Source organism: Tinamus guttatus, unplaced genomic scaffold (assembly GCF_059628265.1).
Source record: "Tinamus guttatus ecotype Peru unplaced genomic scaffold, ASM5962826v1 Tinamus_guttatus_pri_ptg000472l, whole genome shotgun sequence".
Classification (NCBI taxonomy): domain Eukaryota; kingdom Metazoa; phylum Chordata; class Aves; order Tinamiformes; family Tinamidae; genus Tinamus; species Tinamus guttatus.
This window is the reverse complement of record NW_028289006.1, coordinates 488,111-559,044: the sequence shown is the minus strand read 5'-3', so window position 1 is coordinate 559,044 and position 70,934 is coordinate 488,111. Positions and strand designations below refer to the sequence as shown.

Sequence of the window (70,934 nt, the reverse complement as noted above, 5' to 3'; positions counted from 1 at the left end):
ACAGGTGCAGATATTCACCATAAATCAAATCTCATTTGTGCTGAGTGGTTAAATTGCAGAGGAATCACTATATTGGTATGTGAAATATTTACTATGTATAGCTGGCCAGCTTCCCAGGAATTCTGATGAGATACATTGATGCACAAGAAAGAATATGCTTTCTTCACAAGACTTGTGCAAATGTGAGGTTTGCACTTTTCAGCATCTCATCCAGCAGTTTTTTAAAATCTGGCTGAGTTTTCCACACAAATTTATCTAGAATAACTATTATGATCTATAAAGGTCTTTTCATATGGAGAATTCTCTCTTTATTGAGTAAAGCTGCTGTAATAAACAGAAAAATGCTGTGCAAATAAATTTACTTTTAATTTAAATTATGTTTTTCTTCACATGAGTTAGAAATGCCCTTTTTCTTTTGGAAGAGTGAGAGACCACATGTTGCTTTAAACAATTTCAGGTGCCCCAACAGAGGAGACTGATACTGCGATAACATATTAAAAAAAAAAAAGTAATTTAATGCACGTGAGCTGAGAAGTCAATAACATTTGGCTGGGAATTGTTTGCATGTGTCCCTTAACTAAGAGACATTATTTGCTAAGAATGATTTATTTAGACAACTCACCAATGAACTTCCGTATCTATAGCACAACCAAAATATTGTGCAAAGACAAAATACTCCCAGTTACTATCTAATACTTCTCAATTTCCATCTGTAATATGAGATCTGGGTTTGCTGTGTAGACTAATTGATCTGAATGGGAAACACAAGTAAGTTTGCCTCTTAGAAAATGTTACAATATGCAAGAAAGATGTGGTTTCAGACACAGACAAGAAAAGTTTCAGGCAAGTGTAGAGCACATTCCTCACAGCTGAGAAGCCACATAAAAAATGAACCTAAATTAAACGGAAAAAAAAAAAAAGCTGAAATGAGCTATGTCATATTAAAAATCTAATACGAAGAGCTATGAAAGCTTGAGAGTTTATATGAGCAGCATATGAAATGCTAATGTAACTAACACCAGGAAAATGTGTTAAAAATATCTCTGCAAGTACAAAACTATAACTATAAATATACGTTTATACACTATTACCAGGAATAACAGTTGTATACAACGTACAATTTGTTCTCTGCTCCTGATTCACAGGTTTTTCTGAGCTCAGAGCAAGTCGTCCATCCCACCTGGTATAAAATCCCACTTACTTTAACCACGTCACCGCAATCTGATTAAAGGTGAGTGCTACAATTGCCTTTCCATTCTCCAAATATTTATGGCTATGCTGTGGGCTGCATGTGCTAACCTCCCATCCTGCCTTTGGCTAAAGAGGTGCTTTAGACTGGCTGTGAATAATAGTATTTATGTTACTTTTGCACAGCTGCTTGTAAGAGTATTTTGAGAAGTCATGGTTCATTCAAATTACACAGATGAGACTAGGTGCCCATGGTGTAACATGTACATGCACACTGCTTTTTACATTCTCTGAACGGTCAATGAAAGACAGTGAAAAAGAGGCCATTCAGTGTCTTTTGATTTAATTGTTATGATGCAGAGAAAACTACTGGAAAGCAGTCAAGGGTCAAATCTTTCATACTTTCTTTTTTTCCATAAGACGCAAACTGACAAAGTAATGAATAGATGAAGTGCTTCTCCGTGAACAATGTGTGCATCAGGCTAAAATCGTTGTGCTCATTTATTTTGACACTAAAATTGCAAAATAAGTGAGGAAAAGAGCCTTTTATTTTAATACTGACTGAGTACTCTAATTAAAAATAGAATTGTGGCTCCTGCTGTTTACACTAGCACAAAAATCTGCAGGAAAAGAATCTGCTTGCACACAGATCGGGAGTTTCTTTCTAGCCCCATATGTGAGCTCCTGTAGCTTGTACTCTTGCTATTCCTGGTTAATGCACAGCAGCCACAGGGAGATGGGTTCTTCAGTCAGAGAAGCAGCCAGATCAGTTAGGAGGACCTTTTTTTTTCTCTCTGTAATTTGAATGCATCATTAATATTTCGTGTTTCACATACTGATTAGAATGTGACAGAGAGCATCAGTCACTTCCATCAAGACTGGAATTCATAGAAGCTAAGGTCCTATCCTAACAACTAAAACATTGCTGGGATAACACGGGGAACACTTGTTCGTGTTTCCATAAGCTCAGCAATACATCAGTTGGCCTTTTTTATGATGATCAGTTAAGGGTATGACATGTAATAGCATACACTACAAATCGTATTTCAAGTCAGAGACTAGAATATGCCACTTACTTTAACACTAGTCTTATGTCAGTTTTTTACTCAGTAATTACACCTGGGACCATTGAAAGGGATATTTTAAAAACTTTTATCTGTTAAATGGCTATAAAATTAAATCTTTTTTTTTATTGATAACATTTTTAAATTAGTTAATGTCCTACTTACAATTTTGTGTATTTTTATAAATGTGCTTCTTAAATACAAAAGCTAGAAATAAGGAATGAACCTCAGTCTTGCTCAGATTTTTATAATCTAAAAGTGTTTTTCATCTTCTAACTTATGTAACAATTTAGAGGTCAGGAGAACAGGATGTGACATCTGCAACAAGTATATATTTCAAGAATGCTTCTCTTTTCAAGAATACATATAATAGAGGAGATCGCGCAAATTGCTGTTCCTTGGCACTGTTGACCTCTCAAAACTTCCTGAAGCAGCTGAAGTGTATTCTCAGTCCAGCTACCACCAGATAAAACAAAATAATCCTCTGTGGCCCAAGCAGAGAGATTGAATGGAAGAGTCTGAACCGAGTGAAACTTGTAATGAAGTAAGAGCAAAATAACCCTATGACTGACTTGGACAGGCAAACAGTAACACTTTCCGAAGCAGCAGCAGAGACTGACCCCCACTGTGTGGCTCCGCTCGCAACTGCTGTGCCATATGGATGGGCACTTCTCTTGGATTCATTCCTGCAAGGAGGCAAATAGGTATGTTCCTGCCTTGCCGTGTCTGAGGCGGAAAGGAGGCCTGGGGAAAGCCCCCGCCGCCGTGTAAAACTGGGCTTAGAGCGGCTCACAGCCCTTCCTTCGGGTGTGGAATAAAGCTCTTGTGGAGACATCTGCCCAGGAACGGCTGCCTGCATCTGACTGCCCCAAGCTCTGCCCAGACTTTTTTCCAGAGCAAATCCAGAGCGACCCTCCATAATAGCTACACTTGGTGAACAGCATACATATCTTGTGCAAGCTTTCCAAACAAAAATGGGCACATGCTGGAGAAAATCAGGATGCAAACAGCTCTTGCCGCAGTACGATTCCTCCTAGCTACAGTAGCTGGATCAGTGCAAATTTATCCAGTGAGATGGGAGATGTAGCCAAGGCCTGCGCGCCGTTTGCGTCCTGCACAACTGCTTGCTGTTTTACTGGAACAAACTCGTGATGGCAAAAAGAGGAGCAGGCTCCAATTTGAATGGATTGAGCTCTAGAAGAGCTGTTTTGCAGCCACTCCTGCAAGTTCACATTTATTTTTTTTAAATGCACAAATATTACAGTAACCGTAAGGGAAAAGAATAAAAAGGGGATGGCACAGTTTGCTGGAAGACATGATTTGTTGTTTGGTTACTTTTTGTGCAGCCATTTTTTTCTGCCATAGGAACATCGTGCAATGTTTATGTGTCTTCACTGCTCATTTGCTTTCCTTCTCCCTGGTTCTTTTTCCTTCTGGGTTTGCCTCCTGTGAAGGGTCTCACTGTGCAGCTCTGGGGATTCTGCTTCTGTATCATTGGGGTGGACCAACAAAGCTCTTTTTTTGGTATTAGATTTTTTTTTTCATAGTGAAATAACAACAGCCACTAGAAGCAGTTGTTCTTTTAGCACAACTAACTAAGTCATTAAAAAAGGAGATGAAGGTCAGGGTTACAGACTTTTATTTTTAATAGTAGTACAATCACACTGCCACTGTCAAGGCCAAACTGAACCCTCTTCAGCAGAGAAATAATTTTTTTCCTTATCCTCCCTCTAAAGCCTCTTCAGGAGGGAGGAGGAGGACACAGTTTTGACAATAGGGGTGATTAAGAGTTAGAGTGAATAACTGAAACAAGCAACTCTCCATCTCTTCCCTCCCTCTCCCCCGGTGCTCAGATCAAGGCTTGATGCCTTACTGGGGGATCTCTTGCTGTCACATCCAAGCTACTGGCTTCAGTGCTAAATTAGGCAGGGAAAATGCGATGGCTGTTTCAGGAAGGTGCTTGAACACATGATCAAAGGGTGCCTCCTACCCTTGAGTTCTGTGAATCTATTAACTGAAGACAGGAGATATTCTGGAGGATTTTCAAGCCTGGTCTTTATTAGCTTATGAATCATTAAAAATTGATTCCTTGGGAAATGTAGCACTTGGTGCATTTCTTGTCTTAAATGGGCTTAGAGGAAGAGACTATCAGGTTTCTAATACATTGTTAACATCCACTGAAATTTGGAAGAGAGAGTTACACACCAGAAAAAATTAACAGCTTTATATCTAATAGCTGCAATTATTATTTTTAAGAAGTTAAGCTAGAATAATAAATTTGGGTTCATAACTCACATTACATGAAGCCATAAACAGCTCAGAGTTTCCAGAGTAATGAGCACATCTTTCAGACAGCACATTCTCACCTTTCCAGAAAAGCAGCGGCAGGAGAGATTCGCAGATCAGTCTCCTCAAACACCTTATACGGCAGGGAAGTGGGATAAAACAGAAGAAAACATTAAGATGGAGGCACAGGAAAGGTTACATGGCAGTGAAATGCAGTACAGAGACAGCATAATTATCCCAAATCCCCCAAATACACACCCTAGACAGTCAGAGTTGGAATTAAGCTTAGTGAAAAATGAAAATAAAGAATAAGGAAATGCAGAGTCAAAGCATGTGAACAATTTCTAACTAGCCACATAAGTCACAAGATCTATGTGCATAATATATATGTGTGTATATCTATATGTATATTAAAACACGCAAACTCTTGAAGATCATAGAAGACAAATGACACATTTCCACGTTATTTTTAATTGAAAGTTTTCAGAAAGCTTTCTCTGTTCTGCAAGGGGAGGTAGAAAAAAGTAGATTGGACCTTTAAAAATTTTTAAATCACATCTGAGTCCACAAATGTAGACTATCTCAATACGAACTGTATGTTTTTGCCTGGTTACAGTCGCCACAGTAACACCCCTGTAGCTGTTGAAAAGCTCATCTCCTGAGAAAAGAAGGGCGTAAAGCACAAATTAGAAAGCGATGTACATCCCAGATACCTGCAGTGCATCACAGGAACCTCAGCGGCACCTCATGCATCTGACAAGCAGTAGGTCAGTGCGACAAGCGACTGCTTTTTTGGTTGCAAACGAGTATCTTTGCAAGTCCAGAGGAGCAGGAGCTGGAGATTTAAAGCCACTGCAAGAGGACACAACTGCCTGGGAATGGAAGCACTGAACACTTCTGCGCTCTCCGTAGGGTCGAGACTCTCCAACTCTATAGACAAGATGGGAGCTACCGGGCTGAGCGGACATATGCACAGAGCAGGACGAGGCAACCAAACCCGACCCCAGGGCAGGTTCAGTCCCGTGATGGGAACTCTTCTAATCCCAGCTACACCAGTATTAGCCCTTGTCTATTGAGGACACAGTGGCACTGCAGCAAGATGGGATCCTGAGGACACACTATGGCAACAGCATAGGGAGGCCAACACAAATGACAAAATTCACCAAGGCTACTAAAAAGCAATGACCACAGTCTGCCAAGCACAGGTAAGAAAAGGTATTCATCAGTAGTATCAAAAACAGCCTTTTTTGTTGTCTGGCATGATACACGCACTGAGAAAGCTTAGACACCCATTAAAAACATCCACTTTGTGTCTGTTAGCCTGGAAAAGCAAAGCGTACTGTCCCCATGCTTCCGCTCCGAGTAAAGGACTCACATGGTAAGAAGTTGCATGAGATCCACTGTTTCCTACTAGGAGGGTAAGGCTGCATTAACTTTAATTTGGATCAGGGGCCAGTCCCACTTTGCATTACTCTCTCACAAATGCACGAAGGCAGCGGCCTAGTTCAGCCCAGGACACAGAGACCGAGTCTCTCCCTTGCACGGAGCCCGTTTACTTCGACTTCACCTTGAGTCTGACCATCAAACTCCAGGCTGGGTGTTCCCAGCCTCTGCTGCAGTGATTCTGCTCTTGGATCATGGAAAAAAAGAGATCCTTTTAAAAAGCTTTTGGCTCTTCATTGCCTTCGGAGTAGGGAACCAACACTGAGTTTCAACTGTTGTCAGGCAGCTCTGTCCCACCACAGTGTATGACACCAGCATTGCCAAGCTCCCAAACCGACCTAGAACATCACTTCTCCAATACCGACTTGTTTCCTCAACATCCAAGAACATTTTGAACCCTACAGTAACGTTCTCCTTCCAGGGTCTACTACCAACATCCTTATTAACTTTTTCCTTGCTCAGATGCCAGTATCAGGCATACCCAGATCGAAACGAATTCCTTCCTTGTCTGTGTTAAAGGACAGCCCTGTCACGGTAGTTAAACAGGAAGCCCTGTGTGGTGGGAGTCAGTAAACGAAGGTGATACAGGCAGGTCTGGACGGCTCAGAGCTGCAGCCAGCTAAGAGAGGACAAGACAAACTCTGAGAAGCCCAAGCGAGTTGCGGGCAGGAATTGAGCATTGCTGAGCCTGCCATCCCTTGCTATCAATTTCTATTACAAATTCTGTTTTAAAGTTAAATACTGTTACACCTCTGAAATAAAATTAATTTATAAAGCCAGAGGCACTGCTAGAGTCAGTCCCGTGACAGTGCCCAAATTACTATTTCTAATCAAGTTGAAGCTCAGCACATATGTACGTAGCATACATAACAGAGATGTTGAAATGACCTCAGAAACATAAATTTAAAGGCGTAGATCTGCATACTAATGAAAAGATGCCTCTACAGGCTTCTACACAGCTCAGTTTAAAAGAGATCAAAAAAAGGCAATTTATTGCAGGACAGAGTTTTGTTATCTAATTACAGAAAGTATTAACATGATTAAAACATTTTGGTCATTTATGGATTTTTTTTCCAAGTTTAACCCTACCTCTTTTTGCTTTATAATAATTCTCTTGGGAGCAATTACTGAATTTCCATAGAAGTAATTTGGGCAGCATAAGAGTATGTAACCTCAGCCCTGCTCTCTCCATCATAATGAAGGTTTAGTCTAGAAATGTACTTTTTCCCTTCTCATTACTTAAAATCTGACACATGATCAATAACATAAAACTGCGAAAAAAAACTTCCTTATATGATAATTCTATTGATTTTCTTTTAAAAAAGTAATTATTAAAAAAAAAATAATTAAACTGTTAAGACCAAATTCATCAATACAATCTGCCTCCTTTGTTCCCCTTCTCAAGTAGGACAAATCAATCAGGGTCTCCTGGCCAGTAAAACTAGTTTTAAAGCTATTGCACCACCCTGACAACAGATTGAACAGCCTTTTTATACCTTGTTGTTCTCTCCTTGCTCTCCTATCCACCTGCACACATCCTCAGACTTCCAAATTCTGTCTTACTCATGAATCTTGCATTGCACATTGCAGACTTCTTTTCTGATTGCTCCCTCAATTTGCTCATCCTTCCTACACTATCAGATTCCTTGACAAACTACTTGATGTCATTTCAGAAAAGATGTTCTGTATTTTTCACGGATAACAAGAGATTGAATGCCAGATTGTGTTAAATGCCAGATTCAACTTTGACATTGGAAGCATGGCTAAAAAATTAGCACCTCTGCTCAGACTCTGCCTCAACAACAGGCCTTCCACTACCAACGAGTCCTCTGTGACCCTATCAGGTGGTCTGGTGGACTGGAAAATGGGAAAGAAAAACCTCCTGGGCTTCCTCTGGCCACCATGCTGTTTCTTGGTAGGGCTGGCTGGCTTTGATATGAAAATTTTGTCTCATATTCCAATTCCCCTAAGGCTTGCGCCACAGTTCTAACAAAACCTTTCCTCACAAGTGCTTGCATGTACCTCCATTCCCTTTCAATCAATAAGCCCCAGGAAGAGATGCCTTCTGGTTTTGCATCTCAAGCTCCTAGAAACCAAGGGAAGAAGTGGATTCCAAACCTAGGAGCGGGAAGTGGATTCACTTCCAGGGATCCTCCCAAGCAGCTGACAACTCGTGTAGCCAGTGAGAGCCACTCCTGCACCCAAGTGGATGTAGCAAGTGCAGCAAGGTGTATATTCAGTGGAAAAATTAGCTGGCAAACCTGGCAGTACAGGACTGCTGACTGGGACAGGGACTCACTGTTGTGGGCAGCCGGAGAAGGAATTCTTTACACTTTCTTGATAAAGGACATGTAAAATATTAATGAACTGGATTATACTCAAGGGATGCTGTCACATCTGTAAAGGTCCCAGATGGTGCTGTAATTATCCACCTGCGACAACTGAGAAAAAGCCTTCAAATACTTAAATTGATAAAACTCAAAATGTTCTGCAGAATGCACTCTTTTCATGCAATGACACATTGAAAACATTAGCAGGGGGTTATGTTGAAGAAATGGCTAAATGCTGTGGAAGAACTACCGAATATGAAACAATTCCAAGCCTAAATTGGACACACTGAATAGTATGGGGGGCACAGCAGCCCCAGCAGATCCATTACTCCTCTCTCAGCAGAATCACAAGTATTCCTTTCCAGAAACATTCACCCTCAACATTCCTAAGATCTATTGGTGTTTGCATGTTGCAGTTTTCCTGAGTGATCAGTGTGTGCCTGCATTTGATAATGTGATTTCAAGTCAAAAGTAAATTACACATAATTTATAAATCTCCCTGTAAAACAATGCTCGTCTCGAAGTGCTTCTAGCTGTTCAAGAGACATGCAATTTGATGGCTCAAGAAATGACTTTCTATAAATTGTTTTATTTCAAAAATAACTTTCTGTATGTATTTCAAAGGCTTATTTACAGTAAGTACAATCATTACCTCTGCAATTAGGTACAGAAGCAGACAGCCAGTTCAGCACAAACGTGTAGCTTTCAGAGTACCATTATTTTAAGCTGCTTACATAGTTCCAAAACCCAAGTTGTTCTAGCTGATATGGCTCTAGTATTTGTAATTGGAACAACAAAGAATGTGTTACAGTCTCAAAAAAACATGAAAAATAATCATTTCTGTGTGTTCATACTTAATGAGCCTTCCTTCCAAAAGTTTACACTGTACTTGGCACTGTAACACATGAACATCTAACAAAGACTTCCATCAAAAAAAACAAACAGATTCTCTTAGTCAGGCATAAACTGATATATTAAACTCTGTAAAAGCATTTAATGTTTATTATGCTTAAAAAAAAAATATTAGCATGTCTTGGCTGCCTTTCAAGTGCCAAATTCACACTCCAGTGCATGCATCCCTCTCCCATTAAAAACCATGGGAGATGCATGACACATGGACTGCAGGGTATGTTGACTAAAAAAATAAAATAAAAAGAAAAACCAGATTTTGGTAGAGGGTACACAGTCAGCACCAGAGCCAGGAGTGGAACTCGGGAACCCTGATACCTTCCCCACGTGCTCTGATAACATCTGCCGTGAGGGAGCGGAGCAGACAGGGAGAGAGCTAAGGACACTGATCAGCAAGAAGATCGGGGATTAGGAAGCACTGACATTATGGTGGACCAAAAAGGGGCAACATAGGAAGATAATAAGAAGAAAACTGGCAGTAGCTGAGGATAAAAGCAGAGAGGAAAAAAATGATAAGAAGCAAAAACAAGCATAAATAACAGGAGAAGCACTAATTAGAGGCATTTTGTTTTCAAGTGTTAAATAAAAAGTTGTCAAAATACCTTCAGTATTCATCATATCTGAACATCATATTTGCCCCTAGCAAGTATATGTACCTCTGCATACAATGGCTTGGGGAGTAGGCTGCTGTTGAGAGATGACCCAGCTCTACTCCTAATCCATTCCAGCCACTAATTATATTTGCAGCTTCCTCAAAAATATTATCACAGAGCATTAGTTACTGACTGCACTTGGCACAAACCAAAAGCTGCGATCGTGCCCGCAGGGTTCCGGGAAGGAAAATTGCTCCACAAAAGCTGTATAAAGACCTCCAGCTCACCACACTGCAAGCTCTTCAGAAATGCCACGCTGAAACTATTGGCAGCTATGGGAAAAGTGGAAAGGTGCTGGGTGTTTGGTCCTTCTGGGACAACTGAGATGTAGGCAACACCCAGGAGCTCCCCAGGGAAGCCCAGCGTAGGCCCTGCTTCCCAGGGGAGAAGCAGGATCAGAGCAGGAGACCACAATGGAGATTTGGGACAAAATGAAGGGATGTGGAAGGCGGCGAGAATGGCTGTGTCCAACCCTCCTGAGCTCTATCAGTCCCTTCTACAATCGCCAAGCCCTCCAATATGCTGGAAAACCAGATGAGGCTTTTTTACTCCTGCTGTTGGACTATTGGGTACCAGCTCCAACAAGGCCCAAACACATGCTCACCCTCAGAATGCCTCAAATCTTCTCTACACAGACTTCAGTTAAACCCACCCCCTCCGGGACCCATCTTCCTGACTGTCAAATCCCTTCCTTCCAAAGCCCTGCAGAAACCAAAGCTGCCTGGTGCAGCTTTGTCCTCCAAAAATAGCATTTCTCAAAGTTTCACTTTTAAAATATGACCATTGTGTAACTATGGCTAAAAAGTGAACAACAAGGCTCAGGCTCTGGCTCTCAGCAGCAGCACCCACACATGTAGAGGGACTAGGCTCTGCTGGTGGCATCAACAAAACTCATCTCTCCAAGGGCACTGGAACAGGCAGATCCACACAGCAGGGTGACAAATTCAGCCCCCACAGCAGCTCAGCACCAGTCCTAACCAAACCAGAGTGGTCGCACATACAAAGGGTTGCTTTGCTTTTCAGTCCTCATTTCCTGAGCTATTTCCATACCCCATCTCAGCCCCACAGTCTCAATGCAGCCACCAACAGCCCGCAGCACCCACAGCCTGACAACTCAGTCAGTCAGAGGGGGGCTGCGTTCCCGGAGGGCTGCGTCTCCCGAGGAGGGTGCGAGAGGCGAGGAGGGGTGTCACGAGCTGCGGCCACAGATCTGCTCAATGTGGTCAAGCTCTTTGGGGCAGTCAGCAGACAAGACGAGTGGCGCATCCTCCGTTATCACAACGTCATCCTCAATGCGCACGCCAATGCCACGGAACCTCTCCGGGGCGCTTGCATCATCCTCAGGGATGTAGATGCCTGAAAGAAGGGGAGGAATTAAAGCCCTCGCAGCATCTTACAGCAACACCTCTCCCTTACTGCATGAGAGCAGGGTTGGATTTTCAGCAACCTAAGAGACACTGACCCAGAGAAAGGTTAACAGGGAAAGCTGCCCTCTCTCCCTACAATCATGGCAGTTGGTGCACAAAAAGACTCTCAGAGTGTACAGAACTAGCATGTTAATAAAAACTATCACAATTGCAGCTGGCCTTCCTGCACTTCTTGCTCTCAGTGCTGTCTTCACAAAGATGATTTTAACAATTATCAGAATAGAGGAGAGAAGATCCAAGGATTAAATATCAGCACCCAGCTGACAGCTCCAAAGCAAGTGACAAGCAAAAAGAAAGATTCATCGTGAAAGGCCAAATTTGCAAAGAGAAGTTGTTAATGCCTATAATTGGAAACTACAGCACTCAGCAGAGACTTATACTACCAATGACTGCTAGCAATTTAGTCACAGTAATGCAGATCAGAGCACAAGTGAATTTACTTTGCTTCTCTGCACTGCAGTTGGCCTGTGCTCCTGCGGGTCAAGGGCAGGCAGTGAGTTGTGTACGTCAGTCTGCTTTCTGTGGTACTGACGCCTTTCGAGAGCTCATTCTCAAAATTTGTAACCTTGGCTGTATGTGGGTGGGAAATAATGTTTTCTAATACTGTAATGCATTTGGGAAGGAGATACCTCAAGGCTTTTTTAATGCTATAATCATTTTTGATCTCATAAGAAAGGACTTGAATGCTTTGATCTCAGGACCAGCCAACGACTCAAAGAGACACTGCTACTCTTAGCATTGCATGTTTTCAGTCCAGCTCTGAGTGCTTATCTTTTTACCTGGTTCAATGGTGATCACCATGCCTGGCTGCAGGGGGAGCGATCGGGACATATCTGGGGTATCGTGTACATCCATGCCCAAGTAATGGCCCACGTGGTGTGGACAATACTTTTGAACGGCCTGGCAAGAGATAAAACAAGTCACTGAGGTAAGGTTAGGCACAGCCCTACCTATTATTCCAATACAGAAGAAACAGAGGAATATACTTAGCAGTCTCCCTGTCATTACTACAAGGTCACCAGGAGCTGCCTTCCATTTACCAGAACTAAAGGGCCCTGACGACCAACCATACCACCTCCCTCTTCTGAGTCAATCACAGATTAACTTCCCCCTTCCTGAAAAGAACAGCTCAAGCACATTCAGTCCCTCAACATGACAGGCAAGGCTTCAGCTTTTTGCTCAGTGAACTTTGCCGCCTCAGTCTTCTCCATCCCTTAAACATCTCAGCCTTACATTGTTCCCATCAGCAGTGCGTGACAAAGGGCAGCAGCTGACACAGCTGCTATGTTATGTGGCCAAGAAGTGTCTTGTCATTCCAGAGAGGAAGCTGTGTTGATTTTACTCAGAAGCTGCAGAATTTGAATCCACTGACTCCCCTGCACCATCCTAATCCCCTCTCATTGGAAAGGAGCAGCTTGTCAGCAGTAGTCACAGAGCTAATCCCTCCCTCTGCCGCCAGGTCCCCACGTTCGCTGCGGCCGGCACTGCGGATGCGGGTCTCCTCTGGCTGTGCTGCCGCCTGCCGAGCCGAGCTACAACAGCTGCTGTTGGCAACGGGGCCACGTGCGGCCGCCCTAACCGGGGCTGCAGGGCAACGGCATCTGGCAGCAATCTGTGCTGCTACTGAAGGGTTGCTGTTCTGTCACCCAGTGCCTGCCATCCTTCCTGTGCTGGCGTCATCAATCACGCACGTTTGCCATGAGTGGGATCACAGCAACTTCTCTACCTCCACGCTAGCACTGGTTTATTTGCAGGCTCAGCTTTGAGGCAGACCAGTTCGCCAATCTGTTCAGCAAGTAGCTCTGTGAATCCCAAGGCCGGCACAAAGCAGCGCAGAAGAGGCAGCAGGTGGAAAGACAGAAGACAAGGCTGTACTTTTTGGTGACAGGGCAGATTTATGCCATGCTAAACAGATTGCACAGCTAGGACTGAGTGCCTACAATCAGCCCAGGACCTGGACTGTTGCATTAGTGGCAGCTTCCCTACATGCCTCCCTTCAGGCTGTCTCTATTTTGAAGCTGTATCTACAATAATAAGTAGCACACGCTAATGGGAATGGATCTGCAGAGCCAAACAGGAGGTTCTGAAGGATCAGAATCCTCACTCCATGCAGGACCTGTGGGGTTACTCAGACCAGTTTGTGCACTGAATGCCCACTAGGTGTTGGAACACAACTTCCAGTTTAGCTTCACCTATGAGAAATCTAGCTCATGTGCTGTGCCCAGTCCACAGCACAAATTAAAGCACAGTAAATGTGGACAACTAGAAAATTCACTTTACAGCAAACTCCTGATACAAAGTAAAACCCTAATGTTACCTAAAGAAAGAGGCAACAGTCAGTCCCAGTGAGGAAAACTTGAGTAAAAAAAGCTTCAAGTACCTTGAAGAAGTGGCTCTCATTGATGCTGCCCTTGAGGATACCCAGTTCTTTCAGTTTCTGTCCAACAAGGCTCAGCATGAGGCTGTAGATATTCTCTAGAGTGACACCTGGGGAGCAGAGGCTCAGGCAAGACTTTTGGATATCCAGGACAGCCTGGTATAGTTCTGCTTGGGGTTTAGTGAATCTGAAAAGCAGCAAGAAGAGGAACAAAGGGCATTTTTCACAATTAATTCCTCTACCCAGAAGCTGTTTTAGCAACAGACTCAGTTTGATGCAAAAAGAGGGAAAGAAAACAAAACAACTGGCTCATTATATGAAAAGCCAGGGATGCCAGGTAATACAGGAGTTAAACATGCCCTTCCATACACTGGGTAGAGGCAGGATTACTTGGCTGACATCCTAACCCTGAAGCAGAGCAAGACAAACCTACCACTGGAAAAAGGATGCACTTGAGCAAAAACACTGGCATCAAACACACAACCATAAGGACGCTATACCAGCTTATTCACCGCTGCCACAGTCACGTAGGCCAGCTGAACTCCTGCTCCCTTACACAAAACCAGAGCTAGCAACAGCTGAATGAAGACTCACAAGAGCCCTCTCTGCACTTTAAGCATACCTCAAAACCTTAAAATAGAAATAATCACACATACTCATGCAGTAATTAACGAGGCAGTAGGGAATATAGCTTCTCCTGCTCAAAGACTGGTTTATATAATTTGATTACTTTGAAGAACCACAGATTGGGACATATTAAAACTATTCACACACACAGTTTACACATGCTCACTCTTGATATGAAATCACCAATCATTTAAGAGCTTCTCAGTCCTTGAAGACCCCCTTGTGCCAGCCTACCTTCCGTTGATGGGCCATGTACGCGTGATGTCACTTACGTAGCATGAAGACTCACATCCACCATCTAGCAAGACCAGCTCACCATCCTGGAGAAGAACAGGAAAAAAAAACCCTGAGGGTAAGAGCAGCTACCAAGTTGATTTCTCTGCCTGTCAACAGGCAAGATTATATATTTATATTAGCAAAGAAACTGCAGAGACACGTATTTGTTTTGCAGAGCATCACTTAAGGTACAACTGTTTAATACAGTGTTTCAACAGACTGTTAAACAGGCTCCTCGAGTGGATTGTTAATTGGATTGTTTCTATGCAAGGCAGTCTACGACTATTTTGATTATCTAGAAAGTCTGAACTCTAGTACGCTGACATTCAAACATTTTTTACTGAAAAAACAGAAAGGTAAAAAAAAAAGAAAAAGAAAAACAGAAAAGATGATGTTTCCCTTGAGCTGCTCAGAGCTCTGAAACAGTAGCCTCTTTCATTCATGCCTGGATCTCCTACTCCAAAAGCTACACCCGAGACCCCCATACTCCTTTATCAGAGTAGAGGAGGCCTGAAGGTCGCTTTGCCTCAGCTCTTGAGAGAAGATTTGGCACCTTGGCAGGACCAAGCAGAGTTGGAGCTCTACAACCACACCAATACTCAACACCTTTGATATCACGCACATTTAGAAACACAATACACCCACTGCCACAGGAAATCTAGGGAGAAATGTCTAAGAAAGACCTTCCAAATCAGGTACTTTGTTATGCTAGTTGACAACAAAATCTGTAGGAGGCAGCACACAAAGGAAAAAAAAAAAAAAAGCAAGAGTCAAGTTTGTGGGTTTAACCTCCTACCTACCAGTTTCTGAAAAAATATTAAGAGTGATTTAGTGCAACTTTAATGGAAGCAACTGGAGATACAAGAGCATGCTTGACCTTGGACAAGAGGACAACAATGAGGTTTCTTTCTGCCAAAAGCAGCCTGTTGTATCTTTTGTACAAGCGTCTGTGCAGCTCATTTCAAGGTCTGTTAGCAAGCCAGCATCAAGAAAACACAATGCTAGCGGGAAGGCTTCACCCTGCATTGACACAGGGGAAAAAAATACACTCCACTGAAAAGCTAATCATGAATTCAGCAGCACCCTAACACTGCTCCTCAAAATTTTTAGAGATTTTTGTCAGGAAAGCTGAACATGGATTCAAATCAGTAATACAGACTTCTGAAAATAAGGCAGATATGTTAACTTACCTGCCACCCAATCTGCCTCTCTCAACAATTAATACTGTTCCTTTCCCTCCTTGCTCTGCTAGGCTGCATGAAGCCTGAAGGCTTTTCAGCTTAGCCAGAGTAGGAACCGTGTTACTGGACAGTGTAGGGCTTACCTTGATGAGCTGGTTGTTCTTCACATAGTGCAAAGTGTTGGATCTATTGCCACCAGCAACAACAGGAGGGTAGGCCAAGATGTCGGCCCCACGAGCCCGGCACTCGAATTCAAACTGAAACAACAGTTCAGAGAGGAGGAATTGAGGTGAGGTGACGGGCTGCCCTGAGGCTACTACAGCTCATGCCCTACAGCCATCACCTTAATTTTTACAACACAAAGCAAAACTGGAAGCAGGTTCATTACATGAAAGCAGCCAAATGAATTTCCAAGAACACTGATGGAAAACAAGGTGAAACTGCCTGCTTTTCAGAAGGGCCTTTTAAACCCTCAACCTGTCCCATGGAAGCTCTTTCTGGTACAAGCTGGTAAACACTGTATCAAGTGTTCATTGCGTTCTAATACATTTGTGTCATTATTTGTGCTTAAAATAATGCTCTCAGTCCCCACACATCTTCGCAAACTTTCAAAGATTCTAAGTGGTAGCACAGTATCAGCTGCAGGTTTTCTGTTGTTGTTTTGTTTAAAATTATAAAGTGCTAGCATGTAGATACTAATAGATACTAAATTGGTATCTATTTTTACGACCCTGACCAACTAGCAGTGAAGTTTAAAGTACGCCTTACCTTGATAGCAAGGAAAAAAAAAAAAAGAGCTAATTTCCCCTTCTCTGGAGATATTCAAAACCCGCTTGGACACAATCCTGTGCCCCTATGTGTGCAGGGGAGTTGGACTAGATGATCTCCAAAGGTCTCTTCCAACTTTAATGATTCTACGATTCTATGATTCTAATGAAAGCAAATCTGTCCTGCCACTATGCCACTATACTAAAGTGGTAACAACAACCCAAGATATTTACATTCCTCGTTAGTGAAATAGATGAAAGCATGAAAATGAATAAACTTACACCTATTAAATCTTTTCTATATTTAGCAAAATCATATGAGAGAGAACACCCAGAATGCCCATGTTTACTAAAGATTCCAATCACAACTTGGAATGAAAATTTGACAAGTAAAATATATTTTAATTAAAATCAATTTCTTTACAGGTTAGTACTGCCACCCATGTGAGCAAAGGCCCATCTGTGTCAGAACAGAGGGTCGAGTCCTGCTGATGTCATTGAAACAGTCACCTCCCTGCAATTCCTCACAAAATTCCCTACAGAATGTGCTGGCCAACAAAAGTTGGTCCTCATTTTGTAACTGAGAGATGTCTAGACATATTCCAATAAATACATTCTGCTTCTGAATCTACTAAGAAGCTAGAGAGAGAAGCAGGCGTTACAACTAATTTAAATTAATTCTGTATAATAAAACTGCATTATAGAATAAGTTAAAAACTGTATCTCTGGCTGTCTACCAGGATCTCTATTTCTACATAGTAGAAAAACACAGCTGTAGCAGGTGAACTAACCAACCACTACATCCCTGTCACTATTTTAACGACACTTTCTACTTTTGTACAAGGAATAATTTTGCCTTGCATATCTAAGTCATGTACAGTGACAGGAAGAGACGAATTTATTGTTTTTAACGGAAACTTTGCTTTTTCTTCTAATTCTTCTACACTTCCAGCTTTTTTTTTCTGTCATCTTTATCTCAGTGATAGCTTTTAGAATAGATAGTAGAAAACAGGCTGCGTTTTATTTAAACAGATAACAGTTTCATACACTTTACAAGAATCAACTTTTCCATAACATTGTATTAGGCAAACAGTAGATAAATGCACTGTAATGATAATTCACCATTTTTGTCAATTCTTATCAATGGTTAATTCTATCATCTACAGCAAGTTACACTTACTGCAGATATAAATAAACTCCTTGCATGCCCAAATATACAAAGATCCAAACACTCCCTGGATTCTTGAAAACTCTACTGAAAGATTAAACACAATTCAGGATTTTCCGTTTGGCGGCTGATACTCCTCCAGAGCTCTCACTCTGCTTAGGTAAGGCATACCCAAATATTGCCCCTACAACGGACTCCCAGCTCATGCAAACACAGGTGTGGTGAATTCCTCTTTCCAGCACTTTTGAAATTAGCCATTTTTGTCTCTCTCTGCCACTTATTGTCTCCTCTCCTCCTCATTCTTCCCCCCAACATGTTCTCTTTCCCTTTTCTCTCAGATCGCTACATTCTTCGACTAAGTTGTATACTCTCTTACTCCAAGCCTTCACTTAGTTTCCTGCTACCAGTTATGGGATTACCTGCTGCAACACTCAAGAGTTTTGTGAGACAATGAGGGGTGAAAAAGCAGGATTACTTTTTGGTTACTCTCTTTCTTTTTTTCCTATATGTTCCTTTAAATGCACAATAACCTTTCCTGGACCTTTGGCTTCATCTATATTGCTCGTTGGAGGAAAAGGTAACAAAAAAAGTCTCCAGGAAAGGCATTAGATCTTCAGGGGCAGAACACTGAAATTCGTAACCAGCCCCTACGTGAGAGTAAGAGTTTAATACAGGTATTAACTCCAGGGGTAGCGAAATGTTTTTTATTTATTTATCTTTTTATTACTAAAAGTCAGGATCTGCTGACATTCCTAAGCTTACGGTAAAAAATCTCCTGCAACATTCACTTAATTCAAAGCAGCTGCCCAAACAAGGCTGCAGTTCTTGGCTGAGGAGTGCTGGGGACATGTCCAAGGAACCACAAGAATTGGGTGAAGGAGAAATGTGCTACAGTGGCAGACACATTATGGGATATCTGACACTCTTAGCTTTCTGGAAAGAGAAACAACATCCAAATCTTCAGTCTCAATTCCAACCACAAAATACTCACCTTTGCATATAGAAAGGCTTCATCCACTGGGGATTTGCTGGCAAACATTGTCTCTATGAAAGCCTAAAAAAAAAAAAAAAAGAAAAAGGAAAAAATAAGCCTTTCAGTTAGTGTAGGAGCTGAATTTGAGAGAAAGAGCTTAAAAACAAACAAACAAACAAAAATCTTCTTTATTCTTTTGAGTAAACCCTAAATCAGTTGTCTCAGAGCACAGGAATCAGAGGAAACTGAAAATACACTGTGTTGTAAAGACTAGAACCAACAAAGCTCTATGAAACTTTAGGGTCTAACTGACTCCAATTCTTGAAGAAAACGATTAGATAACTGAGGCTGATTCCACGGATTAGCGTTTTACAAATTCTCTCACCTGGGAAATCTCTTTTGTCTAACAGGAGCATACTGTGCAGCTCGTCCTTCACAGAAGCACTATATGTGTCTCTCTGTGCTGCTTGGCTATTTTAATATTTAAAAAACGTAATCGCCTTTGAGATTACTTGAGAGTTGAGTTTTTTTTTTGAATTGGCCAGTAAGTTCAAAAAGTACTTGAGAAGGGATGAGGAACTGACAGATATGCAGACAGCATGTTCACAAAAATACACTTTCCTTGAAAACATCTGGATAAATGGGGGAGAAAACAGCATGCAAGAGGAAAGGGGAAGCTAGGGAAGGAGTACAAGAAAACACCCCTGTTCCTGAACAGACACTGTTCATAAGCAAAGTCAACTTGCTTGGCTTTGACCAAGCCAAGTAAGATAAGTACTTGGCAAAGCCAAGTAGCTTTGCCAGCTACTGACTTGGTTTGGCTGGAAATATGATAAGTAACACCTGGTAGTCCATTTACTCATCTTGCTGCTTCTTTTCATGTGGAGGAAGCTGGGACTGGCTAATTTTTGCCAGCCAGCAGCTAAGTAACTAACAGACTACCCCAAAGCTACTGCTCCAGTTTAGCCCACCCTATTACAACCATCCCCTTGACTGAGGGAACGCACTGACTCACTAGACAAGCACATGACCCCATACCTCTGCTGTCACCTGCCCTGCAAGCTTCATCCTTTCAATCTCTGCAGGAGATTTGATCAGCCGAAGGTTCTGCACTAGGCGTCGGATGCCCTGGACGTGGTTCTGGCTCCGAGCTTTTATCTCGGCCAAGGGCTGCAGGTAGTCAGAGTGTAGCTGTGCATGCACTGGCTTGGTCAGGTCATACCAAATCATGTTTGACTCACCTGCAAGACAAAAACAAAGTTGACACATACAAAGATAAAAGCAGAAATCTCCTGATACTGAACAGACTCACTCCTCCTAAACTAGATCAGTTGCTGCTACATTTGACAAATTCTTCTGAATCTGCAGTGTGGTTGCATACCAGACTACCTGTTGTCCCTATCACGGGATATTAATTATCCCTTCAAAACCTGGAAGATCAGTAATGCATCTTTACTTGCATGCAAATACTGTGTCTTTTTTAAATCACCATCACTGAGCTTCAATAGATAGGTTTGGTTTGTGTATCATGTAGAAAGCAGAACTTGTGTAAGACAGGCCAAATGTTGCATTGCAGTGTTGCATGTTTCGAATCCCTCCCTGGCCTGCCCTCCCAGATGCAAGGCCATTTACCTTTCACACATAACAAACCCCCCATGCAAAGTGGGGCATTCTCAGTTATGCTTCAGAGCATTTGGGGGGATGAACTGTTATTTTCAGCCATTCAGACAAGATTAACTCACAAATGTATTTACCTACCTTGAAGTCTATTTAGAACAGCAGGGTTAGTACGACATTTTCCCCCACAAAAGGGTCGTTAATGAGAATGAGTAGAAGAGCCCAGCTGAATCACAGCAAAGGTCTTTTTTTCTTTGTGACAGTAGCCATTATCAGATGCTCACAAAAAGTCTATAAAAATAGACTTTATGCCCCTTAGCAATCCTCCCTCACTTACAGATTTCTTTTCAAGGCTGCATCATCACGATTAACTGCTCTCTTCCTTGTGGTACTAACGGCTTTTAACTCCATTTACATTTTTTGACATTCCATACATCATGCGTGTTCCGCAACTTAAAATATAATTTAAAAGTGATTCATTTCATTTATTTTAAACCAGCTCCCTTATAATTTTATTCTGTATTCCCTTTGTTTATAAACTATGAAAAAGTGATTAATCATTCCTACTAATTTCCTCTATGCCTTTCATAATCATATACGTATCTCTCATACCTCACCATTTATTTTGTCAAACTTCTGGTTACCATGTATCCTCTCACAAAGCAGCTTTTCTGTAATTTCAGCATGCTTGTTGCCTTTTCTGTCTGTGCCTTTTCTATTTTCAATATATCTTTTGGTTATTAAAAAGTGAGGCAAAACAAAACCAAAAAGCCAAAACAAACAAACAAAAAACCGGAATCAGGCATGGTATTTAAGACTGCAGCATTTACTCTATTTATCTGTGTAACTCCCCAAGCACTTGCCCATTTAACATTATTGCCAACTTTCAGGTAATAAATTATAATATTAATTCAATAACGCCTTTAAGTAATCTTCATGTTTCAGGGAGTAAATCAGTATTTGGCTAACAAGGGCGAGAAGACTAACTTCCCTGTGTGGGTCATTATCAAGTTTATTTTGAAGTTCTTGCAAGTTTTCTGTGCTTCATCTGGTTCTGGCTCTGTCAGCAAAAAAAAAAAAGAGATACAGCAAAAACAGCAACAAGGTTCACCAACTTCTCATGTTCATTCTGCTGCTTAAATTTCAGATGTGCACAGTGGCACATGCATGAGCACATAGGGAATTCAGAGTAGGAAAAAAATCCTAAGATATTCAAGCATACTTTTCCATTGGTACCCCTCATGAAGCTAAAGTGGTTCTTGAATAAAAATGAAACACAACAGTGTTCAGTATATTCAAGGCAACTTTGGGAAAAGTAAGAGAGGAAATAGTTTAACATGTGATCTTTCATAGAAGAATATGATGTATGCAGCACCTAGGTAATAGGTCGTGTTTGACAGCCAGAATCTGTGGGAGAAACAGTTGTTATCGCATCGCTGCGTTTCTAAGTAAAAGTAACGCGCAGGAAAGGCACTGGACTAACGAGACTTTCCACCAACACACCAAATACAGGACAGGAGTAGCAGCACAAACCTGTAACCTGCACAGATTACCTCTAAATTAACAATTACTCTCATTAAGATTGTGTGGGGTAGAAGACGGGGAATTACTACTGGGCAGTTTAAGGTGCCTAAGTCCGGATCCTTCCTACAGTTGGTCAGTTGGCCTCTCATCAGGGCAATTCAGAGCACCTAAATAAGATCCTCCTTCCCTCCACTGATATCTCAAATACAGGCTCCTAAACCAGGCATTTAAGTTAAGATACCTATAGCTTGGTAGCACAATTGTTTCCCAGAGCTTTAACATGCTTGTCAGAGGAAAAGGAAACCCACCTCTGAGGTCAAAAAGCAAAAGCATAAAGGAGAAAACTTCCAGGTGCCTGTGTCATCCTGTGCCACTCCTTGGCACCTCCCCAGGCTCATTTCCAGGTTTGAGCTGGAGTCACAGGCCATTTCTCAAACTCTAATAGACCCTACACCCCATTCCTTGTCTCATTCCCTCCCCTGGTTTCCGTTACCTTTCAGTTTGGTTACCCAGTGCCTGAACTCCTCCACAGGGTAAGCTTCATCCACTCCTGTGAGAGCAACTGCCCCATCCGGGCCTGACCGGGGCCCGTCCCACAGCTCCCGGCTCGGATCTCTGCGGGGCACGAAGAGGATGGCCTTGTGGGAGGGCAGCGCTTTGCCGGGGAGGCTCTGCAGCACGAGGATGCTGTCAGGCTCCTGGAAGCCACACAGGTACAGAAAGTTAGTGTCCTGGTGGAAAACGTAGGGGATATCGTTGCTCATGTAGTACGTAGGATTGGAGAGCAGAATCACGGTGTGGTCCAGCCCATCCTGGCCGTGCGACTCCTTCTGGATCAGTGCCATCAGTCTGTGCCGGCGAAGAGCATATTCCACCTGGGACAATCCCGGAGTTACCTCCCCTATGGATACAGATACCCAATCAGAGAGAGAAATTCAATGCACTCATGTTATTTTACTAACCTCATGCCTGATTGCTGACTGTTCCCTAGTGTCTTTCATACACATGGCTCAATTATGTCCCTCATTAACTTCATTTTTGCTCTCTCATGCACTTCCTCGGCTTGCACCCTTATATATATCCTCACTCAATTTGCTCCTTCCGGCATGCAAAGGAAGAAATTCTATTTTAAATCAATCCAATCTTTCTGCTTTAGATTTCTGGGCAAAAGCAGAAACCACAAACCAAACAGGCACATTTAAACAAATATCCCAAGCACTGAGGGAATAAAATTCTGGCATGTATGAAAGAAAGGTATGGGGGGAAAAAAAGGCAGGGGGAAGGGGCTAGGCAAACTGAACTTTGATTATGATGAAAAATGGTGGGGTTTTTTAATGGCATCTGGACATTGAACAGAAGATTACCTCTGCAGGTTTAGCATTAATTTCATCAGATAAAGCTGGAATGTCTCTGCAAATAGACACTAAACCAACTCATAAAGTAGCTAGTTCTAAAGTATGAGGGGTGGATTGAGTGTTACAAATACCGTGGCAGATCACTCAGTCACACACAGAGGTTGTCCTTGCTCAGACTAACCAGTCCTGGGATTCCAGGCAGGAAGAAATCACAACTTCCAGGCTGGTGTCACTCTGATCAAGAGAAGGAATCTTCTCTAGGGCAGATTTAGCTGCTCTCAATAAGAGTTTTCAATTAGGAGTTTTCTGAATGTAAATACTGTAATTTCTAAGGAGCCTATCTAAACAAATACTCTTAGTATGGCTTCTATTGCTCCTGCCACAAAAAGGTGCAGAGATCAGGAAGCTAACAGGAACTGCACTGAAGGCGAAAGAAGAGCCAACTGCAACCTGAGTATGTACTTTAAAATATAATCACACTTCATCTAAACTATGATCTAAATGAATGCCGTAATCTGTACTGTGCCTAATATCCTATTTTGATATAATTGCTTTTTTATACTGCTAACTTCTACTTTCACAATCTTTTCTTCCTATTTAGCATGTTTAGACAGGAACAATTCTAGAATTAAATTTGAAATTTTATTTGTACTGTAAGCAGATTCTTTAAATAACTGTTTTCTAAATTAAAATATTGAATGGGAGGGGGTTCTATTCAGATTTTTTCTCTCACAAAAGAGAATTAAAGAAAAAAGTTTATCTAAAAAATTGTTGTATTTGCTTTAAATTCTACATCTTTTCAGCAACATACCTATTCAGCAACAGGACCTATTTGGCTTAAGAGTATTTGTTTTAAACCTTTGGTCTAGAAATTACATAAAACTTAGGAATTGCTTCATGGCAGTTCTGCCATAGCACACTGCAAATGTCCTGCGCTCCACTGAATTCCAGTCCCATTTCTATCTACCGCAAACAGTCCAGTCATGTTTAGAAGTTGTAATAGAGTGAAATATGGGACTCTCATTTGCCTTCCAACTCTGAGACATGTAAACTCTCTTTGCCTTAAGGGCAGTTTCTTTTTTCTAACAGTAATTGTGGTAAGACAATGCCTTACTGTTTTAAAGAAAACAGCTCTTGGCTATTAAATAGAAAATTACTAGCTAGAATTAATTCCACTATTTCAGTTGTGAGTAGATTTTAAATACTAGCCTCATCTACCATGACACTTGCCTAGTGCAACAGGATCTAATATTGAAGTTAGCCAAGGTTTGAGCAGAATAGCAGTTCTAACAACTTTTTGAGGTTCCTTCTGACTTGAATTATGCTACAATATATAAACATACATATGCATATAGAGAGAGATATATGCATGTGTGTCTGCATGCATGCACACACACACATCTATTCTCTCTGTATATGTAACTGCAGAAAAAAAAACAGATTTTTTTTCTAGACTAATTCTTGCAAATATTTTTTATTTATTTATTTATATTAGATCACTGTTACCGCTCCATTTTTTTTTCTGAATTGCACCTTTCTAACTCACAAGATGTACATGAAGCTCTCTGTAGTTCACCTTACACAGAAGAATCTTCCCTAACATAAATCATCCTATACTTGCAGGGCAATTAGTTTAAAAGATGTCACTGCCCCAAAATATCCGCAGTACTTTAACCAGTGACACAGAACACTCCTTGGGAAAAGGGTAAAAACCCAACATGCAAGTCAAAATCCTGTTTTTTGAATCGGTATCACCTCAGACTGGGAAAATAACTACTAAATATAGTTATAATCTAACAAAGCTAATTATAACCAGATGAAATAATAGACACCTCGGTGATGCTGCAAATCAATACTCTGTCCTAGACAATATCTCAGAGGGAAAAAAAAAAAAAAGGAAGAAAGAAATAATATCAAAGACTTAAAGTTAACCTGGTTTGAGAAGGTGCGGGTGTGTGAAGGGGCTGGGCTGACCCAAGTACCGGTTTGGGATCTTCTTCTGCTGGACAGGCTGAAGGGAAAATCGACGGAAAGCCCATGACTTGCAGACTAGAGGAAAAGAAACGCATCATGTCAAGGTAAAAGACTTTTCCAAATACCAAATCACAGATCTATACCACATTTATCTGACTCCTAATAGCATTTACTCAACCTCTATCACAATATTCCTCCTTAATTTTTCAGCTTGTTGCACGTTCATTTGCTCACTGTACACAACTCAACTAATGATCAAATATCTGTAAAATAGATAAAAGAAATCAACATACTTTAACACTGAAAAAAACAGCTAGGAAGCCCAGAGAGCTCTCCCTTGCTTCCCTCGGGGGAAGCAAGGGCCTGAAGCACCACAATCACCCAGGCCACCTGCGTATCAGCATGTCTTATTACACCCTCCAAAGGCATCTAACAAACAGTGTTTAAAGCCTTCCTGTAAAAAAAAAATTAAAAAAATCTAAAAATGCCACAAAGAAACCATCAAATACCATAGCTTTTACAGCAACATAAAGTTTTTTTGGAAGGAAAGATACTCAAGATTTCCCACTTTGTTGTGCATCTAGCTTACTGGCAGATACCTTAGCCAAACTGGAAACAATTCCTAGGGAGCAGGGTTATGCATCCCATTTCCAATCCCACAAACCAGTTTTGCACAAGAAGTGTGCACTGAGAAGCTGAGGGAGGGCACAATAGGACATAAGATAAAATTAAATATCATTAAATATGTTTCCAATATTAATATATTCCCAACTCTGGATTTCTCAGCCACACTTGCAACTGAAGTACTGCTTGTGTCTACACACAAACTATCAAACACATGGAGGAAGATGCTAATCAGCTTCCTAGTATCTAAGAGGTGATGTTTTGGAGACTTATCGTTTTTTATGTCACTTCATCTTATGGCAGGCACATGGCAATTTCTGCTGCTGTGGCACAGTACTGAATTCTCAGTAGAAGCAATATTCTCTTCTTCAAAGGCATAAGCAAATGTAAAGCTGTAACACTCGGACATAAGCCAAACAGCTGCCCACCTGTCAGGAACCTGGGCTAAGTATGTACATGCAGAGACTATGTTTTCTGAGGAAACCAACATGATGATCTACTGCACACAGATTATTATGCAGGCTATGTGGTTGTCATAGCTTAAAACATACCATCTGTTTCAGTAGGTGATGTCTGACTGGCCTAACAGTGAGGAAATTTAAGTGCTTATGTTTAATTACAGCTTCTGGTGTGGTCTGAGCTGAGACAGTTTTCCCCGTCCCCACCTATCTACGACGGGGACACCTCGCATCTTAGGTACGTCCTACCAGAGTGCACACTGGCACCGAATAAAGCGGGGTTTTGAACACAGCGGGAAGCTTTCCAGGCTGTCGCTTTATTAGTAGCACTTTTCAACTAGCCACTCTTGCCGCCGGCTTATCCACGGCCGGAGCCGCGAGGCAGCCCCGGCACCCAGCGCCAGGCCGCGAGGCGCACGACGCCGGCGCGGCAGGGCGAGGGGCTCCGCACGGCGGTAACGCTCCGCGCGAGGGCGGCGCCGAGGTGAAGCGAGCGGGGAGCACGGGAGTCTGACCTGGGAAGCCGCGCCGACCCCTCGCCGCCGGGACGAGCCTCTGCGCCGCCCGGCGCCACATGGCCCCGACCGACCCCCCCCTGCTGCGGTGCCTTCCGCCAGCGCCTGACGCCATCGGCCGGCGCCTCCCCGCCCGCCGCCAATGAGCGGCGCGGCGCGGCCTTAGGTGCCCGCGCCGCCCGCCTGCCCCGCGCTGCGCGGGTGCTGGGGAGGGAGGGCGGCCATAACCGCAGCAGGGGGAGGCGGGCGGCACCCGGCCGCTAACGGCCACCTCTGCTTCTAGAAAGTTCCCCCCGTGGCGGTCGCGGGGGGGCTGGGGGGGGTGCGGCAGGCAGGGGCGTGGCACGCGTGGGCGTGGCCCGGGTGGGGGCGTGGGCGCGCGTCACGTCGCGTCGCGCGGGCTGGAAACTTCCACGGCGCCGCGCGGCGGTCGCGTAGGGGAGCGGAGAGGGTGCGCGGTTGTTGCTGCTGCTGCGGTCGCCTCCCCGCCGTTCCGCCATGGACGCGCGCAAGCTGAGCGAGCTGCGGGCTTTCGTGCGGCTCTGCAAGCAGAACCCGGGCCTGCTGCACACCGAGGAGCTGGCCTTCCTGCGCGAGTGGGTGGAGAGGTCGGTCACGGGCCCGCCGCCCGCCGAGACCCCTGCGGCGGCGGTGGCGGTTGGGGTGGTCTCGCGCGGGACACTGAGGAGGAGGGGGCGGGGCCGCCGCGTGGCCGGGGGGAGGGGGTTGCAAACACTTGTATTTACTCATTTAGTTAATTGTTTTTTTATAAGATCGCGCTTCTCATTGCAGATCTGACCCCTCCGCACCCTCGTGGGCCGTTTCGCACATGTGCTGTTTAAGGCTGTAGACTTATGTTGTTGCTGGGCATTCGAAGCCCCTCGAGGCAGATTCTTCTCAATAGAAAACACGTCCCTGTTACCTCCTCTAAGTTCCCCCACACACCATGCTGGAAGAGTTAAAGTTTGCTACGTGCAGAGACCCTGTGGGACCTGTGTGCTCAGCTAGGGAACGTCTAGGGAACAGTTTGGCCCTCCTAGTCATATCCCTGTTGCACTCAGGAACTCAGAGCAGTGAGGAAAATCCTTGCACGTTCTCCTCTTAAGTTTTTATGTCCTCTACGTTTTTATTTGGCGTAGAATTTACTGTTTTTTTTTCTTTTTAAGATTTTTTTTGTCCTATTTTAACTAGTTGGAAAACTAGTAGAGATGCATTTTTTTTTAGTGACTATTGGTGCTTAACTGTATCCCCTGTAATGAAAATTGCTTTGCACTGTTTATTAGCTCTTTCTAAAGTGATATTTAAACTTTGTTAGCCAACTGAATACTCACGAGATTGTGCAAACACTCTGATTTTACTTTGCTTGATTTTACAGCAATGGCTGTAGCTGCATGTACTCCTGGGAAGGAAATACACTTGTGTTTTGCCCTGCTGCACACCCACAGTCCTTTTGCTGATCTTTAAAAGACCTCAGACACTCGCCCAAACTTGCTTCTGCCCTTTCCCTTGCGTAATTTCAAAGATGTGAACAGAGCATTGAAGGGGCTAAATACTTTTAGCTGAAAAAGAAGTGTTAGGGGGATGAAAGTGAGCCTCTGATTTCTAATTTTCTCTGATAGTATGGAAGGCTCTGACTTGCAGGGTTATTTTTTGGTGTTTAGGTTTGCTTAATACTGGGGTGTGTATTTTATTGTGTGCAACAGGAGTATAAAATCTAGGGGTTTTCAAGTGTGAAACTTGATAAGTTTTATCATTATCTTTGCTCAGCTTACCTGTATTGATTTGAAAGATTTAGGTTTGGTCATGAGGATAATGTTGCAAGGATGATGTTTCCATTTAGTCATGGAAACGACTAAATGATGCTGAAATCTATCATGAAAATTTTCAGCTAAAAGTCTAATAATTGTTCTGATCTTTTCTTAAAGCTGTGAATGACACTAATTTCTTGGGATGTCTTGAGTGTAGTGCTTGATTTCTGACTTGGTGTTAACGTTGCGTCAGACATCTTAAGTCTTTCATGTTTTCACATATTTGTTGTCTGTATAGCTGATACATTTCATTTTTCTCTAGATACTCGTGAAGAATGTACAATTACGTGATTATATCTGAAAAGCTTGTTTCTTTCATGACTGCATAAATACATAAATATTTTAATATGAATCATTGAGAAAGGAGCTGGGTTTCAAAAACCTGCAGTTGAGTAGAGAAAACAAAAACAGCCTTTAAAAGCAAGGCACAAACTCAGTTCAAGAACAGGGTTTGTTGCCTGTTGTTGCTTTTTCAGGAAAACTTTGACTTTTTGAATTTACCATAATCTGGTTCATTTGTAAAGATACCTTAGGTGAAAGGGAGAAAAAATGGATATAGAAATGATGATTGCAGTTCTAAAAAGTCAGAAAAGCAGCACTTTGCATCACTGTAATCAGTGGAAGTGTGGAGTTGTTACTACAGCAGGGTCCTCATAATTTCTAAAGCATAGCCATCTGAACTGCCCAGCTCTCTCACCAAGTTTCAACACAAAGGTTTATTTAAAATGTTTCTTTTGTGTGTGTTAGTTATACAGCTCAGTAACAGAGTTCTCCTACAAGAGTAACTCATACGCTATGAGCATAGCTATTGAATTTAAGTACATAGCAAATTTTGCATATCTTTGCAGCACATTTAATCCCTGTAATCAAATACTGGTGTAAGGAATGAATTGGGTAACTTGCTTTGAGATTGTTCTGAAATTGCAAATCTAGATTCAGTGGATGATTACTGGATTGTAAAAGTATCTTTAAGAACTGGGAATAAAATTGTGTCTGGGAAAACAGTTTGAGAAATACTGTGTTTGGAAGTGTATAAATGCCATTTAAATTCATCTCATATAAAAGAATGGGTAAAATGGTTTAAAGCTGTAGCTATGGGATTTAGGGAGGTGAAGAGGACAGAAAAGGTTAATCAAGTTGTTCCAGCCTTGAGATGTTTCAAGGTTTCAGACTTAAAAACAGCTGATACTGAGACCAGTTACTTGGAATTGCTCTGGAGTTTTAATCCTCCGTTTTTAGCTTGAGCTTTTCTTAAATATATGATTGGGAGGTAGGAATTGATTTTGGACCTTTTTAGAGTTGGAAGGTTCTTGGTCTTTTTCCAACAGACCTAGTAAGCAAGCCAGACTTTGAAAAAGCCTTTCTATTTTAAAATTAAGTTACAACATTTTTTTTCAACAAGCATTAGACAGATAGATGTATCATAATTTCATAACGTTGGGCTTAGTTGAATATTAGCTATTAACACTTCTAAAAATCCTTGAATAATTACAGTTTCCCTCAGATATGCAGAGGAACAGCTGTTCCTAGGCTCAACTACTCTTGTGCTTTTAATGCTGTTCTTTCAGCTGTTACTTCTGACTTTCCTTGGACTGCTTGTTAGGAGAGCTAGGATGAAAACTCTTGAATTTATATTATGGCATAGATAGCAGCATAGATTAAGCAATATCAGCGTACCAGTGGCATATAGAGAAGCTATTTGGTAGTAATTTCAGAAGATGCCTTTTTTTGCTCTCCTGCCTCTGGTTGCAGCATCCTTTTTCTCTTTTGCAGTGCCATGTCCTGTCAATCTTACCCCCATCATTTCCCCATTCCAGGTTTTCGGCCAGTTTAGGGCCTGGCTTTGAGGTGCTGCTGGTGGCAGGAAAGAGGTGGGAGAGCAGGAGCAGGGCATAAGATGGATGGGATGGTCATCTTTGTGGCAGCCTGCCATCAGATACGATTAGATGGTAAATGAAACGGAGCCAAAGAGTTTAGCCTGTGCTTAGTTCTGGCTGCTGACCAAAGTCCATATAATACAGAAGTTTATCCTGTATTGAAGGAATGCTTCTGGAAAAAAGAATGCTTCTTAACTTGGAGCTAAGTAAAGGCATAACTATTGCAATACACAAAAGGAGTGAAATTATTTCCATAGCCAGCAATTATTTTTAATTGTATAATTGTTTTGTACGCGGAACATACCAGGATAATTGGCCATTTTTAGGCATTTGTGCTTCTCTCAATTTATTGGGCACATGTTCCAGACTAATAAGAAATAATTGTTTCTAGGGTTGAAATAAAAGAATGACATTTAGTTTTGTTTTGAACCATCAGTTCTGTTTTGAAGGAGAAAAAGTTTTCAGCCAAGGAGGCAGCTTGTACTTGGAGACAGGATGGGTAGGAGACGTGCGAGAGCCCAAGTTCCAGATGAAAGAGCCAAGCGTGCGTTGTGTCACACGGAGACAAGCATGGTAGATGTGAGGTTCTATAACGGCTTTTACAGTGAATTGCATCATGCTGTTTTCTGCCGCAACAGAAACCTGAGATTGTCAGTGGGATTTGAATTTCTACAGAACATGACTTGTGTTTTGGTAATTTTTTTTTTCTCTCCCCCCCCCCCCCCCTTCTATTTTGCTGTAAAGCATGGGAGGCACAATACCGCCTGCTCCAGCCAATGCCTCTGCAGAGGAGACAAGTAAGGTGAGACATGGAAAACTAATGTTTGATCTTTATGCAAAAATGTTGGAGAGGGATGAAAACTGACAGTAAGTTTTGGTCCTTTCCTTCAAGTAGGAGGGGTGAATGTATGTGAGTGTGAAATGAGTACTAGATTGTGACAGTTCAAAGACGGCAGCCTGCACGTTGTATGGTCTGCGTGAGGTCTTGTTGCAGATTCAGGCAGTCTGGGGTGTATCAGGAGTTACCATGCTCCATTTCCCTTATCCTGAATGTCAGATGTTCTCTGAAGTGCAAGTGCTAGGCAAAAAAAAAAAATCTTGATTTTTTGTGCGCTTGTTTGTCTGTAAATGCGCCTTTTCCCTAGCCATTAGGAGTGCAAATTATAATCTGTGTGTGACAAGAAATACTAGCCAGCAGGACAGGTAATGAAGTGAACAATTAACTCAGCTTTTTCAGCTGGAATTGTGGAAAGCATATTTTTTGAAATGTGGGTTGGGCGTCCTTTGTTTTTAAAGGAGGATAATCAAGTGGGCTTGTAGTATTTATGAGAGATTTTTCCCAAGATTTAAATCCTTCTTGAAGAAAAAAGAAGAAAACTTCTTGCTTGGAGTTTAACAGGACGGAAGATGTTGGAATTACTGGCTAGTTAGAACTGTTCCAGGAAATGTATGTATAGGAATTACAAATTGTGACACTGACTATAAAGACAAATAGTTTGTCTCTGGTAAAGGAAGCTGTATTATGTGAGGGGATTCAGAAGAGAATAGTAATATGGTTAGAAATCAGTTGGAAACATCTGAAGAAGCATTCTAAATAAGTGGCACAAAACATCTGGCCTTGCCAAATGTAGACAATATTGTAATCATTGGGACCTGCTCACTGCTGAAGACTCTAGCTTCATAGGATTAGATGAAGAGAGTTTTTGATGCAGATAATGTGTCAGAGAGGACAGGAATATTGGAAGAGCCAGTTAGTACTCATTGCAAGACCGCTTCTGAATTGGGTGTTATCTGTATCATTTTGGTCATTAAATTACACATTTTGGGTGACAAGCTTTACCAACAGTTGAAGTTCACGCATCAAGGTTTGGGCTCAAAATTATTTTCGTGTTTGACAGACTTAAGCTCAGAGTGAGGAAAGGAGAGCTACGTATCTTAAAAATATTTAGTCAGAGAGCAATTATCTGCCTTGAAGATACATGCTGGATTTTTCTGATGCCTTATTCTTAATTGGGAATAAAGTCATTAGTCAGAAATAATGTATGTTTATATTTTTCTGTTTCAGGGCAAAGCAGAAGAACAGCCAGAGGAACCAGTTAAATCACCGGAGCCAGAAAGTGAAGAGAGTGACTTAGGTGTGGAAGATAGATGCTGTTACCACAGTACACCATTTTGAACGTAGTTCTGAAAATCCCCTCTCCGTTTGTGGATGGAGCTGAATTTTGCTTTTCATTTTTTCCCCAGAAATTGACAACGAGGGTGTGATTGAACCTGATAATGATGACCCTCAAGAAATGGGAGATGAAAACGTGGAGGTAAGTGTGGTACTTCTAGTGTCTGGGGTAGTAGAGAAAAGGGAGAGAGATTCTCAACCAGGTCAAGAATAGTAACTGGAGCTGGCGGAAGAAGAGGAGGAATAAGACTACATGATTTAAGTAGGCAGTCATTGCTTTACTTCTTCTTTACCTAAGTAGAAAAATAACCAGCCTAAATCTGAGTTCTTTACCTTATTAAAAGATGGAATCCATCAAAGAGTTCAGTGGGGAAAAACCAGGTTAGAAATCCACCAAAATTACCAAAGCACCAGAGAAAGTGACAGTGAAAGTGTACAATGAAAGCAAAAAAAAAAAAAAAAAAAAAAAAACACATTTTTTTGAACTATAATTTTTTTCAATACTAATAATGATTTTTAAAAAAAAAAAAAAAAAAAAAGGAGGAGTCAGATAGAGCTCCCTTCTTTGGCATTATCTCAGGTTGGTACTTTTGACCTGGACTCTATAAATTTAGGGTTGGTTTGTTTTCTAGGTAACTGAAGAGATGATGGATCAAGCTAATGAGAAGAAGATAGAGGCTATAAATGCTCTGGGTGAAGGTGATTTTTTTTTTTTTTTTTTTTTTTTTTGAGTACGTGTGTGACTTGAATGCTTTCCATTAGGAGAAAGCCCACTACCCTGTAGTTAGGAAAAAACTTTTGTTACCGGACTGTGATTTTTCTGTTGAATTTTGAATACTGTGTCCATTACAGGACTTCTCTACATGATATGATTTAGGTTTTTAATAATTTGTATTAACTTGATAGGAAGCTTTGTAAAGAGGTGTTTTCTGCTTGACAAAGTGCAAAGTCAAATGCTCAAATTTAACTAGGAAAAAGTTGTTTGCTTGTTTCCTTCCAGGCAGTAATTCTGGGGTTTGTGTTTGCAGTTCAGTTATAGAGATTGTGGAAGGGGGGGAGAAAAAAAAAAAAAAAATTTGTTTGTGTTGATTATGCTCTATTTAAGAAATGTCTAAAGGCATAACACCCTGTGAGGTTGGTTTGGCGATATGGATTTAACTTCACTGTGTAATGACTTAAATTTTACCCATGTTCCTGTTCAGGTGAACTTCAGAAGGCTGTCGACTTGTTCACCGAAGCCATCAAGCTGAATCCTTGTTTGGCCATCCTCTATGCCAAGAGGGCAAGGTGAGTGATTATAAACTAGTGATTTATGTTTCTGCTTGCTCTGTTACTGCCCTTGAAAAGCTAAAGCATAGTGGAAGGTTAATTAAATTAAATCAGATTAGGAAAAGAGAAGAATACACTTAATTGCGTATAAAAGGAGTAATATGAACTAGATTTTTTTGAAGAAACCATCTAAGAATTTTAATTGTTGAAGTATGTTCTGAAATGCATTGTAGTAATTAATGTCTTTGGTGTGTTGAATTAGAAAGATGCTAAATAACAAACACTTGAAGCATCTAAAGATCCTTTCAGGATTAAGATGTTGATGGTAATTGCATCTAGTCTAGACAAGAAGTGAATTGTTCTGTGTGAATTCTCTTGCTGATATTGAATAGCTTGTTGACATATTGTTCACCTATTTATTTCTAGAAGGAAAGATATGAATATATATCTAAGTAGCTTTAGTGATGAAATAACTTCTAATGTATCAGTAATTAGACTACCTTTATTTCAAGTAAATATAGCAGGACAGAAGTTCTAACTTGGAGTATATTGGATTTTGTGGATTTTTGAAGCTTGAGTACTTCGTCATTGAGGAATGCTTTTTAGGGCTTCCTGGAAGAGGTTTTTATTCAGCATGAGAGGATTGTGCGAAATATCTGAACGTTTTTCTCTGATAGCTAATTGGATTTGCTCAGATACAATAAAACTTGGAATTACTTCCCTTAACTGGGAAGGGAACAGGGCTACCTTCTGTAAGCCTCAGTGCCACATCTGCTATTGAGGCATTTGTTTTTGAGAATGGCAATTGAGAATAAAACCAGTGCTTTAAGCAGATACTATGAGAATTGGAGCTAATCTTCAATTTGCAAGCACTCCCTTAAAATTAGTAGTTGAGGTTTTATTGCTTTTCTTGGGACACTTCTCAGTTCTGTTTAACTTCTTTGAGGTGAAGGGATAGGATTAAGATTTCACACAGTATTCAGGCTGAGGCCCATTGCAGATTTATACAGCAGCACAACAGTGTTATATTTTAGTTTCTTTCTTGATTGCTGATCTTTGGTTTGTATGTGTTGACTTCTGTGCATTGAGCAGGCTGCAAGAAATTTGTGGGATGAATGAGAGAAGCGTTAGAAGGAAGGCAATAAATAGGCCATGAGAGACTTCAGGGTGAGCAGCTTAGAGAGGAACTCATTTTTATGGCTTATTAGACTAGATGATTAAGCAGTTGCTCTTTTTCTGTACAGACAACTTAAAACAGATGTGTTCTTGCAGTTCCCGATAGTTCTAAACATCAATACTTGTAGCACATATGAAGGTTTATGCTTGATTTCTCATTTTGTTGTTTTAAAGACTTTGTAATGGGAAATGCATATTGTTATCTGGATTTTGTTCAGCTGGTTCATCACCATTTGTTATAGAGTGCATAGACCATGAAATTGAACTCCTTTGCATTTATTTATCCTCTCCTAATGCACCAAAGTTGCTCTTGCTGGTGAGGCTTGACTCTTAACATTGAACTTCTGGCTAATGATTCACCTACTGGGGGAAAAAATGTAAATTTCAGTAACATTGCTCATCACAACAAAATCTTCTTGAATTCAGCTCTTCAATTACTTCTTTGTAGCTTGCTTGCCTGTTAAGCTGGAAATATTTTTAGATACCTAAGTTAGTAACTTGGAATTTAAATATATACAGTAAATGTTCTCATTCCCACAGTGTTTTTGTGAAACTACAGAAGCCAAATGCTGCCATTAGAGACTGTGACAGAGCCATCAAGATTAATCCGGACTCAGCACAGACCTACAAATGGAGGGGAAAAGCGCATAGGTGATGAACTGCAACTGTACTTCATATCCTCTTCACTTACTTGTGGGGAGCTGTTTTATGCCTTCTGTCCCGTATTTCTGTGTGGCATGTAATTTGTCAGTCTTGTACATGAGAGTCATCATCACAATCCAAGAAGCCATTGTGTTAAGTGTATGTGTTAATGAATTACAAGAAAGAAAGGATGATGGTTTGGAAATAATCCTTTTGACATTGCCTTTTTTTCCCCCCTCTTACAGGCCCTCAAGTCGTATCACCATTCTGTATAGCATCTTCTGCTTGATAAAGATTGAGATCTAGGGCTATAAGATTTATTTGTCTGGGCATATTTTTGTTTTGTTTTAGTTTATACTTACTAACCTGTAATTCTAAGCATTGCTCAGCTGCTCTTATTCCATTGAGTCCTGAAGTACTTGAGCAATAAACTGAACTGCCTGTGTATTTAGGGAACTGTGTGTAGGTGACAAGTAATAGTAGTACACAGGGTAATTGCCAAAAGTGGAATTAGGCTGGTGTATCCCCTCCAACTGCTTTTAAAGACTTTTTTCTAAAAATCACAATAAATAGGCCAAAAGTAATACAATGACACTTCTTCCAGACTGTAAAAGTGAAAGAAGTGAGCATTAATAGAACTTTAAAACAAACAAACAGAAACTATTTTAAGTAGTGATCAGAGAGTAGTTTATTAATGTCTATAAATTGTAATATGTGGCATGGAGATTAATGGTGAGAAGTCTAGAGCATAGTTTAGTTTAACAGCTTTATCTGTAAGCAAAAGAGTTTCGACTCTATGCGGGTTTAAGCAGAATATCCTCTGCTTAAATATTTAATATTGTCTGAAGAGATATTGGAATAGTTCTGTACAGTTGCTTTTGGGACCTCTTTAAGATGTGGTGTATTCCTACAGTTAGTGGGGGTGCTTCAGTTCTGAATAAACAAGGTCCACTTGGGCTTGGTTTAGCAGTGGCATAGACTTGTGAGTAGACTCAATATGCAAGGAGTGTTAATGTAACAGATTTCAGCAACAGGTTTCAGCAGAGGAATATTGCTGTTTTAAGTGGTAGTGTATCTATCAGTGTACTTCATGTGTTTAGGGAGAGTACTTTCTTGTTAACAACTTTTTATAGTAAAAATGGCACTATTGCACTGTTTGATTTAGTATTATTATTTTGCTTGAAGCAAAGGTTACTGTAAGGGTATGAAGCAAGTAAGTATCCTCTAATCTAAAGTATCTTCTAATATACTCTATTGGTTACAGGAAAATTCCGTAATTATTAGCAAGAGCTGAGCTTCAGTAAGGCCGTATAGTTTCAGTGTATGTATATGGCTGTAAATACTTTGAAGAATAGCAAGAATTCAGCCTACTTCCCCCACCCTGTTCTGAATGTTGGGATCTTCTCATTTGCAGACTTCTGGGTCATTGGGAAGAAGCTGCACATGATCTTGCCTTGGCTTGTAAGCTGGATTATGATGAAGATGCTAGCGCAATGCTGAAGGAGGTGCAACCCAGAGTAAGTGGGGAAGGATGAAGTTGGTCCCTTGTTGATTTGTGTTTGAAAGGCATTGCTGCCTTCAATTTTTCCAGTGTATATATTGTCTTGTGGGAATGTGGGGTGGTTTATATGTCACCTGACACTTCAAACTTAGTTTATAAATACTTGATGTCTTAAATCACAGCTGTTTATGGCTATGTGTAGAGAAATTTGATCTCTGAGGCTATATATGTAGCTAAACTGTGAAATAATGTGTTAGTCTCTTTAAATTTAAAGATCTCAGGTGATTGAAGTTAAGCTGGTGTTTCATAATCTTGACTGAAAACATTGAGAAGAGCAAGAGAGCTCTTACATAATGGACTCCCTCCGCCTGCCTCAGTGTTTCTGAATTGAGTATCAGAGCTTCATCTGAAGCAGGATGCACAAAGGAAGCTTTGTGGTTAATGCTTTCAACAGCCTGCCACATGAGGGCAGCACAATCTGTGGAAAAACTAGTTTTCTGTTTAAGTGGTGTTCTTCTTCGCAGCATTTTTTAAGGAAGAACTTCTGTGTAACAAATGTTAAGATTTTTTTTTCCCCTCAAGCTTTTTAATATACTCCATTGAAGTGTCTCACTGACCGCTTAGCAACTATTGCATAAACATTCCCGTATATAATAGTTTTAGTTTTCCTACCATGTTTTTGTAGCAGATGCTCCCTGTAAAACAACAGTTCAACCGTCTTACAAATTAAGTTTTCCATACTGAAAGTGACTTACCTGATTTACTTGATTTCAAGTAAATTGACAGTCAACTCAAACTTGAAGGTTTACTTGATTGTTGGTTGAAGTGGAACTTCTTATTTCCCAGCTAATCTGCCTGTGCACAGAAGGAGCATCTTAAACATGATACGTGCTTGCCAACTATGTGGGAATAATTGTATGTGACTTGAGGAGGAGAAAGGTTTTTTGGGTACTCGTCAGTAAAAGTGTGAATAATATGTTTGCTTAATGCTTAGCTTTTGTGTTCTCCCTCATCTTTAGAAATGGTCATCTGGAAGTGCTAGAACTTTTAAGACTTTGATCTAGTTCATCTTGAGAAACACGTATACACTGTAAAAATTAAAACTTTGGAGACTCTTTAAGTTTCTTTCATTTTTTTTCTCTAGAAATTAAGTCATTTCATGGTCAGAAACTTTTTATTAAAACTTTACTACTTACGAAAATCATTTCTCCTTTTAAAGGATATTCTGAAAAGATAGAAGAATAGTCATGTGGAGGAGAGGTTTCTAGCCCTGATTTGTACCAATAGGGTACATCATCTACAGTGTTGTCCATTAGAGCTCAGCAACTTGTGAAATAAACAACTGTTTTTTGCAGTACTATATAAGGGTGCATTCTGGTTTCAAAAGAGCATATTCTATTAAGAACATGAGCTGAGTGAGGAGCCTTAGGGAGATGACTCCTCCACTGGGACTGTCAAGTCAGTGCCTTTGAGAATAAGCTAATGCTAATAAGCAAACTTTATCCCCACCTGCCCTATTTGAAGTGAATACCTTTGGTTCAGTTATTCTTTCTAGACCTACTTGTGCTTAGTTGTATGTGCTGCAGCACATCTGGAACAATACTAACCCTATCTGAAAAGGGAAGAGGAAAGTTATTTTTCCTATTATTGTGCCAATGGAAATTTCCCTGTTTCAGTAGCAGTATTAGCCCTGGAGGAATATATATTTCAATGTATAAACAGGAAGGTGTGTGGAAGTTTAAGATGCTTAAGTTCTAATTATGGCGTAAATCCTTGAGCTCTATGGGAGGGAAAAATGCATGGTAGAGTGCATGTTCTCATGAACCCAAGTAACACCTGTGTTTGGGTGATAAATGACTGTGGGCTAGGGAGAAAATTGTAAATAGTTCCTAAAACAAAGAGATTCTAAAGATGTGAGATCATAAACATTATTTTTAAGAACTGATTAAAAACAGATTGTTAACATACTTGATATTATATATAACTAAGCTTATGTACAGTATACTAGAAATGGACGTGAACTGTGACATTGTATTGTAACAGGCTCAGAAAATTGCAGAACATCGCCGAAAATATGAGCGGAAGCGTGAAGAAAAGGAAATCAAGGAAAGAATGGAAAGGGTGAAGAAGGCGCGCGAAGAGCATGAGAGAGCGCAAAGGGTGAATATTTAGACTTACAGTATGTCTTAATCTACTGGAGAGTGCCATGGTTATTTTGGTTAGAATGAGTTGCATGTATGAAAATCATTTTAAGTTTGAAGAGTCGATTTCTGTCTTTACCAATAATGAAATCTGAAGAGAATTTTATACTGCTTCTGTTTTTTATGACAAAAACAGATCCTAGGTCTCTGCTAATGCTGTACTTTTAACAATTCATTTATTGTATAGCTGATCAGAAAAGCTTTTGCTTCAAGTACTTGTTTCTCGGGTCAGGGGAGGTGAAATTCAGGGTAGTCCTTTGTTTTCTTCCTTACATTCTGACACACAGTTTGCTATCTTGTTTCATGCCATACTGATATGTTTTACAATTTGTAGGGGGTGGTGGGTGGGAATTGACTTTATCCTTTTAGGGCTAACACGCTGGAACAAACTATATAGCTCATCTTCAGTTTAAAAAAAAAAAAAAAACACACAACATACCTACTGTTGCTCTAGTATATTTTTCCCAGATATCACTGTCTGTAGTTTTATGTAGTCAAGCATTTTTTTATATTGATACATTCTACATGCCTGAAACGGTCTCAGCTGTGTCTTTCTTCCTCAAGTCATATAAGCAGTAGAAAACAGGCTAGAGTTCTACTGCTTTCTTTAGAAAAAGGCTGCAATCCTGTTACTTTCTCTGGAATGATGTGCTTTTGTCTGCAGGAGGAGGAAGCAAGACGACAAGCAGGAGGAGCTCAATTCGGTGGTTTTCCAGGTGGCTTTCCAGGTATTTAATTTTTAAGCACTGATAGCTGAGGTGGAGGTAACTGGTCTTCCCATAAAGGAGCTGGCCTTCTTTTATTTATTTACTTATTTATTTATTATCACCACAGTCTATATAGCTTTTCTTCTCAAGGCTGAGAGAAAAATGTGTGAAGTTTAGAGCTTGTCTGCAGATGCTTTCTTTATGTAGTCGTGGAAAGTAGGATGGGATTTTTTTTCCTCTAACTCTGATTCATGCTGCTTTCAATAAAGATTATTATTGGATTCAGGTCTGAGAAAACAAAGATGCCATGTTTGCTTCATCATGCATGATGAAAAAAAATGGCTTTTTTCCTGAATTATCTGGGGCAGCTTGAACTCTTTCTGCTTAAGAACAATAGTATTGAAGTAGAAAATTTGGGTTGAAATCTTAAGAAATTTGTGCTGTTCTGCAAGCTGTGTCAAACAAAATTGTTTATCAAAGGAGATAGTGCAGCCCACCCTATAGAAGACAGCAACTTTGATACTATCGAGAACTGTTCTTGAACAATTTTGTGGAAAGGAGGCCTTCCATGATATTCTTGATTCTCTCTACCTCGCTGAACCTGAAAATAAGCACCAGTGCTCTTGAAGACTTAAGCACACCTGTGGGGCAGGAGACTATATTCACCGTTTTTCAGAGCAGCCTAAATGTATGGGATTTTCAGGCCTAAGATGTACTATTAATTTGCTTTTGCCCCAAGCTCTTTACCCCTTGCAGCTGGTTTGTTAAGTTAAACAGAAAGTAACTCCATCTCTGTTCAAGATGCTAGGATTTGACACTTGTTGTAAATCTCCCCTTGAATTAAAAGTATGATCTGAGTGAGATGCAGAAAGAGCAGGTAAAATCCCTGCTTTCCATTTAGTGCAGCAGCTGTAGCTTTGTGGAAGATGCAGTTTTGGAGCTGTGATAAAGCAGTATGTCTTGTGCGCTCTGCATGAGCTCATGGTTAGATGAATTAATTCCATGGTGAATTCCTATTGTCTTGGATTTGCAGGTGGATTTCCAGGGGCTACGCCTGGAGGTATGCCAGGAATGGCAGGCATGCCAGGTCTCAATGAGATCCTCAGTGACCCTGAAGTCCTTGCAGCCATGCAGGTGAGAATTTGATAAACTGAAAGCTAAGTGTTGAGAATGAGGGGAAAGACAACCCATGAACTAAGGGAAGGAAGGAAGATGTGACCATTTCGATAACAATAGAATACTTTGTTATGTCTGTTGTGAAATTCTCTCCTGGTAGGTGGCACCAGATAGTCTGGAATGAATTCTAGCTGTTTTTGCAAATTGGCTGTCCTTAATTAAATGTCCCTTCCCTTCCTCCCCCAGTTCCCCTCAACACTGTACTTGCAAACAATAGAGTTCTTCAGCTCTTTGGGTATTCTGGATGGTTGTCTTCTATGGAGTATTGACAGCCTTACTTAGGCTGCTTTGTTTTTGAGTGCATATGCACAAATGAAGAATGATTGTTAATATTTTTGCAGCACAATATAATACAGTTGTGTTGACATGAGAATTGCCTTTGTCTTTAGAGAATAGAGTTTTGTGGTGGTGGTGGGTTTTGTTTTTGTTTTTTTTCCTTTTTTCCAAAGACAAACTAGTGTTGGATTATTTTCACATTTAGTATTTTCAAAATCCATCTTCAGAAACTCACTCCCCTGGTGGGCTTGATCAATTGCTGAATTAATTGCTCAGTGTCATAATTAGCTTCAAACAAGAACAGTATAAAGCAGTTTACGGTGGAATGTATCTGACAGCATCAGTTTCATAGAAAAAATCTGAAATATGTAGTTATATTTACATACTAATATGGTCAAAAAAGTGTCTTTTTTCAGTCACTTTTTTTTCAGGATTCCTTCAATTAAGCTAAAGTTTCACGATGTTCCAAGGTCATCAAATAGATGATAAGCATATACAGTTTTTCTGCACTTCTAAAGAGAGTAGCCAGGAACTATTATTTCACGTGCCCCCAAATTGTGAAAAATGCAACACTTCGTCTATAAAAGTACATGACTTTTCTTGATGTTTGCGGGTGTTTGGAAATACATCCTTACTTAGGCTTCTACATTCTGTAATAATGACTTTCATCCAAACCATCCAAAAAAGAAAAAGGACTTATTAATTTACCTGGATAGATAACACTAAGACACTTTCCAGGTAACACTTATCTGGATAGCTTACACTAAGATATAGGCATTTTAAATGAGTTAAATATTAACTGCTTGCAAAATGCCTTTGAGCTGCATTGCATGCTGATGTGTACCCTAAAACGCTGTAGTCTCTTGCACGATCATGTGGTGAGAGTATTTTCTTAAACCTCTGGAAGTTTTTAGATGTCCTGTTTCTCTGGATATGACATGACATTTCTGTTTGAGATCACTCATGGGTTAAATATAAATCCTCTTCAACAGGAGTGACGTAAAAGATGACCCTGTGAATTACTTACTTGATGTGTAGTTGCATATTGGACACAGGCTTCCACAGAAGTGTATGCATTAGGGAAAAAAAAGTGGTAACTGTTTTTCCTTGAAAGTTTTTTTTTTCAGCCTTCTGCAACTAAAGACTAGAGCATTAGAAAACTCCGCACATTTCACTAATGCTATTCACAGAGTTTGAAAGCTTGATTGTATATGTATTGTTTATAGTTTAAAAAAAAATCTATAAACAAAGTTTAAGGCTGAGGACTTTCAAGGAGAGATACATAAGTGCAGAATAACTTACAGTCCATTCATAAGACCACAAAACATCTAGCATGGAATTGAAGACTTAACACTAACTTAGGTGTGCTTTGTGATCCAGTGACTGAGAGTATTCTGCTTTGTGTTCTGAATTCATGTGTAGGTGGAGAAACAGACTTAGCAAAAATGACTCTTTAGAGTTATATGCCTAGCTTTGGAATCGTGAATTTGAGAGGTTTGGATCTGTGGAAGTTTTGTTTCTATCTTTACACAGGAATCCTATTAAAAAAGTTAGTGCCTGTTTTCTGAACTTGAGCATTCTTGTTTTTGTAGACTATGCAGATTCCCCTTTTGTAGGGGAGCAATAGCACTTGTGAATGCCTCTAACAAAAGATAAGAGTAGACTCTCTCAGCTCCTAACATGTACAAAACATGACTGAACCATAACAGTGATTTTGGTGGGGGACACGCCTTCCTAACTCTGCCTGGGATCAAATTTGCTAAACAGCTTTTGTCTGTGACTGGTCCTGGAAGAGATACAGGGTGGTGTTACTGTAGCGCATGCAGCTCTGAAGACAGCAGTTGGTTTTGGATGTTCCCAAAGAATTTGTGTGGGGGAACAGTGGGATAGAAGTCAGAAAGATTGGGTCTGTCACTGGGAATATTCAAATGCACTGGAATGAACAGCAAATGAAAACTACAGTTAATCTAGATGATCCGTGCTGGACAGAATACAGTGCTTACATTTTAGCTGGGTTAAAATTTAACTATTTTATGCGCAAGTTGTTTATAGTGGAAACACGTTTGCAAGATGAGATGTACAACCAGTCTATACAGATTATTTATTAAAAAAGCACAATTCAAATCATTCATGTGTAGAATGGATTTAAAAAAAAATCTGCTGTAATTCAGAAAAGGCCAAAGGGTGCTAGCAGTACTCAGGCTCTCTTGCCTCCTCTGGAATGCATTTGAAGATGCTTGAATAGAAATACTGCAGCAAGTATGTTTTGGGGGAAAAAGGAATTGTCATTCTACCTCCCTTCTCACATATAGCACTATGAGTGTAGCAAATTCAGTAATGACTTGAGTGTTTGGTGATGAAATGTTAACAGCATGCACTATGTTGCTAGGTGTCTTGAGAGACCTCTTATCTAAAACTCTTGTCTTGGCATGTTAACAACTGAGCAAGACTAGACTCATGTTGAAATTCCATGACTACTAACTTTTGTAAATTTCCTTTATAAATGCTTATTTTTTTTTTCTTTGCCTGCAGGATCCGGAAGTTATGGTTGCATTCCAAGATGTTGCTCAGAACCCAGCAAATATGTCCAAGTACCAGAATAACCCGAAGGTCATGAATCTCATCAGTAAATTGTCTGCCAAATTTGGCAGTAAACCATAAAACCCCTGGTTCATAAAAATCATACCTGAATGGGAAGGATTGATTTGGCTAACCAGTGTTGCAATAAAACAAACCATTTTACCTCTAATCCTCTTAAGAAGAGAAATGGGGTGCTCTAAAGAGAATTGTTCTCTAGCCCCATGTGTTGAACTTCTAATGATTGGTTTATAGCACTCAAATTACATTCAGAAAACAGACACTTTCAACCATCCCTATTTGCCTAAGAGTCTTGAAACTTTCATTATAAGTATTAAAGACAGTTTCCTTTGAATGAAGACTCTTTCAAGAAACTGTAATATTCTTGGAGTGTAAGATACAACCTCTTGCTGCCTTTTTTCTTTTTTTTTTTCTCAGCAAAGAGGAACGAACTTTAACAGTTGAAATCTGTCTTACCCGCTTAGGACAGACTAGTTGACCTTGTTATAAATAGCAAAGGTGAGACAAGTGTGAAGAATTAACTGGATAAAGGAATTGTCTGCAAAAACAAGTCCTTATTTTTTTAAATGAGTAATTGACTTTATATAGCTATTAAAATGATATAACCATGCTAGTTACTTATACACTGGAACTTCTGGCAGTACTGCAAATAATTGATATTGATTACCACAACTGTGCAGCAAAGGTGTAGTCCAATCCTTTGCACAACCTGGCATGGAATATATATTGCAGATGCCACAGAAGTTTTGCTTGTTCAATTCTTGTCCAGCACCTTTATGTAATACTTTATCAAGCTGGGTGCAGAAGAGCAGCTTAGAGTCTGTACTTGCGTTCTTCTCCCTTCCCGGTTAGCAGGTCCTGAACTGGTTGCGCTCGCCTTTCCTTGGGGCTGTGCTTACCAGGCTTCATCTAATTGGAAATTTTAGGGAAGGGAATCTTGTTCCTGTCACTACCTCTGTCCCGTTGATGCAAGCCATCCAGAACATGTAAATGCAGAGTTCTAAATTGGTTAAGGGGAGAGCACCCAACAAAGTTGCAGCTCTGGTTTCTTAATGAATTTGAGTTCTTAATATGCTTGCAGGCAAAATTCCTTGGCCAAAGTTAATGGGTTTTCTTTTTTCTTTCTTTTCTTTTTTTTTTCCTCCTCTTAATCCTGCTGTCTGTTTAGAGATGATCACTCTTCCTTTACCGCATGCTATAGTCTTCCATCTTTTTTTGTATCCCCCTCCCCCCGCCTATTTTTTTTTTTAAAAAAAAAAAAGCTCTTGGTGTCTGTCTTTCCTTTTAAAAAAAAAAAAAAAAAAAAAAAAAAAAAAGGCCTGTTATCCTGGTTTTGTACTTCAATTCATTGTCATACAGAGAAAAAGGTGAAGGAATAGGAGCAGATAAACATGCTGGTATTGGTGAATTAACAGCATGGATATCCTTGAAAGAGCATGTCTGTGCTGATTATGTTCAGTGGATTTGACTACCAATAAAGACAGTTGTTGCTTCTGTTTGTTTTAGCTATAACATTACACAATAACCTTCTATGGAGAAATTATAATCAGTTGTTCACCACTTAAGTCTCAATTTATGTTGCTCTCTTGTAATTCTGTATCTTAAGCCATAACTGATGTTACTGTTCCTAATTCAGTCTGGAAATCAACAAAAAGTGCAGAAAAATCCCCAAATGCTTTTTTTTTTTTTTTTTTGTCATACTGATAACCCTGCAGAATGAAATGTGAATCTTTTTGCTTAAGAAATAGAGTTCTGAATACTTCTAGACGCCTTTAAAAATAAAGTATGGTTTTGAAAAATAAAACTTTCTGGGTTTGTGTAAATTACTGGTCAAACCTATTCAGTTTTAAACTAAGTCATTCATGTGGGAATACTTTGAACTGTCTATACAACTTGTGATTTAAATCAGAATGAAATGTTTAAGGGCTTGTCTTCATGACAAAATGAACTCAAGTTATGATCTGTGTTGCTTTGTACCTGTTTTTTGATTACACTTTGATCTGCAGTTCCTGTAATGAGATGTTTACACTTGAAATAGGTCACCCCTTGGTGTAGGTTGAAACTCCACTTCTGCTTTATTCAGGCTGGTCTGTATGTGCTGTGAATAAGCTAGAGTAGCCTTAATACAGATTAATTCCCTATTCTTTCTTATTAATCCATTTTAGCTATTGGTGTCTGTCTATATGAATCTGGTCAAAAGTAGGAAGCTGCCTGCAGCTATTATAAATGGTCACCTTTGTGTCCTGCCTCATTACTTATGTATCAGGAGCACTTGTTCAGAGCCCACTGACTTGAGACACATGTTCTCCCTTAACTTTGGTGTTAGTTTTAGCTGTCTAGGTGAATTCTTGTGGCTCTGTGGGAATGCACATCCCGTGACTCCTTCAGTGTGTGGAGGTTGGGGAAGGAGGGAAGGGCATGTTTTTAATGCTATCCATTACATTAATTGAAGAGATCTTCAGTCCATTTTGGTTTCCCCAAGCTGCCGTATGGACATCTAAGCAGCTGAACTGGTTTGAGCAGAAGTGCAAGCCTGGACAGTATAATTGCACTGGGGACCAGCAGAGATTATAAGAGCCCCTAATGTAGGGTATATGTAGCCGTAGGAGGAAGTTGCTGTGTTCATCAGTGTTGGCTGCAACTATGTACTGGCAGCTCCTTCAGGTTATGTGTTTCCACTGCAACAGTAGGGATTATTTGTAAAAGTACAGTGGCAATGATCAATTTAACTCATGATTTGGCTCCAAAACACTGAGCTGACAGTGCTTCGGGTGATCTGAGGGGCTGTATCGTGCGCAGATGTGCTTTTCTGTCATTTGAGACAAGTTATGCAATGCACTGTTTGGCTTATCCTAGGCCATGGGTGAGGTGAGCTGTTACACCAGAGGTTAGGATAATACAGCTGCAGTTTAAGAGCACTGATTGCAAAGGGTGGTAAACCTTGTTGCATTATATTATTTTGAGTCAGTCACCATCCTTTCAGGTTCAACTGCTGTCCCAAGTGCTGATAACAAATGTTGGGTTGGATGCTACTTCTCAGACTGTACTTTACCGTGTCTCAACATTTTTTTTTTTTAGAAATTCAGACTTTCTCTTAAGTTCTGGACTCTGGTTAAAAGCCATTATCGTTATCAAAGTGGCCTGGTTTGTCTTATATTGTAAGCTAATAAACAGATGGGCAGAAGCCCAGAGCATCTCAAATTAGATGGAGACTGGTGGGACAAGACTGGGCTAAGCAAAGATAGGCCAGAGGCAGAATGGGTCAGTAAGTGAATGTTAGAAAGTCTGCAGAGATGAAACTGTGGTAGGAAGAGAGATGCTACTACTAACAGCTATCTGCAATGAGCTGCAGCTTAAAACATGTATTTTCATTTTTCTCTTATTTTTGAGGCCTTCACATAAAGTCAGTCCAAGTGTAAGTCCTGTATGTGTGTCTGTATGTGTCTCCTGCCTGTGAGATGTAGAGGGAATTGTGGGAGCTTGTAAGCCCTGCGCTTGAAAAAAGGTCCTAGACATGAAGGGGCAGGAGGTGGCAGAGCTAGCTGGGGCGAGTTAAAGCCAGGCCAAACTTGGCATGGATCTTCCTGCGGATCTTGATTGGAAGTGTTCAGACCCTTGTCTGGGATCCCAAGGCTACTCGGGCTACCCTAGGCTGAGGTATGCTGGAGTGCTGTCAGGGCTGCATAGCCCTGGGGATGGGAATGAGGACAGCAGCATATAAACAAAACAAAAATGATTCAGAATTTACCAAGAGCTGAAATAAGATAAAACACAGCAACTTCCACCTGGATGCAGGGAGTGTTATAGGACAATTGTAGGAGTTCAGGAGTATAATGCAGGCAAATGTAAATACAGGAGAAGCAGTAACAGTTTTGAGGTGATAAATAAATGGAGCAGGTCAGATGGTGGCTTTTTGATCCGTGCTATGGAGCAATGAAAAATTTCAGTTGGTTTTACCTGAGCTAAGACTAGTTGAGTCACACTGTGAACCTGAGCTTAGGCTAAGTTATGGTCTCCTAGTATGGTTCTCCCAAACAGAAACCTTTTTGAGACAAAAGCTTCCTTCTCCCCTATTGACCAGAGATCCTATGGAATGTCAGGAAATACCCAGACCTTTCCTATACATCTAAATCTTGATGACTAACCAAATCAAGGTGTTAATTTATGATCTTGCTAATGTAATGTTTTACTGTACCTGTCCTTGATGTACAAATCTGCTTTTGAAATGTATATTCTAGACTGATGATCTCAGATGAGCTCAAAATCTTGTCAATAAACATATTTGGATAAGGTGTTACGACTCATTAAATAATTGGATGACAGTTTTGGCAGCATTGTGGTTGCACATATCTTTAAGTACATTATTAAAAATAAAACACTGGTTCTGTTAATATACAAATATTTCAGTGGCTACGAGAATACAAAGGTCTTGATTTCTTAATTATTGCTGTAAATAAGGGTGAAAGAAATACACCTGGGGCCAGCAGTTTATCTTGCAATTTTATCTGTAAGTACTGCTGCTGGAATAGTTTAATTTGTATAGAACAAATGCATTCAGAAAGAAAAGAGACGGTATTTGTGAGCTGTATAGCAGACAACAAGGAGGCGAGGTCTCCATCAGTTAACAGGAAAAGGCATCATGATAGAAACCTCTGCTTCCATTTCTCCGATATGTTACCAGACCTAAATTAAGCCTTCAGGACAAAATACACACTTACCAGCCTTCCAGAAGATCAGTCAAAATCTGAACAACTATATAAAAAGCAAAATAAAATAGTCTGCTTATTTGTTCTCTCTCTCTCCCTCTCCCTCTTTTTTTTTTTTTTTTTTTTTTTTAGAAATAGACAATGTCTGGACTAGGTCGGTCTTCTTGTGGCCTTACAATGGGCCCTTGCCACAGCTGTACGGTCACACTGCTCTATTTAATGAATTGCAGTTGTCAGCGCTTGCAGTCTCACTGGTTCAGAGGTAATAAGCTTTAATCCACAGTGCATTGCCAGGTTGATCCATTTCATCAGCTTTTTGTGAAAGATAAATTTTGCAACAGATTCAAAAAGTCCTTTTGAAATAAGCGATTAAATCTGTCTTAACATGTTTCCACTCCAAGGAATTGTCCGTGATTCCTGAGAGAAAAAAAAAATAGTTTTAATTTACAGTTTTAATTTGGGGAGTAAGTTGTTTTAGTTTTAGGAGAGAAGCAGGATTAAGTAAAATCAAAATTCAGCATTCATCCTGTATGTGAGACAGTGCAAAGACAGTACATTTGACCCTCTTGAGTCATTCAAGACTCATTCTTTGTCCTGAACCAGAAGTCAAAAGAGTTGAGGGCAGGCCAAAAAAAAAAAAAAAAAACTTGTCAAGATTAAAACTGTGTTATTTATGCTCAAAATCTGTTACCAGCTTTTATTGTAATCTGATAACACAGAATCAGAGAGTTAATCAGGCAAACAATAGGATTCACTCCACATACAGAGAATGGTTTTGTAGCTGTTTAACTTGGTTCATTTCTTCTGCTAGAATGCAGGAATTTGAATGAGGAAAGGAAGGCAACTTGGGCTTTCTCTCCTTCAGTAAATTCCATTTGTCTTATGTCTTTGCCTGAGCATGGTTGGATTTGCAAAAGTGCCTTCATGAAGCTTTTCATAGGTATAGGTAGTCTTCAGTTTTTCCCTACAGAATACCTTGACTTAACTTGTAAAACTTTAATTGTCTGTGTTGTCCATTGATTTCCTTGATTAAATTCATTGGGTTTGTATGTTCCAAAATGAGTTCAGTTGCTTTTGGAATAGTGAAATCATTTGGTTACCTGTTGTTGTTCTGTTTTGCAATAAATACGGGAGCTGATTTTGTATTAAAAATGCTGCTACTTGAAATCATAATGCTATAGAATGGATTTACATTTACAATGGACATCCATTATATACTGTATATCCATATTACAAGGGGTATTCAATATAAACTGATTTTAAATGGAATTTTCCCTCTGCCCAACTAGAGATGGAATCAGAAAGAGTGATGGAAGTAAGCTCATGTCCTTCTAAAAAATATGTGCAATTACCTTGATGGTGCCAAGTCTTTACAGCATCTCACAGAATGGCTTTTGCCCTGTGTTTGCAGAACTTGTTGCTCCTGACAACTTTCGTGGCAGGAAGTAGCCAGTGAAGTGTGTACACCTTAATGCTGCATTGAAGTTTGGGTCTTTTGCATGCAGATGGGGTGGGGATATTACCAAAAAAAAAAAAAACCCAAAAAGCACTTTACAGACCTCTATATGACATGAGAATGGGGAGAAAAAATGGGATGAGAACATAAGAACCATGAGGTATCATCCTAATTGATTTCACAAACTGTGGCATGGCTCATTTTATTTCTCCTGCCTTTCCCCATCCAGCAGAACCTCTTCTACATAAAAACAAGACGCTGTGAGTTTCTTACTAGTGGTTTTCCAAACACTATATTCAAGAGCTTATTCTTGTCACTATGTGCATTTCCTAAACGCTGCGAGCCCAGGCAGCCCTGTCTTTTAGCCCGTGCATAGTCCAGTCTTTGTGGCACGGCTGGCTCCATGCCAAGCCAGCACAGGGAGTGACAGGCTTAGAGATGCTCCACAATAATGTGCCATGGCTGCAGTCTCTCTAGGTGGCGGAGAGTCTTTTATGCTGGGTTGCTGGGTTGTGTCAGGAAAAAACCAAAACAACAGTTTTCCGGGGTGGAGAGATCATCAAATTAAGTACAAAAATAGGGAGAGAGAAGAAATAAAGGGCTTAGGAGTATAGGAAAGGAGCAAGCAAAATACTAAAAGGGGGCAAATGTGATCAGTCCACGTGGAGCAAGGAAATTAACTTGAAAAAATATTGTTTTAGATGATGCTGGACGTCTAGATACACCCTGAAAATCAGGAAGGAAAAGATCAAAAGCTGAATGAAACAAACAAGAAGATGAAATATTGCCTTCCAGTAATTAAACACTAATAGTAGTTGTTCTGAAAAGGGAAGCTGGTACTGAGAGAGAAAATGTATTAGTGTAGCTTCCTGAGAAACAACAGATTTCCTCAGCCTTCCCCATACCTTTAAATTACAACAAATATTTTAAGCTTCTATGAAACAAATCTAAGCAGCAGTGAAAACGTGATGTATGAAACTAGACTAACAAAAAGCACACCGGCTCTGTTTTCCAGTCTGAGTGGTTTTATGTGTGTATGTGTGTGCATGCTGTGCTTAGGGTTTCCATTATTGATTTTTTCCCCCTGCTTGCTCCTATGCATTTCCAAACGACACAAGCCCCCACGCCGTGTGCTTTCTGAAGCCACCCCTCCTGCGCTAGCAGGCCGCCCAGCTCGGCTATAAATAATTCCGTTCAGCTCGGTGCCACCACCTCCAAGGAGGGACGGCTTCCCCCAAGCGCCTCTCGCGCTGCCCCCTCCGCTCTGCCGCCCGGCTCTGCGGTGCTCCCTCCTCCACCTCAGGGCCCTCCCCAGCCCCCACGGGATGTTCGTGCCCAGTGCCGGGAGCGCCGGCGCCGCGGCCGTTACGGGCGGGACGGCCAGGGCGGTTCCCGCCCGCCCTTCCCCGCCTCGGGGCCGGGGGTGGGGGGACACGGCGCCGCGGCGGTTGGCGGCCGTTAGCGCGGACCCCGCGCGGGGAGGGGGCGAGGGGCGGGGCGGTGCCCACGTGACCGCGCGGGGGCTGGGGGCAGGGCGGGCGCCATGGCGCGCGCAGGGGTGGCCGCTGCTCGCCTCGGTGTCTCCGCCGGCGCCGCGTTGCAGCCGGTCCCGCTGGCGGCGGAGGAGCGCGCCGGGCCCGCAGCCATGTCCTCCATCGTCTCCTACGAGAGCCTCGTGCACGCCGTGTCCGGCGCTGTGGTGAGCGGCGGCGGCGGGCGGTGGCGTCGTGGCGCTTTTGCCCCCACTGCCTGGGCAGGGCGGCGGGGGAGAATCGGGGAGGCGGGAGCGCGGCGTTTGGCAGGGTGCAGCCCGGAGGGTGCTTCCCTGCCTGTTGTCTGGATCTGGAGGCGAGCGGGAGGCAGGGAGATCGCGCGTAGGCGAGTCTGGGCCCAGCAGGGCTGGGGGCGGGTAGCCCCTCGTGAGGGTCCCCGCACTAACCGGCTCCTCGTCACCGCATCGTGCGCGGATGGCTTGATGCAAAACCCTTTCCTGTCACGAGAAGCGCTCGAAGCGAGGATGTCCCGAGCCAGCGCCGCCCGCGGAGCGAGCTGCAGAACGCGGCGCTTGCCGCCGGTTCTGGACGCGCGGTGCAGTAACCCGCTCCTGCCGAGCCGCTGGAGCCGCGTGGGAGGCTCGTGGGAGCTGAGGGTGTTCTCCTCCAGCAAGGGAGCGCGGGAACATCTGCAGCTGGGTGTCGCATTGGTTAGGAAAACTCGGGCCCCAAGGCAGCCTGGGGAGAAGGGTGACGCTTTGGGATGTGGAAAATAAGGCTTGTACTAAGCAGCAGGATTGTGAGAGCGCTGGTTATTATGAATACTTAGAAGTTGTGAAGGTATTAGGCAATGGGTATAAGTTATTAATCAAAATACAAGTGCAGTGTATGGGGTTGGAATTTGTACGGGCTATCTAGCTAAATTTCCTGAGTTATTCTTGTAAACTCAGAAGTCTTGTTTAGTTTGTGGAGTGTTTGTTGTTTGTTTGTTTGTTGTTTTGTTTTCGTATGCACTGTCCCTGGATGAATGGCACATAGTTCTGTAAACAGCAAATCCATCTTGTGCCTGCAGCAAATTAATAATTTTAGTGCAATATAACCTCCAGGACAAGATGGATTTACAAACAAGCTGAGGCACATCTGAGATGTTACTGTGGGGTTATTCCAGGTTGACTGGAACACCGACATATTTATTTGAGCAATAGCCAATCTGCTGCTCTGGGAAAACTTGTTCAGATTTGAGTCCTTAAAATGACTTCTGTAGTGCCTTGTATAGGATGAAGGTCACTATATGTTATTGAACGATAAGACTGATTCTAAATTGGCCTGTCATAGAAGGTAAAAAAGACTCTTAAGATTGTTTTGCCCCAGATAACCTTACAATTATTGACTGTGCTTTTAAGTGTTTTAAGCCTGTTTATTGAGGTGTCTGAAACGATGGGAATTTTGTTTCTGATTTTCAGAAGTGAAGCGCTCTCAAGAGAGGCCATTATTAAAATGCTGATTGCTCTCCCTTTCCTGGGTTGTGTAGGAGATGCTAGCACTGCCAAGCTCTTGGTGTTAGCTTCTCACTCCTGAGCGCAGATTGTTGTAACCAAACTGTGCTTCTGACCAAAGTTTGAAGTACTAACTCAGCTTATAAATCTAGCCATAAACCTAAAGGGCGTCATGAAATGGTATCTCACCACTCCTAGCAGTATGAATTACACTTACAGACATTCCCTGTTGTATATGACGGGGTCATAGCTCAGATTCAGCAGTGTTGCTGTCAAGGGAGGACTGAACATGCTGGAGCTACTGGATTTATGTACCTATGTGACTTAATGAAAAAAAATACTGGCCCACGTAGAGAATTCTGTTTGCTACTGTAGTTCTGACAAGGTTATTGCAGTGGGTGCTGTTTTGCTGTTGTCTTGTCATCTGCTAAACTATCATAAACATGCTGATGAAGAGTGAGGATGTGATGCAAGAGTTTTCTCTCTAAAAAAACAAACAAAACAAAACCCCCCAAAACCCTACAAGACTGTGCTGAGGTAGTGAGTCAAAAGAACATGTTTGTTCACAGCACCCAATTTTCTCCTGTTCCAATTTAGTGAAAGTTCACATGTCTTCTAGTCTACCTAGTCTCAGCTTGTAATAAAATAACAGTTTTATGAGCAACAACAACAAAAAATGCTAGATATTCTATGGACTTTAAATGAATTATGTATGTATTTTATATATCTGCATATAGCTATAAAGTAACTTTCCTTCTCCTAATGCTATATGTATGAGAACTCTGTAAGAGTGTGATTGTAATAATAAACCTGCTTTTTTAATAGTAAACCTGTGAGGCTTTTTTGTTTGGTTTGATTTTTTTTGCCTCTGGAAAGCCAGCAAAAGTTTGAGCAGTACTTTGAACTCTGTTATCCTCTAGTAATAGAGTCGCCTCAAGCCATTTGCTTTAGCCATTTACTGCCACCCTGTTACTGCCCAGTAGCTGAGGTTGCCCTGTTTGTGGCCAGCTGGGGGCACTGATCTGACCAAAAAAAGTAGGTCAGTGAAGAAGTTATTTTTCAACCAGATTAGTTACCTTGTCTGCATCACCCTGTCGTGCCTCAATAGTTTCGCCACCAGAAAGGAGGAGGCAGAGATGCAGATATAGTTGACCAAGAGCTGAGATTGCTTAAGCCAGTTTTTACATGTTGCAGCAGTTATTCAGTGATAGCGCAGTCTGAACCGGCAAACTACTGTTTTGAGTCCTGAGAGGAAGATTGTGGGAAGGCAGAAGGTGGAGTCTCCCCCTTGGAACAGTGTGATGTCAAGTACTTGCTTATACATTATCTGCAATCACTAATACCAAGCTGTGTTCCCTGCTGGCCTGAAGTGTAGTTTAAGGAGGCACCTGAGCCCATCTCAAGAGTTTTTGTCATTGAGGAAAGGGCTGGTCTGCACATTCTATCCTCCACCTTAGTCCAAGCCAGATGATCCGATCCCCCTCTGTGTGATGCTTCTGGCAACCTTCTGACCATGTAGTTGAGTTGTTCTGTTTGTGCAACTGGGAGAAGATGAACTCTGCTTTGCCGAGTTTGATTTCTTCCATTTGACAAATGAAGGGGAAGACAGCCCACATTATCTTTTGTTTTCCATTTTCTTCTCTGATCCTGAGCATGAAAATTAGCCACTTAGTTCTTCTCGATATGTGTGAAGATTATGTCCCGTTTTACCTGATTCCCATCAGTTTTTAATACATCACAACAGGTGTAGGCCATTTGCTTGGCAGATAAGAACCTGACAAAACTGGGGCTGGTAGAGGGGCATGATTTTTGATTAGCTTGCTGCTTTTGTACCTGTGAGGGGCACATGGCTTGTTGTTCAGTGTGTTCAGGTGCAGCTTGGCTCCTGCAGAAACCATCTACTTGCAGTTCATTGCTTTGCTCTTTGCTGTGCTTGAAAGTCTAGTTGCCTGTTCAGGCTGAAGAAGAGAAAGCCGAGAAAGGATCTGATCAGTGTATATAAATACCTTAATGGAGGGGGTGAGGAGGATGGGGCCAGCTGCTTTTCCGTGGTGGCCAGCGATAGGACAAGAGGAAATGGCCATAAACTGAAGCACCAAAAGCTCCACAGGGACTTAAGGAAAAATTTCTTGTCAGAGTGACAGAGCCCTGGAACAGGTTGCCAAGAGAGGTTATGGAATCTCCTTCTCTGGAGATCTTCAAAACCCGCCTGGATGTCACCCTGTGCCACGTGCTCTAGGGGTCCCTGCTGGAGCATGACCTCTAGAGGTCCCTTCCAGCCTTAACCATCTATGATTCTGTGATATGTGTAGCTGAACAGTGAACTGCATGGAGAGCAGCACTGAGCACAAGTCTCACTTTTGGAGGACTGAAGAAGGGTAAATGAGGTAGCATCGGCTCCCTCACTTGCTTCTGAAGATTGAGAATAAAGCCAGGAGCAGGGAAAGACTGCAACTGTTAGTGGCTGTACAGCCTTGTGGCAAATTGTACTTAAGTATAACTAGTTTGAAATTAGTTTCAGAGTTGCTGGAATGTAGCTGCCATTAGAAGCTAAATATTTGGAAGTTATAGCTCTCCCTGCCCCTTCTTTAGATGCTGATATTAGCCCTCTGACTGAAAATTCTGTCTTTTTTTTTTTTTCTTTCAAAATTTCAATCAGATGAAAATTGATTCTACTTGCTGTCCAGCTGTGTACACAGTTGATACCAAAAATGAGCAGATTACAGGGTAGGGAGGTGGCAGATTTGAACCATCCCTTTTGGCTAGAGCCCAAACTAAGTGGGTTGAAATGATCAGGTAATTATGGCCAAGTGTTTGTGTTCATGTCTCCAGAAAAGCTGGAGAAACTCAAGTCCTGTTGAGACATGAGCAACAAAATCCAAGCTCCTTTGCTTGTGGTAAAAAAGCCACACAGACTGCCTGGGAGCACTTTCAGAGGCAAAATTCACTTAAGTGTCTGTCAAAATGCAGTTTAGAAAAAAAACTCAGTCAGGCTGTGTCCTGAGCTTTAAATGCTTCTCCAGTGATTTTTTTCTGTAGCCTGGTTCTTCCCACCTTGTTTAAGGGATGTCTGGCTACAACTAAAAGAGGGCTATAGGGGTGACAGTAAACACTTGGAGACAGGTAGGAGTGGAGGGATGAGGCCTTCAACTTTGCTGCTGCTGGGGGAGCTATTGGCGGAACCTCAACTTTAGCAGAGACTTCATTAGTCTAATACTACTGTAGTATGTTAACATGTTTCAGCCAAGCTGAGTGGTTCTTGCATTAGATTTTGTTTTGTTTTTCCTAAGCTGTGCAGTGTTATGTTAAAATGCTAAAGGATGATAAAGCTCAGTGGTGGAGGAAGGAGAGGGAACAGTTACTTGTATATAATATAAAAGTACTTATAAATATGATGTTTAGTCATTTATTGAGGCTTTAATATTATACTGCACAAAAAGTGTAACATTTGGGCCATGGCTTAATTCATTATACATTCATTCATGATCTAGGGGGAGGTCTTGGTAGGCAGCACTTCATTGGCGACCTGGACTTTGGTACAATGCTAAACTAACTCCTGAAAAAAAACCTGCTATCAGGCTTTTTAATGAATGTAAGTGATGTGGAATCTTGGCTTTTGTTTTGAAATAAAAAATGTATTTATAACACAATGGTTGTGTATGCTATATTTCTCCATTTTCTCCATTCTGCCCCACTTTTTTTTTTTTTTAAATCAGAGCTAGGATACTGAGGCTAATGTGAGGTAGTGAGAGTGCAATATGTCTGCCACTTGCTTCCCCTTCTATCTGCTCTCAGACTTCAAAAAACTTTCTGCTTGGGTGAAAAGCTTCTAATGGTTTTAACTTGATCTAGCAATTTGAAAGTGAAAAACTCTTTTATAGGTTTGGGACTAAAGCTCAGTTTACAGGGAGGCATCTGGCAGGCATCTGTAGAAGCGTTTGATACTCTATATAGCCAGTTTATTTTGTTTTTCAGGGCAGTATGACTGCAATGACTGTATTTTTTCCTTTGGATACAGCTAGGCTTAGACTTCAGGGTAAGTGTCAAACCCCAGTTTCTTTGTATGATGGTGTTTCTGTTCATCTTGGCTTGGGCACTTTTACAGGTGATTGTAGGGGGAACTCTTCTGTAAGATCAAGGATCTTAATCATGTAATGCTAACCATTAATTGAATGTTTCTAGCTGAAAGAAGTTCTCCCTTCTGAAAGTATTGAGCAACCTCTTAATTAGCTAAGAGGTTGTGTGATCTGCAGCTAGACGATTTCCCAAACTTCAGGCTGGGCACAACATCTGTTATTCTAGTGCTGTGGGTGAGAAATTAGCACTATATTGTTTTCAGCAGCTTTCAACACAGGAAAATGCAGCTTTTTGTCAAGGCCTGGCCATTTGTAGTTAACTGTAAAAGATGGCTTTGCTAGCAGTGCTAATCTGGAGACGAAGGAATGATTTTTGAGAGTAGTGGGGCAGCTCCAGTTCTAGTTCCTTACGTAAGGTGAACCTTCCTGCGGTTCATGTCACAACTACAAGGTTAAGAACTGGTCACAAGGGTACCTGCAGTTACCAAAGGAACCTGCTAGTCTGGACAAGAATAAAAAAAAGCAAGCAGCCTTATCTACTAAACGAAAATAAGAAGGTGCTTTCTGGAATTGCTGCACTCCTAGGGAAGGTCTGTCCTGTATGAGGAAGATGAAATGTACTGTTTAGGGTATGTTCAAATAGGAGGGACAGGAATTTGAAGATGATGAGAATTGGAATAAGCTAAAAGTTTGATTCCTCTGTTTTCCAGTTGATGAGAAGCGCAAGTCTAAGACAACACCAGCAGTTCTGTTGGAAATAATCAAAGAAGAAGGCCTGTGAGTAGATACTAATTTTCTTCTTGTTGACATATAGACAAGCTCTAAAACTAATTTAAATTTGCTTCTAAAGTGGAATGCTTAGCCCATGTGAAGTTTTTCTGGGGACGGTTTTTTACTCTGAATTAAAATGTCCCCATGGAAGTATGATATGATTTCATTTTTTTAGTTAATTTGGATCAAGTTTCTTGAGCACCTTAAGCAATCAAGCTGTTTAGGTGTAACTGCAGCTGTTAGTGAGTTAGTCATCTATGCCTTTTCTGAAATACAGGTTTGTGTACAAATGTACCTTCGTGTACCTGATAAACCAGCTTTGTCTGCCTGGATTCTTGGGTGTGTCAATTTCTCATAACTAAGATGAAACTCTTGGGCATCTGAGCCACTTTGAACAGGAGAATTGGGACATGCTTTCCACGTGAAATTTCTTCTCCTAGCCACGTGGAAGATAGTAATAAGTGACTATAAGCCTACAAGTTTCAAGCTCTACCTAACAGTAGTTAGGAGATGCAAAAGGTGTTTGCTCTTGTCCACTGAGTTCATCTCAAGACTGCAGGCTGTCATACAGGCTTAGGTTTTATTTCTGTGCAGACATATTTGTATGTGGATTTCAGGCACTGACAAATCAAGTCATTAAAACATCATGTCTTAGCTTCACATTTTGTACTGCAAGATGGATATTCCTTGTGAGAGTCTTCAGAAGTAGCTCTTAATAAGACAAACAAACCCAGCTGAAACAATTAGAGGATGTGGTCCACAGGGAATGCTTCCCCCTTTCCTTTCCAGCACAGAAGAAATAGGTGATATGTAAAATGATTCTACTTCTACTCATGAGTAACTGTATGGTCAGTTAACGTGTAATTGTAGCTGTGTGGACAAATAAGCCTATAACCTCAGGAAGCATTCTAATTATGTGATGTATTCCCAGCTATGTGAGAGAGAAAAGGACTCTTGCATCCGAGAACACCTAGTCTTTTCATCATAAGAAGAGGCAAATACAACTTTTACCAGCCTTGCATCTCTTATGCTCTCCTTGAGGAGCTTTATATTTTGTAGATGGACGGTGTTTTCATGATTACTAAAGAGCCTCCGTGATTGCTGCTCGTCCTTGAGGACATGTCCTTCTTTCCAAATACGGTGTAAACTCTTTGTCTAGTGTGGAGGCACTATACTATACTATACAAAAGGTATTACTATACCTTTTGTGTATATTGTAGAATGTGCTACAGATATAGGATACAGATATAGGATAGTTGTTGAGGTGTCCCTGCTTTATACGTCAAATTAAGCCTCTTGGAGAAGGAAGCTGTGTTGCACGGTTACTATGAAATCATTCTTAAATCAAAACAGGTTAAGATGATACACAAACAGAAGCAATTATTCACAGCAATTTAAAAAGTAAGATATTTGTATTATCTTTTAGATGTTGTAAAAAAGTGAGCGAGTGAGAGATGAAACTTCAAAAAATTTCCATTTAAGAATATATTCATAAGGTTAGGCATGGGTTTTTATTTTTGGTTTATTTTCACCTGATTATTCTAGTTAAATGTAAATAGGAAAGGTCTTTTTCTCACCTTAACTAGCTGATTTGCTATAAGCTTTAATGCAAGGCATTTGTTATAAATCCTCTCTATCTGCACACCTTATGCACCAGGTTGCATCTTCTGGGGAGCTTTCCTTGGACAAGTATGTTAACCTCAGTAACTAGTCGGCCATATTTAAATATAGCTTGGTAGTCCAGGCAAATTTAATTTCTCTTCCTGAACCTAGATTTTATTTCCTTTTGAAAGAATAATTGTCTCTTAATTCTATACCAGCTATGCTAAGTGTTTTGTTTGCTTGGAGATGCGAGCCTCTCTACCAGGGTGTTATCTTTTATATCGGAGTGACTTGTAATTCCTTTTCTCGATAAGAATGAAGATTCTGTTCCTTCAAATGTAAAATGTGTATGTTTCAGTACATGGTATATCTGCTTTTGAAATGAATGTGGCAGTCTGTCTGTTACAATATAGACTTGATGCATAGATCTGTTCCCTAGGCATTGCTGGCTCTCGTTTGGGAGCAAATATAGTGATAGTAACCTCCCTGGAGTGAGTGAGCCCCAAGCATTTCAATGTAAATATATTGTAATGTACTTTTGTAGTTTGACATTTCAATAGAATTATAAATAACTACTTAACTTCTATTATGATACCATTAGGACTTTTGTGTAGTTTGTTACCGTTAATGGTAAAGACATACCTAGGTATCGTTGCATGTAGTGTGTAGTATTGAGTCTCTGGGGATCTCTAATCTCACCAACATGTGAAATCAACCAGATCACCTGCAGTACTTTGCTTATCCTTACTTTGCCTCTTTCCCTTTCATTAGGCTGGCTCCATATCGAGGATGGTTCCCAGTCATCTCCAGTCTTTGTTGCTCCAATTTTGTTTATTTTTATGCCTTTAATAGTCTTAAAACCCTCTGGGTCAAAGGTCAGCATTCAACCACCGGAAAAGACTTGGTTCTTGGAGTTGTTGCAGGTAATTGTATTACTAAAAATACATATTTCTAATGAAGCGGAGATTTTTACCTATATAATGTTCTCTGTCTTGTGAAGTCCACTGGAGGTCATGCTTACACCTCCCATTGTGTGCAGACCTTCACTGGTTATAGCTCTGATTGCTTTCTGTGTGCTCATCTCACGATATATTTGTGTGTAAACTGTTGTGAATCCACAGGAACTTAAGGAAAAATTTCTTAACAGTGAGGGTGACAGAGCACTGGAACAGGCTGCCCAGAGAGGTTGTAGAGTCTCTTTCTCTGGAGATCTTCAAAACCCGCTTGGATGCAGTCCTGTGCCACGTGCTCTAGGTGTCCCTGCGTGTGCAGGGAGGTTGGACTAGATGATCTCTAGAGGTCCCTTCCAACCTTAAGCATTCTATGATTCTGTGATTTTGGCACAAAACACCATTACAATGTGTTACTTCGCAGGAACCTCTTGTTCACTGTTGTGTAACACTTCAAGTTTATATATATATGCAAGTACAGGGGAAGCATGCTTTCTTTTTTATCCCTTCCTCTGTGTGGGTGCACCAACAGTTTCTTAAGGGATAATGATACTAATATTTTTTTCCCTAGCAAATTCAATGCAAGAAATGATCACTTTGCACTTATGTTTGCTAGTGTTGTTCTCCTGGAACAATTACTCATGCCACCATACTGAAACCAGATTATTAGATCTTGAAAATAGAGGGAGAAAAAGAATAAAGCCTGTGTTTTATCTGGGAGCTGGTGTTTACTTTGAGGTAGGCAAGAAGTTGGGGGAAAGTAAGAACGAACTTCTTAAGATGACTTTGTCATGGGGGAAACTTATTTTATTATATTTTAGGACAAAAGCTACAGGAATTTGACTAATAGCCTGCCAGTTAAATGACTTAACTCTTATTCAACATGATATTAAATCAGTAGGTTATATCCTTGTCATGGAATAGTTTCTAGTGTGAATTGAAAAATTCCATGTTAGGTGTTCACTGTTTCTTCTTACCCATTTCTTATTTCTCCTACTGATGGTAAGAATTGTTTGGATAAACACCAAAGAAATACCCTTTTCCATTCTGGAAAATGAAGCTGTGTGACTTCTCCCTTAACTGAGTCTGACAAGTAGATTGTTCTCTAGCCTGGTGGGCCGAACTGCTCCATAATATTTTCACATTGATTCTAGTCAAAAGAGATTAGTGGCTTTCCTTTTTCTTGTGTTTTTTTTTTCTTTTTTTTTTTCCCCCCCAAGAGCGGAGTGCAATCGTTATGAAGGATACAGAAATATAGCTAAGTTTATGCCTTAATTGTCACTTAGCATTTCTCTAAAAACTATTCTGATTCTTTTGGCTGTGTAGGAGATCTCTTTTGGTAGTCGATCTACATGCGTTTGTCTGTTTTAATCTCTCATAAAATACTCACCTTGCTGCTCATTCTGTGCTTCGTTCTGAAAGGAGGCAGCTTACAAGTTGTTGTGGAGTAAGGTAGAACATATAGAGGGTCTTTGGCTCCAGAATGATATTGAATGCAGCAAAGTAACAAGTTCACCTACGATTCTTTCCACGTGTTTACTTTTGTTATGCTTTTGGAAAGGAATAGCAGAAGTGTCTTCCCATTGCATGCAATCTGCTGACAACTAATTCATGGTGGGATAGTAGGGGGTGACTGAAGTAGTTTATTATCAATTTTCAGTTTACTTTTGCTGTATGCCATGTTATTTTTCTTCTTTCTTCCTAACAGAAGTTTCTGTAGTGTGTGGATTATAAAAATACAATACATTTGAAACCTTGTGGTACTCGCTGATTTTCTTTTCTTTCCTTAGGTGTAGTAAATGTACTCCTGACCACTCCTTTGTGGGTGGTGAATACACGTCTGAAGCTGCAAGGAGCAAAATTTAGAAATGAAGACATTGTACCAACCAATTACAAAGGCATAGTAGGTAAGCATCTGTTGTCATCTTTAGCCAAATAAAAGTTCATTAAATGAAATAGCCTGCTGATGACCGAAGAGTAGAGGCATTTATTCCTATAACAAATTTCACTCCAGGATCTCTCTGCTTCCCTGTCTCTTTGCAGTCATGCTTTGAAAAAGGAGCGGTGCTCTTGTCTTCACACGTTGAGTTCTTGCATTGTTTTTTTTAAGATTGACAGGAAATCTGGTTTTGCCACTCTTGATAGTAATTAAGAATTTGCAGTATGCACACCTGCAACCCAAAGACATTTTGTGAGGCAGGTTATCTACTCACACAAATTCTGACATAGTGTAATCCTGGAATGTGGTGACTGAAAGTCCAGTTTGGGACTGATAGTTTGCAAAAAAAAAAAAACTTCAGTCTCTTGACCATGCACTTTCACAATGTTGCCTTTTTAAATTAAGGGAAAAAGAGTTTCTGTGTTGCTTATTTCCATACATATAATAGAATACTTAGAAGTAGTATGGGTAGAAGATGGGAGGCAATTTTAAAATACTTTCTGAATTCCAGAACATATCCATGCCAAGGCTCCATCTCAAAGTCAACTTTCCACTGTATAATGTGGTCCTGTGGCTCTCACTTGCCTCTTGGGATTATTCTCTTGCAATTTCTGTAATCCCCTTCTTGATGGAAGAAGGATGTTTTTGCACAAATTGTCTCCTGCAATACAGACCATTAAGCCTGTCAAGTCTGCAGGGCTTTTTGTTAAGCAACTTCTTCTGAACTCAGCTTTCAGGTCAGAGAACCTGATAAAGTAGTTTTACTGCCTGTCCCCTTCCCTGTGAAGGAGGAGGAAGAATATGCATTACCTTTCTTAAGGCTGGCTCTAAGAGTGGATGGAAAAAAAACAAACAAACACCTACCATAGGAAAAGATTTCTGATTTTAAACATCCTAATTGTAAAAAGTTCAACTAAGGCTTTCATTTTGCATTAATTCATAAAGACACTTCTGTTGAATATTTGTGTTTTTTCATTCCTTAGATCTTTAGTGATTTGTGTAAGGGTTGATGGCTGGTACCACTGTCTCTGTTGTACATAAAGAGAACACATTGATGTCTTGTAAAGTCCCTGTAACAAATGCTGCAGTGCTCTTGTTTTGAAAAATCACTCTCTCCTAAAAATCACTGTCTCCCAAAAATCCTGGATGCCAGGGACAAGGATAAATTGATCGCTTAAATTTTCTTATGGCTTACTTCCTGACAAGTACATTTCAAGTTTATATCACTAGAAATAGATAGAATGTTTAAAAACATTAAAGTGCAAGCAACTTACACTTAAAGTGAGAGTTCAGGTGTCTCCTTTAATGCCTCCTTTCTGATGGTAGTAGAGCATGACAGAGGTAGTGTTCTCAGTCAGCTCCCAGGAAGGAAGAATATAGAACTGAGTTTGATTTGCCTTCGGTTTGGCCTGTGGTTGGGGGGGGATTAGAGGATGAGTATTGATGCTAAGCTTTTAGAAGAAAGAATGCAACATATGCACAAAGGAGAAGCACCAATTAATGATGGTGTGAAAAAGAACCTGCTCTGTTGCCATTTTTCTGTTAACTTCTTGATTAGGGTGAAAGATAAAAGTGTATATCCCATAAGACTGGAGAACCTAAAGGTGTGTTTTATGCACTGGAGTGTCAGCTTTTACAATGTAACTTTTCCTGTCTCTGCTATCAGAATGTTATCAAAAGCTTAATTTTCTTTTCCCCACTTTTCTTCTCAGATGCCTTTCACCAGATAATACGAGATGAAGGAGTCTTAGCTTTATGGAATGGTACTTTCCCCTCCTTGCTGCTGGTCTTCAATCCTGCCATACAGTTCATGTTTTATGAAGGCTTTAAACGGAAGCTTTTGAAAAAGCAGCTGCAGGTGAGTAGGTTTTGAGGACAGATCATGGACAGTTCTGTTATAAGACACATTCTTTGACATCTGTTACTTCAGTACATTTAAAAGTATTGGTTGGGTTTTGATTTATTCTTTTGAAGGTTAATTTTGAGTTCATATATCTTTTTTAAAAGATAAGTCATCATGATGTCATGAGACATGAATCTTTCATGTCCCTAGGTAAGTTATCACTGTGATGAATTTCTCTTCCTGTAAAAATAAATTTACACTTATTCCACTTTTGTTTAGCCATAGTTCTCAGATCTTGGTTTTAAAATAGAGATTTCAGTTCCACCAAATCTGTGTTACAACTAGATATTTCCAGACTCTTTTGAGGTTACCTATGAGTCTCTGAATATGTATAGAGAGCAAGCCTCTGAAGTCTCACAGATTTCTTATAGGCCCTGTCATTATAACAACACTTTTTCCAGAAACCCTCATTGTTTCAATATCGTTTTCCCTCGTATGGGCACTAGAATTGAACATGGCATTGCAGTCATGATATTCCCCAAATCTGTAAAATAGAAATGGAATTTCTTCTCAATTGTCACTCAGTGCTTGCCAACCCTTCCTGTTGCTTTTTTCCTCCTCCTCTATTAAATAAAGCATTTCATCTCAACTGGTGTTCATTTTATGTTCTAGCAACATGAAAAGCATTTGTGTTGTTGCATTCTAGGATAATATAGTAAGATATGTTTAAGCTAATTCTTTGTTTTTAATTCGTGGCTTTAGGTGTATTCGGCTATGTTAAAATATCAGGCCACGTGAATATTTTACCAAGCCACCCTCTTTTTTTTCTCAAGACATAGTGAAAATACTTTTAAACCAGATTTTGTCTCACAATTAAGGATAGGGTTGTTGACCATCGTTAGTCAATGTTGCAGCTGTAGCACTCAATTTGTATGTAATGAATCTATCCAGTTACATTATGGACAATGTGTCTCTGGAGTGACTAGCTTCTCTTTTCAATTTCTGTATTTTATAACTGTTGGCACTACTCTACATTCCCATATTTCTTTGTTTTCATGTTGCTTTTAAATAGCTTCCTACTACTTCAAATTGGGGTATGTTTTTGTCTATGGGAATGGGTGGAGGAGAGCACTTCCTCCTTTACAACTGTCTTTCCATAGCTTGCTTTGTTTTGGGTAACATTTTTATTATTTAACTTTCTTCTGATGGTCAAGTGTGGCAGGTTGACCTCCTTAAGATGTGTGTGTGTGTGTGTTTATTTCTGATTGGAATCAACATATTTTGTGAATTTGGAATGTATATTGATATGGGCATCTACATCTTTTTCAGGGATTAATTCATGTTATGTGTTATAGCCTAAATTGCTTACAGTTTCCTTGAGGCATCATGGAATGTTGTGGGGTTTGGGCAAGAAGATGGGGCTCTAAAAAGAGTGCATAACCAATAGAAGATGACATTTTTGCCCCATGCCTTCAAGACTACAATTCTGCAGGATAACCCAGTGGTTATATCTCGGGATTGCAGAATGATATTTTCCTTTTTTCAATTTACGTCACAGTTCCAGCAAGTGCATTTCATGTGCCTTGTTAGCTGAAACAGCAAAATCTGAAATGTTTATGAACTGATGATACATTAATGCAATCCTCTTCTTCCTCACCCCTTTTTATATCTCCTTGCAGTGCTTTGAATTGATGTAGCTATATAACTTTCTTGACTGTATTTCAGTAAATGCAAAAGCTTGTGAGCAGAGAGAAGGTGCAAATAACCTGAAGTTATTGTGAGCTAGAGAGCTGGGCTGTAATATTAACTTTTAATAGAAGAGCAAAAGAATCAGCAGTTTTTTTTGCTGAAGATGCTTAGGTATCTGATGCCCTTATAGTAGGTACCAGTATAGAATACTCGAGCACATATAGGTAACTGTCTGATTTATTGCTACGGGGAAATAATATTTTCGTTTTATACTCAACAGCTCACATCTTTGGATGCTTTTGTCATTGGTGCAATAGCCAAAGCAGTTGCCACCACGCTCACTTATCCTCTGCAGACAGTACAGTCGATTCTGCGGGTAAGTGTTCATTTTGTATCAGGGTAACTACATCTGACTTGCTCTGTGGAACACATGGCATGTCCATACACCTTCCTTTTTTGAAGTAATGAACCTCTCTTTTGGGGAGAGCCCTTTTGAGCAATGCAGCTTATGGGCAAGGACAACTTTCTCCTTTGCTCCATACTGAGGGATTGTCATTGAACTTGAAAGAAATGTGCACAATTAATATCAATTAGCTTGTAGGACTGACGGTATAGCACATCAGTATGGTGTCTCCCAAAAGCTGATGGGATAATGTTACTTATAAGTCTTGCAAAAATGTAGCTTCAGTTCTTTGAATAAAAATAGAAAAATTCTAAAATGGGAAATGAAAATTAAACCCTTTAAACGCAGTTTGTTTCTGGATGACCTGGGGTAAATCAAAAATACCCTCTTTTTTTTTTTTTTTGCTTAACTTTTGTTTTATTCGGCTGACTGCCTGACCTCATCAGTAGCCGGAATGTGATTCATCAGGGGAAGTTGAGCTCGCTCATAAATAATGTGTTTAACCACTTGCCCAACCGTGTACGCTAATTGCAGTGGTAATGGAAACACTTGCATTTATTCTCCCTTGCCATTTGTACCTGTGCTTGGCAATGCTGCTATCAACACTGTGTGTCAATAGATATGTGATATGGGAACAAAACCAAGTGGTTCTGTGTGGAAAAGAGCCCTGACCTTACAAAAGCCAACACTGTAACCTAATTGTTGGGCTTTTTAATCCACTTTTTGTAGATTTTTCTTGTTGATTTAACCATCAAAATGTTAATAAATGTTTCCATAATGCTATTTTTGCAAGTAAGGAGAAGCTGTAATCATATGTGTACTGTAAAGCCATTATATATGTTTTAGAACTTGTGTAAATCTGGAGAATTAATTGAGCTGTTAATTGTGTTGTCCAACAGTACAATTCTACGCCTCTGCCACTTACACGAAAGCAGTGAAAGGAGCTTTGCCAATAAAGAGCACTCCCCTGTGTAATAGATAGTGCTAAGCAGCTTTGAGTCATGCCATGTGGTGTGTCCGTCTCCTCTTCGGTCATTAAAAATACATGCCACTGCAGGTGCTCGTTATGCAGAGGAACAGCTTCTTTAGGCAGTCGGCCAGAAAGAACTGGAGAAATGGACATGCTATTAGTGCTCTTAGTGACTGTGGAAGCAAAAGCTCTCTTTAAAACTCAAACCTTTAGTGTAAAGAATCCTAGTCTTTAGTGTAAAGAATCCTAGTCTTATTGGGGAATCTTCCACACTAATAAATGAAGTATTGATGTCCCACGGAGAAACAACCCTTTTTTCTTAGATGAGCCTTTGTTTGCAGTACAACAGAGTAGTCTGATGAGTAGAGAAGAGAGAAGGAAATGCCTGATGCTAGTGGAGTTTGGAAATCTCTGTTTAACCCAGGTAGCAGTTGGAATTGTAACTTGGAACCTTGCTAGCTTTGGGGGCGGGAGGCGTATATTTGACAATCTTTATTATTGGTCTATGTTATTGATCTATCTTTATTATTGATCTATCAATGTCAAATGAGTTAGTTGCTGATGGGGAAGCTTATGGTCTGTGAGCTTCCAGAAAGTGACACTGCACACGCTTCCATAAAGAAGGGACCTTTCCCACAGTGTCCTGTTGCTACTGCTCTCAGTTGAGTTCTTAAGACGTTTAGCAGTGTGACCTGTGTCATTTTGGTGTTTCTTATAATTTCTGGACTCTTGAAATTTACTCTCACATTCTATTATCAATGGTAGTTTTGTAAACCTAAGAAGCAGCAGTTGCCTGAATAAATTCTGAGAGAAATTCATCCACATGGAGTTACTCGGTTTCATCTTCCTCTTTTGATACAACATCATACTACAGACTCCAGATGCTATTTGCCAATGTTATTATAAATACAAGTGTGGTAACCTTGCATATTAATAATTTATTATTTTTACAGTTTGCTGACAATGCTACTGGCCTGTATCAGATAAGAATATCAATGGATGCCAGAGAAGGAATTGCTGAAATTGCTAGTTAAACCCCAAGCTTAGCATTAGAGTAACAGCACTACTAAAGAGCAGTGTGGGGACGTGTAAACATACTGAGCAACAGAAAGTGTTGGGTAGATGAAACGATTTTGCATTCTTTTGCAAGAGAATTTCATATGTAAATATATTCCTCCAAAGACTATCGCAGATAAATTCTGAGTTTGCCTGTGCAGTCTCATAGAAATGATTTTCAGATATATGAGGCTGTTGAATCTGTTAAATGGAAGCTGCACAAGCCAGAAAGAGCTTGTTATGAATTTAGTATCTGTTAAGACTACAAGTCTGGTAGTTGGAGAACCCTGAAAACCATTTTCCTCTGGAGCAACTGAAAGGGAGCCAGTGTGGCTCTATGTAATGCTTTCTTGGAATCCATCCTAAAACCAAAACAAATTATTTACAGCAAATAATGATTATAGATTGATACGTAAGGTTCAGTAAAATGTAGCATAAGCTTTGGCTGCATTTCTTCCCTGATGGATAGTACAACCTGGAAGATGATAAAATACGTTTCAGATAGTCTCTCCAATTTTTAGCCATATATTGGGGTGTCTGCTTAGTAACATGGGGAAATAGTACCAACAAATAACAAACTGCTATTTCTCCCTCCCTCCCCCCCCCCGCCTTTTTTCTCTAGTTTGGACGGCACAGGTTGAACCCAGAAAACCGGACTCTAGGGAGTCTTAAAAATGTTCTTTACCTTCTTCAACAGAGAGTGAGGTGAGCTTTTTTTTTTTTTTTTTTTTTTCTGATATGATTTAAAAGACTTAGTATTATTAATATATAGAAAACATTGCTGAATCTAGCTCTTGTTTCTTTTTCCTCCATTCACTCTCCCCCAAACTCACCCTTTGATTCAGCATGTCTTTTGTAGTGTATTGTAGAATAAGTGTACAAAACCAAGTAATTGCTCATTCATATCTATGCTGATTGGTATGAGAATATCTACAGATATCATTCATTCTTCTCTGACCTTGAAAAGAAGCTGTTTCTTGCACAAAAGACTTGTGGCAGAATTTTCTCTTTAAAATATTGCTAAAGGCTGTAGGATTCTTTATACTGTCTCATTAGTTTAACTTCTGGGTTTAATAGTTTGTTGACAAGTAGTTAATGGAAAATCCTGCTGTTCTAGGGAGCCGTTTAACTTTTATGTCATAAATATCAATTCAGTGTATAGTGAACTTGTCTGCGTTGCAATTTGCTTTCTGTCGCTTTTTGCACAGACCTTAAAAATGGCATCTTAGAATGTCTTTCCTATTCTTCTCTGTCAAATATAAAATTTTTCAGTCAGGCAAAGTATGCAGGAAGTTCGCTGTGCTGATGAGTATGTTCAGAGAGAAGTTAGGTTCCTGAAGTATCATTGAGTACCTTATTTCTAGTGTTCTTGTTTACTTAGACAAGTGTAAAGAACTTTCTCTATTTTGTTTTCTTCCTAGGCGTTTTGGACTGATGGGACTCTACAAAGGCCTTGAAGCAAAGCTCCTGCAGACAGTCCTTACTGCCGCGCTCATGTTTCTAGTGTATGAGAAACTGGCTGCTGCAACCTTCACGCTCATGGGATTAAAGCGTTCACGCCGGCATTGAGAAGGGCACCTGTGCCAAAGAGCGGGCATGGGAGGAGTATGTGGAGTCTAGGGAGGCGTATTCCATTTTTGAGACCAGCCTGGGTAACACAGGGTCCTCACTTTCTCTTTATTTCTATTCTTTTATAGCCACCTCCATCTCCATTATTTGGAGAAATATGAAGTAAATTCTATGGGACTTGTTGCCATCCTTTGGGGATAGCTCTGTCCCTGCTTTTCTGTGGATTTGCTGTGTTAAGAAGCAAATGGAAACCTTATTTAAGCACTTGAAGCAAAAGTTTTACTATTATATGATTTAGCTGACATTCTTGGTAAAAGTGGCTACCTCTCACTATTCTTAACTTTCTTGTTTTCCCTTAAAACTGTCCTCCACTATTCTTCTATGTTTACCTTCGATCAACAGCTGTCAGGGACTTGGTTTCATGTAGTTCTCCTTGCAGGGTGTTCATCTCACTTGATTTTCTTGGTTCATTAAAATAATTCATAAAGAATGTGATTCTTGACATAGTTTTCATTTACTTTCCAATATATTTGGGACACTACGATATCTTTCTCTGCCACAGAAATACCCAGTGGTGAGATTTCTGAACTGCTAAAATGTATGTTACTAGTGACTGAGTGTGCTGTCTTCTTGATTTCACCTACAAATTTAGAGTCTGCCTACTCAAAATTTGAGGCTGCTAAGAAGAACCTGCTTGGATAGACTACCTCAGTACCCTGTCTGGGAAATTCTTAAAAAAATCATTATGGAGATGCTGAAAGGCTATTACACAGAA

At 40.6% G+C, this 70,934-nt stretch overlaps 3 protein-coding genes across 3 annotated transcripts; 2 read left to right on the top strand and 1 right to left on the bottom strand.

Annotated features, from left to right (window-relative positions):
• Positions 1–11,033: 11,033 nt before the first annotated feature.
• Positions 11,034–26,866, bottom strand: XPNPEP3 (X-prolyl aminopeptidase 3). Its single transcript, XM_088532795.1, has 10 exons — positions 26,737–26,866; positions 25,098–25,214; positions 22,304–22,711; positions 19,708–19,910; positions 18,688–18,750; positions 15,905–16,018; positions 14,539–14,624; positions 13,681–13,864; positions 12,080–12,200; positions 11,034–11,229 (listed from the first exon to the last, which is right to left on the bottom strand). Exons 1-10 carry the CDS (start codon positions 26,849–26,851, stop codon positions 11,063–11,065), a joined length of 1,578 nt encoding a protein of 525 aa, XP_088388921.1. The 5' UTR covers positions 26,852–26,866; the 3' UTR covers positions 11,034–11,062.
• Positions 26,867–27,132: 266 nt separating this feature from the next.
• Positions 27,133–45,178, top strand: ST13 (ST13 Hsp70 interacting protein). The gene is made up of 12 exons (XM_088532777.1): positions 27,133–27,344; positions 31,166–31,223; positions 32,487–32,556; positions 32,666–32,736; positions 33,227–33,293; positions 33,797–33,881; positions 35,580–35,690; positions 37,096–37,198; positions 39,226–39,342; positions 40,048–40,111; positions 41,124–41,224; positions 44,075–45,178. Exons 1-12 carry the CDS (start codon positions 27,235–27,237, stop codon positions 44,201–44,203), a joined length of 1,086 nt encoding a protein of 361 aa, XP_088388903.1. The 5' UTR covers positions 27,133–27,234; the 3' UTR covers positions 44,204–45,178.
• Positions 45,179–51,840: 6,662 nt separating this feature from the next.
• On the top strand, positions 51,841–70,649 carry SLC25A17 (solute carrier family 25 member 17). The gene is made up of 9 exons (XM_088532776.1): positions 51,841–52,001; positions 57,267–57,327; positions 58,078–58,144; positions 60,512–60,663; positions 62,481–62,597; positions 64,342–64,487; positions 66,442–66,537; positions 69,213–69,295; positions 70,012–70,649. The coding sequence occupies exons 1-9, from the start codon at positions 51,846–51,848 to the stop codon at positions 70,157–70,159; spliced, it is 1,026 nt and encodes a 341-aa protein (XP_088388902.1). The 5' UTR covers positions 51,841–51,845; the 3' UTR covers positions 70,160–70,649.
• The last annotated feature ends 285 nt before the right edge of the window (positions 70,650–70,934 follow it).

Bases quoted from the DNA above. Each gene is read 5' to 3' on its own strand.
- XPNPEP3 (XM_088532795.1), bottom strand. From the start codon at position 26,851: ATGGCGTCAGGCGCTGGCGGAAGGCACCGCAGCAGGGGGGGGTCGGTC. The intron at 22,712-25,097 runs GTTAACTTTAAG...CTGTATCCATAG, and splicing joins CCCGCACCTTCTCAAACCAG to GGGAGGTAACTCCGGGATTG. The intron at 13,865-14,538 runs GTAGGCTGGCAC...GCTGCTTTTCAG, and splicing joins ACATGGCCCATCAACGGAAG to ATTCACTAAACCCCAAGCAG.
- ST13 (XM_088532777.1), top strand. From the start codon at position 27,235: ATGGACGCGCGCAAGCTGAGCGAGCTGCGGGCTTTCGTGCGGCTCTGC. The intron at 35,691-37,095 runs GTGATGAACTGC...TCTCATTTGCAG, and splicing joins TGGAGGGGAAAAGCGCATAG to ACTTCTGGGTCATTGGGAAG. The intron at 41,225-44,074 runs GTGAGAATTTGA...CTTTGCCTGCAG, and splicing joins AAGTCCTTGCAGCCATGCAG to GATCCGGAAGTTATGGTTGC.
- SLC25A17 (XM_088532776.1), top strand. From the start codon at position 51,846: ATGGCGCGCGCAGGGGTGGCCGCTGCTCGCCTCGGTGTCTCCGCCGGC. The intron at 57,328-58,077 runs GTAAGTGTCAAA...TCTGTTTTCCAG, and splicing joins AGCTAGGCTTAGACTTCAGG to TTGATGAGAAGCGCAAGTCT. The intron at 69,296-70,011 runs GTGAGCTTTTTT...TTTTCTTCCTAG, and splicing joins CTTCTTCAACAGAGAGTGAG to GCGTTTTGGACTGATGGGAC.